Consider the following 57,879-nt stretch of genomic DNA (forward strand, 5'->3'; position numbering starts at 1 on the left):
CATTCCCCGTCAATCTCGAGCGTAGGTCTTGTCAGAGACCGAGATTGTAACCCAACGTAGTCAAGCGCGAGTGAGGCGAAGGCTTGGTAAATAAATATGCAAGCTGGTGAGTGGATTATACAAATTGAGTGACTAAATATCCGAGAGGCTCAATATGCTTCATCCGGGAGTGATTGGCCGTTATGATGGTGGATTGCAAAGCAGAAAAATTTTCACATAACATAAGTGGAGGTTGTGATAGAAAGGGACGAAGACTCTAAGGATAAAATTATCCATGTTAGTTCTGCGGCTGCTGCTACGAGAGCGCGATATTCAGCTTCGCAAGATGATCGAGCAATACCATGTTGTTTCTTAGAAGCCCAAGATATGCAGTTGGGTCCCAACATGGTACAGTAACCTATTGTAGACCTACGAGTGTTGGGGCATTGAGCTCAATCTGCATCTAAATAAACTCGAACGGATAACCGTTTGGGCATAAAAAATTGTATCCCTTAAAGATACACTTCCTTGAATGTAGCGAAGAATTCTTTTAAGCAGCTGAAAATGTCTTATAGAAGGCCATGCATAAATTGAGAAACATAATTGACGGCATAAGGTGATGTCAGGTCCTGTAAATGTAAGATATTGCAAAGCGCCAACAAGACTGTGTTATATAGTAGCATTGGGATAGATTGTCTTCGAAGTGCTTATCAGTGTAGCAGTTGGTTTACACGATTGCATTTGTGCTCTCTCTAAAATCTCCATAGCATAGCGTTGCTGGTTGAAAAAAAGTCGTGAAGTATTGTGTTGAATTTGAATGCCAAAAAATTAGTGTAGTTCTCCAAGATCACTCATGGCAAAGGTATGAGACACTAGCTTTTGGAAGGAGGCAAGAAAGTTTGGGCAACTGCTAGTTAATTCACATATAGTAAAAGTACAGTCGCCATGGAATCCTGTGATCCTCTATGGATCTATGGTTGGATCATTCTCTTTTTTATCCGACTGGTTTTTAACATGTAGCATGAATTTTTTATATGTTCAAACAACCACCTTTCTGTATAAGCTATCAAACACAGCCTAAATATCAAAGACCAGCACATCTACTCTCTTGTTTTTTTTTTTTCATTTTAAACAATTCAATCCTATTGGATGGCTAACAACCTAAAAATTTGTCACTAACATTTATAGTGCGCCAACCATTTATAAAGACTTTTAATGATAACTTATACTTATTTTAGTGACGAATTTTTAGATTTAATCATCTGGCATTATTGCCTATATATATATATAAGTTACTCGTACCCAGTGATGTAGGACTCATTCCTACCTAATTAATTAGGCCTGCATTAAATTGGCGCCTGCCATTTAATAACTTGGTTCTAATCTCCGCGGGACTTTCTCGTTCTAATAATTTTTAAGTGACATGGAAAAACTGCCACATCGTGTCAACATGTCGACATATGGGTATGGGGGTACACTTGGACATGGCTTTTAAAAAACATTATTTTTTGCATTTGCGATATTTATTTTAAAGTTTTGCATATTATTTTTTCATTATTAATCGTCTAAAATATATTTTTCACATGTTTTTTACACTTTTCCAACGTGTTTTGTCTGAATTTGCATATTTTTAGTGGAATTTGGCACACACATATATATATATATATATATGTGTGTGTATTATATTTTGTCGTATCCCCATAACCATTTATTTTAAAATTATTGTGTTTGTGTCTGTTCCTCCATACCTCTATTTATACCCATACTCGCATTTGTGTGACCTAAAATTAGCCATACTGACCTAAAAAAATAGTTTTTGCTATGAGCTAGCTAGCTTGTACAACCTTGGCTCTGTCATGTAATAATTCTTGATTAAAAAAAAAATCTCATAAATGTGTTTGCATATATGAAAATGCAATGTGAACACAAAGATTTAATTGCACTCTTAATAGCGTTAAAACAACATAGTTGACATTATACTTGTGCCAAGTTAAGGCTTGTGTTGACACGGCGCTTGTGTAATGCTCCAAAAAATTTAGTCTCGTATTTAAGAATGTGAAAGATTTTGAGGAAATTATAAGAGAGGTTGTTAAATTTACTTGGTTGTCCTTATTCCTATTTTTTTCGGGTTGAATCCGAAACCATTACAGAGCAGGTTGGGATTCATCGGACCAGTAATTTGAGTTCGGTTTAAGAGTGGATTGGGTCCTGACAAGTGATATCAGAGCACAACTCAATACTCAGACCTATGTACTTTAAAGGGGTGGATTAAAACACATCAAAAGTTTAGTCTTGTATTTAAGATTGTGAGACATTTTGAGAAACTTGTAAATGACATTGTTAAAGTGGTTGCTTGTCCTAGTTCTTACCTTTTCCAGGTTGAGACAAAAAACTTTTAAGAGGTGGGTGGGGATCCACTCAACCAATAATATGAGCCCAATATGGGAGTGGACTGGATCGTGACAGATTGTGATCTAATAACTCTTGGTTGTAGACACATCAAAGAGTTATTAGTCCCTGGAAATCAACAGCTCATTTGATGAGGCTTGTCAATGATTGATCATAAGTTTGTCTATATGTCGGTCTTTAATAGAATCTGGACCGGAGGAGCCAATATCTTACATGAATTAGGTTACATGTTAGGCGCCTAACACATAATTGTATGTTAGGAGCAATGTCACAAAAAATGCGTCTTACTGGAAAAAAACACTATTAAACGTGAAAAAAAAACACATTTTTTTTAAATAAATGCCAAAAAATAAAAAAAAAAGTGAAAAAATGTGTATTCTATGCATATAATATGCATTTTTTCGTATTTTTATTTTTTATAATTTTAAGATTTATTACATGTTTTAATTTTAAAAAAAATTGCCGATATTTTCTCATTTTATTGTCGAGATATACAGCTTTGTCGTATTATATCAGAGAAATTTCTCGCCATATAATACCCATACACTTTTTTTTTGTGACAATGGTTAGGAGTTAAAAATGACCCTGGAAGACAAGAATGTGATAATGGACGGATCATCATTAAGATAATTTCTAATGCAACTCTGCTGGAGATTGGTCACCCTACCCTTAAAGATCTCGAGGATTTTCATCATTTGGATAGCAAATATATATCACATTTTTTTCATCACGCAGAACTGTACTGACACAATATTCGCGTCACTAAAAGCAACTATGCCTAGAACCACTCGTACTACCTTCTATGACATGTTTTTAGATCATTTCTCACACTCGTTTATGTCAGTAATGATGTCCCTTCATAGACCCATGCGCATTTCATTGGCATCACTTTCATTGAGGTCTTGTATCGAGCTACTAGTTGCGTTTGTGAAAGCGTTGGCTGTCTTTCAAAACTGGTTACGTGCACACCTCTGATCTAATGACTAAAATATTTTCAAAAAAAAAAAAAAAAAGAAGATTTTTATAAAGACAAAAAAAAAGAAGAAGAAGATTTTTATAAAGACAAAAAAAAAGAATTATAAAAGTTTTAAACATCTAAAATGTAAATACTTTATACAAAAAATTAAAATGTCCCAAACTCCTTTCTTTGTTTTTTAAAATGCATATTTGTTGTGTGTGCAGAGGTGTGCACGCAACTCAATCTCAAACCCTTAGTTTTTCTGGCGCCACACTTTACTTTTTGGTGCTCCTAAGTATAAAATATTGTTTTCTTGTGGAGGAGAACATGGGTTACGTGGAGTCTCACCAACTCTGACTTCAAGTTGAACTTCTTTTATTCTCTTTTTTTTTTTTTGTTTTTTGTTCTTCCTTTGACAACATACTTCTTGATTTTTTTTTTATCAGTGAGAGAGAGAGAGAGAGAGAGAGAGAGATTTTCTTTGACTACATACTTTTTGAATTTTATATAAGAGAGAGAGAGAGAGAGAGAGAGAGAAGGTGAATGAATCCCCTGTTACTTGACAAGTTGATGATTTGATCATAAGGAGAGAGAGAGAAATGTGTACATTGGCAACAACCAAAGAGACTTAGCAATCACCAAAGCCATAAAGCCATGCAACAACAGGAACCCAACAAAAGACAAAACAACCAAACACAGACATTGATCACAACATCTTCCCCATGTGATCCTCCTCCTCCTCTGGTGCAAAAAGCCAAGCTGCCATGGATTCTTGCTGCTGTTCACAGCAGCAAGAATCCATCACCTTCTGCACGCACTCTCCTTCTCCCTCATTCTCCCACAGCCATGAAAGCATCTCCTCCGCACATCCCTCCCTCAGTTTCTCCTCCAAGCTCCCCCAGTCGAAATCCAGGTAATCCTCCACTCTGAACGGCTTCTCTACCTCCTCTGCAAGCCACTCTAGGGGAGGGCTGAGTTGGTCATGATCCTTTCTCTCACTACTTGCCCCACTGATCTCCCCTTCCTGAGCAACACCAGACTGGTCAACGCTCATCTCACTGTGATCAAGCACAGCTTCCAGTTCCCCACTTTCTCTCTCTTGGTTCACATCAAGCACCCAACTCCCCTCCTCCTGGCTCAAACCCAGCAGCTCACATGACTCCCCATCATTGATGAAGAACCCATTCTCCCTCTCCTGTTGCACACCCAGAACCCCACTTTCTCCCTCCAGATCCAGCTCCAAAATGTCATCAATTCCTGCAGCCCCCACTTCATCTGTGAACTGCCCACTGCTTTCTCTCTCTTGCTGCTGCACACCCAGTGCTGGAACCTCAGTCCCTCTCATCCCTTCCTTTCCAAGACACCCACTTTCTCTCTCCTCAGCGGCGCCATTGATGACCGTGGCCCTCCCTTCGCTTTCAGGCCTGTTCTTGAAGGTTCTCTCCCCATTAACTCCCACCCTTTCATTGATGGACATGGTCTTTAATACAGTGCCTGCACCTTCCTCATTTCTCTCTTGGTCCTCATCAGTGGGCCTCTTTATAGAAGACCTGCCATTCTTGTTGAGCCTCCTCCTTGGAGTGGTGCCTATAATGAGAGGGAACCCATCTTTCCCCCTCCTGTAGCTGTTGATCTTTCTGCTTAAGTGAGAATTCCAGTAGTTTTTTATCTCATTGTCCGTCCTCCCGGGCAGATACCCGGCTATCAAAGACCACCTGCATCACAATACGCTCATCAGTCGGTACTCTTCAAGAACACATGCATATGCATGTGCAACATGCCCTCTCTCTCTCTCTCTCTCTCTCTCTCTCTCTCTCATACACCGACACACGGACCCCTTAACTTTTTGCTAAAAAAATATTTTAAATAAAATATAAACTTCTTAATATATTTTATTAGAACAAGCTGTTTTTATGAAAAATATGTTTTTTTTTTACTATCAGAATGTTGATGCTATGGGAGTAAATTCATTTTTTCTTAGTATAAAAACACTATTTAAGTCTAACAAATGATCTATCTTTTGCACCAACCTATTCTTAAGATCATATCAATAAAGTTATATTACAAAAAAAAAAGACATTTTAACTTGAAAATTAAAGCGTAAGTGTTTGGTTTTTACCAATTTCCATGCACACAAACACATACATATGTGTGTGTGTAATTGCAAAAGTGAAGTGCATTTTAGACAACTAAAAGCATCAGAGGTCAAGTCCAAATCGGATTTGTGGAATTGAAAATGACAAACCCTTCAAAATAGATTGAACCCATTTATAAAACTCACCTATATTTGTACCCCTTTTTGTTGGCCTTTTGGTCCCTACAAGGTACATGGTCACTCACTCGAAGATTTGACACGACAGATAAATTTAAACTCATAGCATATATATATATATATATAGAAACAATTATGTGCTTTAAGCAATGATTTACCGTGATTTTAGCAAAAAAATTTTAGCAGATTTAAATCTTTATATATATAATATATGAAAATTGAAATCAACTAACTACCTTTATGCATGGTTGGATTTTTTCATTTTTATTTTTTTGTCAATAAAACCATAACAAAAGGAAAATCATGGCTAAGTAGCTGACCATTGTCAAATCCAACGCACCGGTTTTTAGTAACACAAAATTAAAAAAAAAAAAAAAGAACAACCGGCCAGGACTGATTTTAATATATATATATATATATATATATATCCCCAAGCACATTAAATATTCCAGACTTGGCTTCGCAATGGTGTTAAGTGAGACAAAAGTGTGCTGAGCTGAGCAACAACCAACAAGTTCTAGTTTGACCGACTGATGAGTTTATGGTGCTCTCTTTTAGCAAACACTTTATTGTTTGTCAGATATGTAATCTTGATACTTACGTGTCTTTCTTCTGAAAATTGTCAAAATCATGAGGTTCATGTGACACCTAAAATTGATTAATAAAAAACCCAATTTTTTAGTCACATATAGACACATGCACCCTTCGCTCCACGCTAATACCAGTTTAAATTTCTGCTTTCAACTTAGAGAGAGAAAATTTCGTCACTTCTAGTGAAATTAAATAAATGCAATTTACTCATTAAGTTTCGCCTTAGGCCTCAAATTTATTTTTTTCAGTTCATTCTTGTAAGTTTTCAGCTCAAAAACATTTTTTTGTTTTTGTTTTCCTTTTTAATGAATGAGAAATCAGTAGCGATTAGAGTTCCAAGAAAGCCTATAGAGCAGAGACTTTATATAAGAATGTTGTACTTGGTTCATTTAATATATCAAATATATCTTGCTTGTCATTATAGTCAGATAAAATGAAAGAGAAGTATAACGCCTTGGGTAGGTAAAAAGAAGAGACAAAAGCGACTCCAAAAAAGTAAAAAAGCAAAAAGAAAAGACCCATAACAAATATATATCAACAACTCACCATGACCATATTTCTTGAAACTTTTTTGTTGGACTTATTGGTGCAACTCATTTAATTTCCCTTTCTTCTTTTCTAGAATTTTCATTTTAATGAGTTGAGGCTGCTTAGTTTCAAGATTTATATCTTGTTTCATGAAGTTGGGATCTAGAAAACTTGTCTTCCTTTGCATATGAGAATTTTTAATGAAATAAAAAAGCCATTAATGTGGGCTAGCTCCTACAGCACAGAAAGAAATCTGTCAGAAAAATCTTTCAGTAACCAAAATGACAAAGGCACGAAATAAAAACTTGTATGTCTAGAATTATGTCTTTCAAGTGATCAAAACATTTAGAAAGACAACTCAGTAAAATTCCCTCTCTCTCTCATTCTACATCTCTCTCTTTCCTTCTCTGTCAGCACTGTTATAAACCCATTGATATTGGGGGCAAACTAGAGATGTTCCCAAGACTTAAGAACATTTTCTTTGGGGTTTAGTTTCTTGGCAAGAGGCATACTTATGAAGAAATATGGTACCTGTTGCCCAAGGAGCCATGAAGCTTGATGATGATCTCTTCTTCCTCTGGAGAGATGTTCCCTCTCTTCAGATCAGATCTCAAGTAATTGATCCATCTCAGTCTGCAACTCTTCCCACACCTCAACAATCCTTCAAGTGTATAAAAAACATATGCAGAAGGGACACAAAATTTCAGTACAGGAAACAAACTGTTTCTAACGCTCCCAATGAAACATCTGCAGACTCTTTCAACAGTAGTTGAGTAGTTTATTGAGAGGTTTTGCTAAGCCTGAATATTAATGCTGAGCAGAAAAAAAAAAAACTTGCTTTGTAAATTAATAGTGCATTTAAAGTAATATTAAGACAAGAAAAGCTGTTTATTAAAATCTGGGTAGTTTGATATTGTTTTCATTCACAAACACAGAGAAAATATTAAATTTCCGAGTAACATTAAGGCGAAAACAGTCCATTTTTAAGTAAAATTCAAGGTAAGAAAAACTTCTTTTTAAGGAAAATGTGTATATGGGCATATTTCGATTGCACATCTACACAAACACAAACAATGCCAACTTAATAAAACATTCCGATGAAGAATTTTCAGAATGACAGTAAAAAAAAAGGGAAAATCAAAATGGGATGAGTTTTCGTCGGTCGAAGTATCTTTTCCTGGTTCTGAGATGCGAAATCCAACAACAGTTAGCAGAGAGCATCTCCTGACCTGCATTCTTGGGCAACGTTCTCCAAGATCCTTCTCCATTCTGCTGAATATACTTCGTCAACATCTCGTCTTCCTCAGCCGTCCACCTCCCCTTCTTCAGACCAACTTTCTCACAGCAAGGAGCTCTCCCCATCTGGCAAGCTGTAGAGAGAGAGAGAGAGTATTTACACTACAATGAAAAAGTGAGAACGTAGTGCATGAAGAGCAAGCAATAGTAGTAATACTGGGAGTGAGAGAGAAGTGCCAAGCGTGTGAAGTGAGTAATAAAGGGGTTAGAGAGAGGAGGAGGAGGGAGAATAAGAAGGGGATGGCAGCGGCGGAGGAGGAGCCACGGCAGCGGCGGAGGGGAAGGGGTTGGCCGTGGCAACTCCAGCGCGACAAGCATAAGAAGGGGGCGTCACACTCCCCACGTTGATGCCCTTATTAACTCCTCCCCTTATCATGCTAACATCCCATATTGACCCCATCGACCTGCTTTTATTATTTCAGCCACCTTTATTTTCCGTTTCTTTCAAACTATATTTTTCATATAATATAGGAGAATTATAATATAAAACCAAATGCAATATTAAGTCCTTCATTCATTTTTTCAGCTACCATGTCTCCTCTATAACAATCTCGTTGTCGGTATCTCTTTCTCTGTATATATATTAAGTCCTTTATTAAATTTTCCAGCTGCCATGAACAATCTCGTTGTTGGTATCTTTTTCTTTTTCTGTATATATATATATATATTGTAAAATGACTAAAATTTATAAATTTTTTATATACCAAATTAGTATTAGTCATGGTTATGATGCAACAACAATTTATGGTGACTTTAGTGATGATTTAAGGTCTTCTCATTCATGTGTTTGTGTGTATAAGTGATTAGTAAACACCACACCATTTTGGTAAGGGACAAAAGCCAAACTTTCTAAACTTGTGTTAAAAAATATTTTAAACAAGAATCTTCTAATGTATTTGTAAAAGCTAATTTAATATAATCATATTTTAGTTCAAGTGATTTTTGTTAAAAATCTTGGTCGTTATATTATCAAATTTTTAATGTTATAAGAGCAGCTCATTTTTTATAGTTAAAAAACATTACTAAAGTAAACAAGGAAAAAAGGATGACTAACTTTATATATATATATATATATAGCATTAGTTAACTTAATTAGTTAGGTGAATTGTGTATAGTACCAATTTATGGTGGTGTTTGTACGAAAATTGACAATTGGTACTAACGTACTCCATTATTGAATACACATGATTTTGTTATTGTTTACAGAATTTTCCCCAAGACATCCTTTGTCACGTTGCTGCCTTCAACTAGGTTTGCTTTGTCTATGAAATGTTCTTTAGCTATCCGATAGTAAGGACAGAGCTAGGAATTTTTCATTGGAGAAACCAAATTATAGTTTTCAAAATTTAATAGGAGCTAAAATATAATTTTTTAATTTTGTTAATATAGGTTAAACTAAAACTTTTAAAATTTATACGTATATTTTTTATTTTTAAAAGTTAAAAATTTTCCTTTCAAATATATATATACATATATAAGATTTATCTTAAATTTTGAAAATATTAAATGATTTAAAAAGAAATAGTCACAAATTTGATTCAGGCCGATTTAACAACATTGATCCGACCCTCCCCTAACTAGGGGTTTTCCACTTCAAGAGCGGTCTTGAAGAGGTTGTGTGTATGCGTATGTATGTGTCTATGCGCATTTAACCAAACATGCATATATTTATGTGTGTGTATGTGCATGCACATGTGGCTATTACCTTTTGGGACAAATGGCAGGTCCTTCTAATTATGTCGTTTCATATTTCATTTTCTATGCTAATTTCTAGGATATTCCCTAGTTTCATTAGATATTATTCCCTGTCTTCTTCTCCAAAAGGTAGGTTGATGTGTAGCTTTCTGCACTTTAAGATAAAGTGGTATAGAAAAGTGCAAGGAGCCCATTGCTGCCCTTTCCCACTCCATGATTGAGGTTAAATAGGTGAACCAATGCTCTCTTATATGCATACAAAGCAACACAGTTACTTCATGGATAGAGATTTTAGATTTCTTGGGTGCTACATCTTGTTAGATTGCTAAAAATTAAAAATCTGTTGCTAAAAAGCAGTCGTCACAGGAGCAATAGTGTATGTGCAGCAATGGTTCACGGTACTTTTAATAATAGTATATAAAATTTTTATCCATAGACTATTGCTGATAAGTTTGAATACACACATATATATATATATATATACAGAAATTCGTAAAACCCGACACCTAAGTTAAAATAAAAACCAGACCCTTTAATTTTGGTATTTAAATTTTTTTTTTTTTTTTGCAATCTAACCTTATTGAGATGATTTTAAGAATACGTTGATGCATTAAGTTGATCATTTTTTAGACTTCAATAATGTTTTTATAATAAGAAAAAAATGACTGGCCCACATATTATCAACATTTCGATAAAAAAAACCACATTTTTCAAAAAAAAAACAACTTGAATGAAAGCATGCTTTATATCAAAATGGTTTCTATAAATACATTAAGAGTTTATATTTTATTTAAAATAATTTTTTAACCAAAAAGTTAAGGGGTATTGTTTTTAACCCTGACCTAAGCGTATGGTTCCTACCAATTCTCTCTCTCTCTCTCTCTCTCTCTCTCTCTATATATATATATATATATATATATATATATATATATATATATATATATATATATATATATATATATATGACAGAGATTGTTAACTCAGAGCAAGGACAAATCAATACTAGTGGCCCCCATATGTCCCTCTATATTCTCTTGCCAGTACCTTGTGTTTTGGCTAGGCAAAGACACCCAAAGTGGTCCTAAAGGACTATGACAAGTGAATGTGAAGCTTTCTAGAGAGATTTTTTCACAATGGCACCAAGAAAGTTCTTGCCATGGAGTTTTATATACATGGGCTGTCAATGAGTTGCATTTGAATGAAATAAATTCAAAGAAATAAAATTCAGTTCAGTAAAATAATAATAATAATAATAATAATAATAATAATACATGCATACTGAATCCAACTCGACCGTGGTGGCGAAAGCTAGGTGTGGGCTTTTGAGGGCAGTTGCCACAAGGACTCATATAATTCCTTTTATTTAGTTACACATTAATTTTTCCGTCCACGATTATTAAGACTTCTTATATTAATACCCTTTAACCACAAATTTATGGCTCTGTCACAACTTGTCAGTGTCTCCAGTTTCAACTTGTGGGTACAATGACAATCCTATACTATTAAGAGCTTCATTCATTTGGTTTTGAAGCATTCAACTTGAAACGTGTAAATATATTACACAGTTGAAATCAGAATTGAAATCAGAAGGCTACCAGATGTTGTCAGATGGTTAAAAAGTTAAATCCAAGGTTAACAAGTACCATTATATGTAAGCTATCACTACACGATAAAAACCTTGTTAATGCTCCTATCACTAAAGACTTGTAGTGATGGATTCTAATTGTTTAGCTATCTGGCAATATTTAGCGGCCGGCCGATTTTGATTTCTCTATTAGATTAATTGGTTTTGAAGCTTAGCCAACCGGCATCGATCGCTTGCCATAAACTGATAGATGTCTACCAAACTCTAGTTTGCCTTTAAAAAAAGAAGAAGAAGAAGTAGAGAGAGAGAGAGAGAGAGAGAGAGAGAGAGAGAGAATAACACACATAAGACTCCAATATAGATCAATTTTCTCTACATAACCCAATGGTAGCTCCACTGGACACTATATTACCAACAATTCCATCAGAATCTGACAAAAACAGCAGAGTGTAGTTGAATTGCAGGTCAGTTGGAAGGCATGCAACAACTTGAAGCCTTTAGTCAATGTTATTGAGGTCGGCCTGAATCCGCCGATTTGAATCGAATCGGCTCCTTTGCCGATTCGATGCAGTGGCTGAATCGGTGAACTCTTAAAATTGGGCGATTTGTTAGTGACTCGGCAGAATCATGGGTGAATCAGGCGATTCAATGTGAATCGCCTGATAAAGGAAATCATGCATGCTTGCACAACTGCATATTAATTCTTATATTTTTTTTTCCTTCATATTAATTCTTTTTCTCCTTTTTTCTTCTTCTTGGGCTGCATGCTTGCAGGGCTTTCATTAATTCTTATATTTAATGCACGGGAATGCATATATATATATATATAATTTGTGTGGTTCACATAAGGTTAATGCATTCATTTTTGTGTTAAAAACCTTGAAGAGTCTTGGCAGGCTTTTAGAGCAAATGTATTAGTGATCATTTAAAATTTTAAAATAAATTTTTGGTAACTGCTTATACTGGATGTACGGACCATGGAGCTACCATCAAACAAGTGTGTTAAATATCTTATTTCATTTGGTCATTAATGACTATAATTTAATCTTTTTATGACCTTTCATTTTTTCTCAAAACGGTAAATCTTGTATGTTAATTTTTATAAATTTTTTTTATTACTTTTGATTTTTAATATTTTTCAAATTTTAAGTATTAAGTATAAAAAAAAATAGTTTTCACAAAAACCAATTCTTTTAAGTATTAAGTATGCCATCCAAACTTTGCCTTAATATTTTTTTTTTCTTTTTTCTTTGTGCTTGAAAAGTAGTTGAACTTTGACTAGTGGTTATAGGCAGCTATTTGAAAACTTACTTTTATTGTACCTGACCAGACAAATTATTAACTTGCAACTTGCATGCATTAAAAAAGAGAGTTTGTAGATTAAAAAAATTGAAAAGCATGCAGCAGCAAACCTCTAAATAGATAAACTTGACTATGTGTAGAAACAGGGATTCTACATTTCAGATTTTCCTAGGAAAAAAGGCGTTTGGAACCTGCATTCTCGGTACATATGATCTGATTCCCCTCCTTGATCGATCCAGAACGTAAAATCCTCATGTTTGAAGGTCTCAAACACTTTTTTTTTTTTTGCAAGAAAAATGAGGAACAATTGAGTTGTAATAAATGTGTAAATTTCTAAAATAATTTTGAAAAAATCCAGCGTATGCTATTACTTCAATGGCCAATTAGTGGGGAAAAGGTTAGCCTTACGGCTCCAACTTTTCCCTGGAAAACTTTTCCGGTTGTAAAACAGAAAAGTTTTACAGTAACTTTTGTCGTGGCAAGAGATATCCCCACCTTCCCTTCAAGGCAGGACTTTTTTCTCCCATAATTAGGAAACTTTTGCTAATTCAATCACATCCGTTCTTTATCGAATGCCAATCCAATCTTATCCTGTGGTTCCTGTTCACTTGTCATCTTTTATCCACTCAAAATTAGTGATTTTACACTTTTTACAGGATTTTTTTTCACCCAAACTGGAAAGAGATGATAAGTGAATGTAAAAATGTAAAATATGTAAAAGGAAGCGTATTTAATGAAAGTAAAACTGTAACTAAATTTGGAACACTCCCTAGCTATGTTGATGGGTTTTGGTACAGGCGCTAGGGGTATAATATAACTGGTTGAGTCATCGGATCGATTTTCACCGGTACCATTCCTTTTGAACACAACACTCTAGTTGAGTGAGTGTGTTGAAAGTCCGCTTAGCTCTGTAAGCCGTCTTAGACCCCAGATGTGGGAGAAAAGGGAGAGTACTTTGTCTCTTCTTCAGGCGGCTTTTGCTTACCCTTAGGCCACGTTTGATGCGCGCAGATATTACTGTGCATGGGATGAAATTTACCGTTTTTGTACGGTTTTTCACAAGCATATCAAACGCAGGAAATTTTCCTCTGCAAAAACAGTACGATAAGGGTAACTTTACCCCGGAAAAAAGTCGGACCTTCAGAGGTCCGACTTTTTTCCGTGGATTTTTTTCCTGCCCATTAGGAAGGGCGCTGTGAAAAGCCGAGAGGGAGCGCAAGACCTCTTCCGATGGCAACGCTGGCACTGATGGATGCCAACACCAGCCGCATAAGGATAAGGGAGGGTGGAGGGAGGGCCGTATCCACTAATAGTGGAAGGGAGATGAAAGAGGCAAGGGCCACTGCACGGCGGCCCACACTTCACTCATTCTTCCTCTTCTTCCTCCTCCCCTCTCCTACCATATGCACACTGGAGTTGGGAGAGCTCAACGCAGCCCATTCGGTTGTACTTACCTCCGGCAAGCAGGGATCTGGCGCAGACGCGTCCCATGACCAGCCATATCCATGGCTTGGCAGCAGTGATGGCGGTGAGTGCGGTGTGGCTGTAAGGGGAGGTGAGGGATGTCCGGCTTCACCTTCTCCCCTCACCAAGACGACGAACACTGAATTTTTTACCTCGAAAAAGATTTCCAGGCCATCAAACATGGCCTGAAAATGGAAGAAGGAAACTTTACCTTAGGTAAACTTACCCTGGATTTTTTCCCTTGAAAAAATCTTCCTTATGAAAAAATCCAGGCCATCAAACGTGGCCTTAGGGATGGCAAATGATCGAATTCGGATCGGATATATCCTTAATCATATCCGCTTTTCGGATATTTACATAATCGAAATTCAAATTTTGAATAAAGAAAAGTAATATCCGAATCCAAATATGAAATCTGATTTTACCATCTGAATCCGATTCTAATCCAATTTTTATATTTATATCTGAATCCGAATTCGAATTTCGAACCAGATTTTGCCAATTTTCAAAATTTAATAGCATTAGATACAAAATATTTGTCTAAAAATGAATATGATCCAAATCTGTATCCTATTCGAATCCGAATTGAACATGATCGGATGCCATTTATTAAATTTAATCCGATCTTATTTCTGAATCAAATATTAAATTTTTTTTCGTATCCGATTTTTTTTTATTAGTTCAATCGAATATCTGATTCAAATCAGATATATTGACATCCCTACTTACCCATAGGTCTTCACACGTGGCACTCCAGCATGGAAATGAACTTAGAACATGTAAATGATATAAAATGACCAAATAGCCCTCATTCGAACTACTTCTTCCTTTATTCAATGAAAGATTCCTTTGTCTTTAAGAGGGGTGTTTGTGTTATTTTACATCTAAAACTTTTTTTTTTTCAGTTAGTAGACAGATCTTTGTGAATTTCTTTGTTGGGCACCTATTTGTTAACTTTCAAAAGTTGAAAATGTTAAGCTCATTTATGCAAATTTTTCTAAGTTCATAAAAATCCAGTTAATCCATGACAGGAACTGCCCAATGTCACATAAAAAGATTGCTTTGCCAAGAAAATGAACTTAAATTCCACTAGATCATATGGTATGTCACTTCTTTTTAGTGAATTAATATTTTTTTGAGATTTAGAGGAGGAAATATGAAGGTTGACTTTAGGGTCACGGGCTCCTATTGAAGGGTGTGAATGAAGTGCCCCTATATGCCTCGTATTTCGATGGGTTACGTAAAAGAAGGGAGATGTTTTTTGTAATTAAAAAAAAAAAAAACATGTCAAGAGACATGTTCTTTGTAATTAAAAAAAAACATGTCCCTTATAGTCATTTCACTTTTTTTTATTTTCATTTTTATCTCACTCAAAACTTGTTTTTTTCTGTGTGCATGAAAGGTACTTTTGTTATTAACCATACTGTGCCTGAAATTTTGTGTACCAGTATGGCACATGTAACTCAAAACTTGTCTTTTTCTATATGCATGAAAGATACTTTTGTCATTAACCATATATTGCACATGAAATTTTTTGTACTAGTATGACACATATAACCAGCCCTTCATTTTATGTGCTTCTCCCATGCCCATATCAAACAACTTCCTCTGAAACATGTGAATATATTTTCATGAATATCTAAGTTTTAGTGATGCCCAAAATGAAGACACTAGTGATGTATTGCATAGTTAAAATAACATGTGAATAGAAAATGCACAACCCAAACTATTTTGTATCATAACAACATAAAAAAGAGACGTGTTTGTTTTTTGCGTTTTTTCCTGTTTGAGTATTTTTTTCATTTTTCACTTTTTTAATGTTTTTTTCGGTTTTTTTGTTACCAGATTTTTATTTTCACATTCTTTGCATTAGTGATACATTTTTAATTTTTAAGGGACATCAATATATAAATGAGAAAATTTTCTATTGTTCTAAAATTTGCCGAACTATTTCCATTTTTTTAGTAAAAAAATAATTTTGTCATCTTATACATGTACAAAACTTCACAGCTTAAATTATGAAGCAACTAATGGTTATCAACACCTCAGAGGAAAATAAAATTATTTTCTTAAGTAATCATTATATGAAAGCTACATGATGGAGAGCATTTCAGAGCATAGGTAAACAAACATCAGACGGAAAGTGATGTTCCGATATTTCCGTGAATTTGCTTTCATAGGAAAGATACATTTGCGTATGAAGCTGCACTTAATTTCGATTTATTGTAATGAAATATTTACATCTTTTTACACGTAAAAAAAAAAAATCTTATTTTCGTTTTCCCTTCGTCTTCGAGTTTTACACTAGAGAGGAAATTACCGCGATAATGTGGCAAGTTAAACTAAGTGTCTGAATCTACCAATCTTATAATTTGTCCAAACAAATATAACGTAGTGAATGTCATTTTAACTAATCAGCAGAACCCAAAAAACCCTCATATAAGAGAGCTTTCTTTCTACAAAGCACTCGCAAAGCAGGTCTTTATCAGTGAACTTTACAAGTGCTTTGTTCAAAGCTCTAGGCTTTATGCAAAATCATGACACCATTGAAAGTTGCGAGTTTTCTAACATCATTCTCCGCTTTTCTCATAAGCAATTCTGATGTTCGCTCTTTCTTAGGGGTGAACACGAGCGCAGTCGCGCCCGAGTTCATTCAGCTTGAGTTCCGCTTGACTAATGGAACCTCGAAAATAGCTCGACAGAAGCAGCTAGAGTTTGACTAGGCATGTACGTGTTGAGCTCGAGTTCAACTCGATTAAGGCTTGACAAACTCGTAAATTCATTTGAATATATCGAAAGGCTTGACAAACTCGATTAAGGCTCGAGCTCGACTCGGCAGTTACGTGTTGAGCTCGAACTCAACTCGATTATTTGAACGAGTCGACTCATGAACTCAAGCTCTACTCATTAAGCAAATGACTTGGCTGAAACTCGTTCACCAGCCGAGCTTTAATGAGTTGAGCTATTGTTCACCCTTTCTCTCTCTCTCTCTCTCTCTCTCTCTCTCTCTCTCTCTCTCCCTCCTTCTCTCTCTCTCTCTCTCCTCTCTCTCTCTCTCTCTCTCTCTCTCTCTCTCTCTATATATATATATATATATATATATATATATATATATAGAAGGATGTAACTGTAAGTTCACTCACGTTATGAAGCAACCTGAGAGCAGAAGGGGGAGAGGTTTCGATCGCTCACAAGGGTGGTGGAGTTATCCTCACTTGCCTGAAAACATAAATATACTAACATCTTCATTAAACACATGGACATTTTAGTGCGATATATCTAATTGTAAAACTTTCAAATGGCTATCATCAAAGAAGCTCACGTGTTGTGCAATTTAACCAAGTAAAATTGACTTGCAACTTTCGTTGCCTGTATCAAACTACCATTGAAGATTGGAAGAAATCAAATTATATATATATATATATATATAGATATAGATATATATATATATATATATATATATATTAAGTGTTACTCAACAATCTAACTAAGGTCATCCAATCCAACATGAGGTGATAAACATTTTAGTTACTTAGTATTAGTTCATGTATTTTTCTCATTGTTTTTCTCTCAAACCTCCATTTGCTTACGATGGATGATCTTAGTTACATGGCTGTGACACTCTAGAAATTTTTTTTACAAAAATAATTTGAACTAAAACATGATTTATGAAATTGGTAGAAACCAGTTCACTTGGGTATGTGATAAAAACCAGACCCATTAGAATTAATTATTAGAGTATTTTTTCTACAGTCTAACCTTATTAATATGATTTTATGAGTGATTTGGTGAGAAACATATTGTTAGTTAAGTCATTTTTACGTTAATAATGTTTAATAATAAAAAAATCAAAATCTTGATAAGAGGAAAAGATCAATTTTTTTTTTACAAAAATAACTTGAACTAAAACATTAACTATTAAGAAGTTCACATTTTGTTAAAACACTATTTAACAAGGTCTGGTTTCTCTCTCTTACCAAAGCGGTAAGTTATTTACCAATTACTATATAAATAGAAGTTGGTAAAAACTAGACACGTTGATTTGGTTTTTGAAGTGTGTTTTTTTTTTCAATCTAATCTTATTAAGATGTTTATATTGTATTTAAAATAGTTTTTAGACAAAAAAGTAAATATATATATATTCGTTCAATGTCAAAATATTTGAGAGTCATTTCTTGAACAAAGAGGGGTATTAAGGGGCTGTTTGGCACCAATAACAAATTGTTATTGCCCATACATTCATGAAAATTGTAGGTCCGAATTACTGAACAGTAATTGTAACAATCTGTTATTGGTGCCAAATGACCCTCAACAGTTTTAAATTGATGTACAACTAGAACAATGCGTATGAATGGAAAAATATTCACTTTTATGACAAAAAATTGCTTCTCTAATGAAGTTTATTAGCATTATTCCCCATCCTTGTAAAACGGTTCATCTTGCCATGCAATTGCTTGAAGAACTTCTTGGTAAGAATATATTTTCAACGCTCATTATTCCTCACCATGATAAAACTATGTGTCACAACACGAAACCGAAAATAAGTCAAACATGAATTATTTGTCTCATTAAGAGAATAATATTAACCAAACTAAAGATTCTTACGAGGGAGTGATCAGTAATAATAATGGTGAAATAGTTGGTGTCTTGATCATGAATCCTTCTCTCAGCTTGTCTCAAAAGCTGTGCACCAATCAAAGGTTGGGAGAATTAATGGAACAAGCAGGTGAGCGTGGGCTGACTTTATTTAAGGGAATTACAATAATTCATTTTCAACTATTAGAGAATCCATTTATTAACTTCTTTTAACGTATGACGATTCAGTTTGAGCATTAACATGAAACAATGTTGAAAAAAAAAAACTTTTTATTTCATTTTTGAAGTTAGAAATTAAAAAGTATTCAGTATCTGTGTAGCATCTCCCAACACACATACAGGGCAGAACTAGGGTAAGCTCACGTGTAAAATTTTAAAAATTTCACTTGTCCAAATATAAAAATTTTGAAAAATGATATTTTGGTTCATGTCTAAAATTTAGAAACTTTAATTCTACCCTCTTCATGAAAAATTTTTAGCTTTACTCCTGTGCTCCTGTGCGCACGCACAGACACACACACACTCTCTCTCTCTCTCATCCTTGCAAAGAAAGGGCCAGATTGTGCTATGGTGAAAAGGAACAAGAATGCTTACCTAAGTTTTATGGTTCGCTTTTGAATGGACTACAATAAAAGAAGTGTATTTATGTTCAATTAGGAACGGATTCAACTACCTCCACAGGAGGGTCTACCAAGATGGCTTGGATAAATAAGATTCATGGTATCCTTTTTTCTAGGGATTATCAAGAGATTGAACGAGAATTGCAATACCAAATATATAAACTTGATGTAAAATCATCATCTACAGGCATTCAGGATTCATCAATTTCAATTGGTGAATTAGTTGGCAAATCAAGAACTTGTTTCAAACAATTTGCTTTTTGAGGGAGAAAAAAAAAAGTATTCGATATGGTTAGAGCTTATCTGGATGATCAAAAAATTGGTAATTATATATAAATATACACACGCACACACACACAGATTTATAGAGAGAATGGTTGAGAGAGAGAGAGAGAGAGTAGTTGATAAATATCAACTACTCTATAAATATCACACCACTTAGGTAAGAATAAGATGCAAAAGTCAAATCTCTTAAATTTGCAATAAAATCCAACTCTCTGCTTATCTCCCCTTATTCATGGCCTTTGGTGCCAAGATCAACTATGGTCTTTTGGGGTTCCATATTTGGATCCTTGGCTCCCCATGATCTCAAATGATTCTCTCAAGCATTAAAGAGCAATGGCAGGGTGGTTGGGTGCCTCATTGAATATGAGGTAATGGAATGGACCACATTTGTCGTTTTCGAGATCCAGATCCAGAGAACATCCCTCAGAGTCTTGATGAAATGTATAGGAGTATATGCGGATGTCACCGGATCCGAAATGGGGTCCAATCTGATTCACCTTCATTTTCTAGGAACAAGGATGGAGACAGGTGAACAAGAGCTCAGCTCAAGTAAATGTGTTACATAAAGCCGTCCACACGGAAGTTGACATGTGTCCTACAATGAGGGACATGCCAGCTCTTTGCGTTTTTACATTAGCAGTGTAAAATGGCGTTTTACTTGACCCTTTTCTTTGTGCTCCAGCTGAGGAGCAGGTTTTGCCCTAGATGTATTCTGGTGGGTGAGATGTATCTAATTCACATTGTTGAAGAACAGTTTGGTCTGTGGCAATGGGCCTAGATCACTTGCAGTGAACCTACATCTTCACTTGCACTTGGGTTCGCCGACTTGACCTACATCTTCACCTGTATTCGGGTTCGTCGACTCAACCTACATCTTCACCTGTATTCGGGGTCGTAAACTCGGACCCGACTGAAACTGATCCATTTTCAGCAGTGCCCACAATGGTAAATCCAGTCCCCACATTAAGGTAAGCATTATTTTGAGACTCTCCATGGCCAGAACCAGGCCAATCTGGCTGAAGCTGTGTCTGTAATTCTATTGACCTTTTTAAGGCAGACCATGTGATGATGATTATGATTATGATCATGATTCATGATGTACTGGAATGGGGAGATTTCACCATGTATTGAACACTCATGTCAGTAACAATATATTTCTTCCTGCATGCATGGATCCTATGCCTGCTAGCAAAGATCTATCACACTGGGCTGAGTATCTTAGTTTTCTGATATCTGACCTGGGTCAGGTCATGCTCACAGGGTACATAAATGAAAGCTAAGTCACATGGGTACTGTACCAAACTTAAAGTGGGTACTTAGACATACTTGGTTATTTTTTAGCTCTAAGCTGAACCAAACTACTTAATTGATTTATTTTTTTAAACTCAGTTTTCATTCTATTTTTTAGCGTTATTGTTCATTAACATGTAATGTTTTTATTTATATCACTTGATTATTTAAACCATGTTTCTATTTTGTTCATTAACATGCAATGTTTTTATTTGTATCACTTGTTTATTTAAACCATGTTTTTATTTTGATTTTTATGTGCTATTTTGCACGCACACACACACACATGTGATGTCCATTTTCTAGAGTTACTGTGTCTGTGTTTGCATCTGAATCGGTGTCTGTACTTCTATCTGAATTGAACCTATACCCATGTGACTTAGAATGAAAATGAACCGGCTAATTAGTAAGTCCGGGCCGGCAGTTGCGAAAAATCTGGATAGCTGCATCCTGGCTCGATGTAATGGAATCTGGCAATCCCATGCCCAGCCCTGTAACTATCATTCTCGGCTGGAGCCGGCCTGAACCTTTTTCCGGCAGGTTGGGCCCTACTCAAGGGAGATATGAGCAAACATGAATGTCCGAACCCTAAGCTGACTCTCTCTTCCTAGGCCTTGATTTAAATTTGGCCAGCAAGTGGCTATAATTCCTCACTTAGTGCTTTAGCGCTAATGACTACTGAAAATTTTTCCTCAAGTAAATGTTGTCATCGGTTGCCTTTTTTCTTTTTTTTTTTAAATTTGTAGCTGCTGCAAAATTGCGTTCTGTTCTAGCAAAAGGTTGCATCTCAATCGAGCTAAATTTTTGATGTAGACATAGACAAGGACACTAATAATGGAGATGGCATTATACATTGACAAGGTCATAAAAGGTTTGGATGTGAGTCCGATCTAGTTTCTAGAAAAATGGGATTCGGATTCTAAATCAGATTTGAACCTTATTTCTAAATTCGAGTTCAGGTCTCGCTAGAATATGATGCAGCATTTATATCTTTTTGGTTCAGATCTTTATGGAAATCTGCTGGGTTTGGAATTCAGAATTGGATTCAGTTTGACACTGGACATCAAACCTGTATAATTGGATCTGAATTTGTTTACCACATCCAGACTAAATGGGTCAAAAACTGGATCTACCCTTTACATTCTTCAATGTATGTGTGCATTGTAATAAAACCCACATACATCTCAGTAGGTAATTGGTCTGCTCAGTTTTTTGACCCTGTACTAAAAGTTCCATACCAGGGAACAAATGAATTCTGGACCTCTTTCAACCTAAATGGATGAACACACTTTATATTAGGTATGGTTTAGTTCAATACATCTTTTTCACTTTAAATGTTTATACTCCAAAATGATCACCAGCTGAATGCAGTAAATTCTTACAGCCTACACATTCAATTAGAAACTTCTTTTATAGCAAAACCCCACCTAAAACATGGAAATCAACCTTTTTTAGTTTAAGCCAAACAGGGTTTCAGCAGATATTCACCACTTTGTACCAAGTGACAAAATTGGTTTGTTCAACTTTAGGGCCCTTACAATTTGAGGGTATCAAGTCCAACTTCTTATTTAGCCAAGTGGATGGAGTTCTTGTTCGCCCGAAATCTACTTATTTGAACTGTCATAATCCTAACAAATATAGGCCTATTTTTTCTAACTTTCTTTTTCATTATTGAGAGTAGAACTTAAACTAGGGCACTTTCAGCATTAAGTGTAGTAAACCAAGCAGTTTAGTGATTAGGACACCTTTAATGGCTCCAGGCAAACCTCATGATTGCATGTCAATCCATGTGCTGCACATTGCTGTAATGTTGTCCAGATTTGCATCTATACTTTTCAATTGATTATGAACCACGTCGGCGCTAAACTTGGCCTTGGCCAACCATCCAAAGCTCTTGATGCCTTCATATGACTAATAAGTCCGCGAACATCATCATCATTGTCATCATCATTATTGTTGTTGTTGTTACAAGTAAACCCAGCAGTTAGTCGCCGACTTCTGCTTCGCACTTGTAGGCTCAAAGCTGCCTTTCCAAGGAAATTCTGTTGAGACATAACACCTAAATTGTTAACCATCTAAATTTTTCATATTTCTTTGAAACCCTAGTCTTGCTAAAAGTGGTAGGTCCTACCTATTTTTCCTGATTATGTCAACATCTAAAGTTTCATCTAAAGGAAATCACCTCTTCCGCTAAGACTCGATCTCTTCATAATAAATAAAGTTAAATAATCTAAAGTAAATCACATCTAAAGAGTTCAACATGAGAAAAAGTTAAATTGCTTCTTCTATGAACCCAACATAGCACCGGTTTTATTAGACAAAAAATTTGTCTATAAAAGGTTTTCCTGGGAAACCTTGAAGGGCCTTGAATGATTTGTTATTCCTTGGCCATTTCAAAGGGGAAGCCGACTTTGACAGTATATTGGGTTCACCCCATGGGTATGCCAGGTAAATCTCTTTGAAGCTGTTGGGGCAAGCACAAACTAAACTCGTATAATACAAAGTAAAATCCTTTAAACACATATGGTTCTAGTTACCAAGCTCATATGCGTTGAATAATCCGTCCAATAAAAAAGTTTATACAAGTCAAACAGTACCTGTTGGCGGTCTATGGGACGGAACGAGCTCTTTTGGAACCAAGCCCACAACATGTGGAATGGAAGTAACAATATAATTCAAATCAGTCAACCTGCAATCTCATAATCTGAGTGAACAGGGCCAAAATGAACACAGCTTGCCTCAATCTCAAACCTTCTTACACACTTGGTTGCGTCGGAAGGTCAAAACTTTGAAATTCAAGGTCAGGAGGCTGATCTCCATGCATGTCCCTCGCCTTAAGAGCATAACGCATGGGAGATTTTATCAGTTAGCATGAAGGATCGACCAGTAGTAGTTTGACGAAACTCAGAGCGACTTCCTTCATTGTCCAATTTACTATTTATCCAAAAACAAAAGTGCCTTGTATCATTGTATGAAATCGAAAGCATGATCATAATCAGCAGGCCAGACAAACGGCGTTGGCTCATGAAGGAGCCATGACCTACTCTGCTCATCAAAAGAGAGAAACCTGAATGCACAGTGGGAAATGATCTTGTAATCCTAGGGAGTAAATCGTTTTATAGAAGACAAACAAATAATTATCAAGAAATATCTGATGCGCATTTACCAGTTTTTTTCATGAAATCAGAATTTGCTTGCACAGTGGGCAAGAAATTGTTAACTAAAGGAGGGAGAGAGGTTACACATTCTCATTACAAGAGTAGATTTTGAATTAATACTTTGGTTTTTCTTTTTTTTTTAATCAGCAAAACCAAGAAGATTCAGATGGGAAAGCTTATCCCTTCACCAAAATTTGCATTTTACAGATGTCCTAATGGCTGCTCACCTTCCTACATCCTCAAACATGGTACAGTGGGAGCAGTCGCCGACTCAAAACCTATGAAAGAACTGCCTTGATCTTTGCTTTCTGGTCTTCTGTGAGCGAAGTTGGGAACAGAACCTCAAATGTAATGTACAAGTCGCCTTTCTTTGAGCTCATATACAAAGGCATGCCTTCCCCTTTGAATCTCCTAACTTCTTTTGGTCTCGTTATTCCCTGAAAAATTACCACAAACTTTTTACACTCAACATAAAAATCCAACCAAGTCCCAAGTGGGACAACACATTTGTTATATCTCCGACGGAAAACTACTCTTAGTTCTGTGCAGACCTGAAGTCTCGATGTTGGATCTAACTGTCCAACACTGGACTTGACTCAAAAGGTCAGGAACATTAGCTAGGTATTCAAGGACCTTTTTATCTCATTCCTGTTCTAGAGAGCGGGCCGATCAAGTTCTAGCCTCAGGAACCATATTGAAATCTGGGCTCCAGACAGCTTGTGGGTTCAAGTAGTTTATCACAACAGTGATCAAATTAGCAGAGCATGCTAAATAGCACTTAGATGGCACATATGAGCACACCTTTGTTCCGATGTCTACTGGGTGTTCATCCAAGTGCATGATGGTCTTCTGGAAGCCAACGAGAGCTTGAACCTGATTCATTGAGAAGCAATAACCAAGATCAGAAAACCAACAAGACAATTACAGTGATCAAAATAACAGAAGACAACCGGACATGCAGAGGAAGCGAATTGAACAAGATCAAAGCAGTCCTATAACTCAATAAAGGCAAATATGTATATTCGCGTCATTAACTTCAAAGTTTCAAACATGGACCCGGCTAAAAGCAACAGTTTTTTATATTTGAAGTGACTAATCAATAGAACCCAGCAAGACATCTCACAGAAACAGCAGTCTATTTAACAAATTAACTCCAATGCCCAGTCAGCATGCAGATCATGCAAAGTAATAGCTTTAACTTGATAACTCAACCTTTTTTTTCCACTGGGAAATTAATTATAATAGCACATCATTGAAGAATGTCAGAATACACACACAGTCTCTTTATTGTTTTCTTCATCTAATTTCAATTTTTACTGGCCAAATTAGATTTCATTTTTTCTGAGGGTCTGTACATCAAAGTGAGTCAATATTTTTTGAATTATTTTATATACACTGAACACACATTCTTGAGATATTTGCCCAAACTGGTGGACAAGCCGAAAAGATATAGAGAAACAAAACAACCTAACATGTTCATCAACTATAAATTGAAAACTTACAACTAGGGCTACAGATAAGAGAACAAGAAAAGTCTGCTTGCAAACGCTAGAAATGCATAATTGTTTTAACAAACATCAAGATTGTTCTGTCGGCCTATTATATAAAATAAAGTGCTTCACATGGTGGAGTCATAGTCTCATGCACTTGTCACTTTTAACATCAACCAGTGAGGTCATTAAGCTATGGATGCTATCAGGTTCTTCATAGTAGCGCATAAAAATCTTCCAAATTGTGAAATTTTCATTATATCAGGGATAGCACAAGCTTCATGATATTATCACAAAAAGAACACCCACAATAATTTCATGATATCCAAACTCCAAAGGTCCTATTTCATTTATTAAATATATATGTTATCAGTCATTACGTTTTAAAACCTTCTGAATTTTTTCTAGGAAAAAGAATCTCTTCTTTATGTTATTCATGCAAAAACTTGGTGATATCCCATTTTCTATTGTCCTTCTGAATTACATTTTGTCTTTTTAACGATCAGTTTTTTCCTGACAGAAAACCATCTAAGAGAAATTTTGATAAAGAGTATGAGTCATTAACGAGAAACACACCACATTATACCAGACAAGCAACAAATTCCAATTGGTCCACTTGAACCAGTCCATGTAGGGAACATACTTTTATTCAAGGAAAAAAGGAAAAATACCACAAAAGATACATACCAGCGTAATCGTGACAGTCATATGCAGGTCATCGCCTTCTCTTCTGAAACGATCATGTGGTGCAGTTTGAATCCTAAACTGTACATATAGACAAGAATCGGAATCACCAATCAATGAAGATCGAAGAGCAGCTGTACGCTGGCAAGAGATGAGCAAAACCAACCTTGAGATCACCAACTTCACCGTCTATTATAGGCTCACCATCCTCATAAAACACAATCTCCTGTAAGAGGACCAGAGTTCCCAGTCATTAGCTAGTGCAATATGGTGACAGATTCCAACATAAGATAAGTTGCAAAATCATTAATTTATTAGAAAAAAAAGAATCTGGGTGTGAGCTGTAACTTTTACCATCCCTGCATGTCCAAAGAATCAACCTCAGACTAACTGATGGAGTTGGCTAACTAACGGCATTCAGGTGAAATAACACAACCCATGTAGGAACAGATTGCTGATAGACTGAAGTGCAATGACTATCTTTGGCCCTATGTCACATAGGTACGGGTACGGACCATTTTCAAAAAATTTGGGTGCGGGTGTGGGGTACGGCCGTACACACATGCGGACATATATATATATATATGTGTGTGTGTGTGTGTGTGTGTGTGTGTCAAAAAATTTGAAAATGAATAACATATTCACAAAACACAAACGAAGATCACTTCTATTGTCTTCTTGCTTTCCTATTATACAATTATGTTCTTAGTTATCCACAATGCTTCAACTTTTTCCATGTTTAGACGTCTTTCTTAATATAGAACTTGCTCTGCTGGAATCAAAATTCTGGAATGTTAATTCCAGAATGTTGATTCTGGAATTGATGGAATCGGAAGTACAACGCAAGATTACAAAACTGATTCGTGTCTGCTTAAATGGTTTGGATTCGTGGAAGCCTATTTCTGTGTTTGGGCATGGAAAGGTCAAAATTGGAATTAAAATATTGATTGAAAACTTTAAAGGTCATGAGTTATTCGTGTAAAATTTTATAAAGGATTTAACAATGTTTAAAAAAATTCTAAAAATAGCAAACATCGAGGTAATTTTTTTAAATAGGACGCCACACTATTTTAAAAATTTGTAAAAAGCAGTAGGGTGGACATGAAATTTTTTATAAACAGCTATTAAAGCCATTAGGATTCACTTTCTTTTTTCCTTTTTCATTTTTTTCTCTCTTTTCCCCACATTCTCTCTTCCTGTGACTATGTCGGAGAGGAATTGACTTTAAAAATTTGAATTTGTTTCCCTGGGCTACAGTAGATTTTCCAGGGGAGTAAACACACCTAACTTTTCAAGTCAAGACAACATTATAGACCGGTTCCATGTTATTGTCCTTTTATACCTATTCATTCACAAATATCATTAATTTTTTCCCCCATAAAGGGAAAATAAAACAATGAAAAATTCATGATATTTTGAAATGATGCAAGATGAAAGCATAACCAAAATTTTGTAATTGGACCCAATTAGAATTTTTAGTATTTGTAAATGGATCCAGATCCGCAGTCCATCCCTTTCTCTATATAAGGAGGCGTTGGATCATTTTGTAGTTAGTCAATCAGTTGAAAGAAATGAAGTGTTTGTTAGTTTTTTTATGTTCTTCTTGTTCCTTTGATCGTTTGCTTGAGTTTTAGTTAGTTTTAGTTTAGTTTTAGTTTAGTCTTGAAAGCAGTTGGATTTAGATTCCTTAATCTTCATTTTTATTGCATCAATTGGTATCAGAGTGAGACTTTACGTTCATGAGAGACCAAGTTCAGCAAACCTTGTTGTCACCCCTACAGTGTGTTCCTACCCTGCACATGGCTGCAAAAGATAAGAAAAAGGCAAAGGGTTCTGCTGCTACAGAAAAAAGGGTTGCAGAGTTTGCATTGAACGCAAACGAAGAAAATCCAACAGAAATCGTGCAGTCTGAAGAAGAAAATCAAGAAAACTTACAGCAGACTGTAGCAAAGCACGGATTTGAAATCACCCGCATGAGACAGGATCTTGCTCTCATAACCAGAAGCATTGATGAAATCAGAGGAATGCTCTGCTTGGTTTTGCAGAACGCGCAGAATAAAGATGAAAATCTGCAGGCGTTTCCTGCTGCAAACTATACTCCCAACATCTGTGCATTGGGAGTGGACGGAGGTGAGCAGTCACGAGGAAGCATTGGGAGTTTGAGGGAAACAGGAGCCACGTCTGATGGGAGTCCTGCCGGAGCTCTGTCACTGGCCGTCGAACCTCACCCAGCGTTGAGACTCCTCACCGGAGTTCCCGTCTGGGGCGTCTTCCTCCCATCGTCAGGCAGGAACGACGACCATGGGGTTGTCCCTGCCCACCAGTCGGCAAACGCTGGTACTCTGCTCAGCGAAAGGAATGTCGGCGGGTCTTCCCGCCACATTGGGTGGGCAAGGGGAAGCGCAGAGGGCATCACTGTTTCCGTTGAGCTAGCGGCAATGCAAGGAACGTCGCCAGCAATATCGCCAGCAGTTCTCCAACCGGAGGAAAAGATCTGGTGGCACCTCTGCCCAACCGGCCGCCGCCCGTCCCCCTGCCTCCCACCGTCGCACTGCCTCCCGCGCAGTTCGTGGACCGAGGGAGAGTCGCCTTCCGTCGTTCACCCACCATCATTTCAGGTGGGGGGTGGTGGGCGCCCCTCCCCCTACCGCTGGTTTCCCCTCTTTCACTCAGACGAAAAGGGGGGAACTCCAGCTGCGCCTCGAGCTCGAGGGTTTGAGCTAGTTCTTTTGGGGACCGGTTGAAGCGGAACCGGGTTTTAGACCCTATTCGAACCTGTATCGCTCAGTCTCCAGGTTCAAGAATTGGAATCCAAACCCAATCTCACTTCTTCCACTTTCTTTAGCTAGATCCGATGCAGGGTCGTTCCAGAACCAAGTCCAAGCTCGTGTTCCTTCTCCGAAGCCACCGCCTAAGCCGCCACCTTGATCATCTTTAGAAGAAGTTGGGGACCACCAACCAGGGGAGCGGCGGGTCTTTTTTTGTTCAGCAGATCCAAACCTTATTCAAACCCTCTAAGGTGAAGAATCATTTTGGCAGAATGAAAGATTTAGACTCGTCGAGGGCGACTCTTCTCCAACTAGGAGAGTCTAATGCAAGATGAAAGCATAACCAAAATTTTGTAATTGGACCCAATTAGAATTTTTAGTATTTGTAAATGGATCCAGATCGGCAGTCCATCCCTTTCTCTATATAAGGGGGCGTTGGATCATTTTGTAGTCAGTCAATCAGTTGAAAGAAATAAAGTGTTTGTTAGTTTTCTTATGTTCTTCTTGTTCCTTTAATCGTTTGCTTGAGTTTTAGTTAGTTTTAGTTTTAGTTAGTTTTAGTTTAGTTTTAGTTTATCCTTGAATGCAGTTGGACTTAGATTCCTTAATCTTCATTCTTATTGCATCAATATCTCAAATTTGTCGATATTGCTTTTAATTTTAAACAACTTTTCTGGATTTTGATCAATGTCTCTATAAGAAAGTCAACTCAAATGTTCAAAAACCTTCAAGATCATATTGAAATGAGTGCTTTCTGAAAGAAGAGAATGGATGGTCATTGGAATTGTCATTGAATGGTTCTTGATACTGAAGGTCACTTAACTGATTTAGGTCTGACAAATCATTCAAAGTGCTGACCAATTGCCATTACTCTTTACATTTTCTTTAAAAATTTTGAATTCGCAATACTTTTTCCAAGAAAAATAACTTTCTCGTATGGTACATGAGAAAAAATTGCCAATGAAACCTGAGATCAACATTTGTGACAATGCTCCTATTACACCTAGTATATTATTTTTCTACCTATTATATTTTTTTAAAAAAAATTGAAACACCAAAAGCTCAATACAAGCAGTATAATTCCTAGAAGCTTCATTTCTTTGTTGCTGGTATTGGAGCAGGAGAGAGAGGAAGAGAATTTAAAATGGGTGGTCTTCTAAACAATTGTATAACAAACGCAAAACTATGATTGCCACATTGAACATGAACGCAACAAATCAATAAATTTTCCTTTTGTAGCATGAGAAGTTACAACATATGAAGTAAGAAAACCTACTTGTCCATCTTGCATTCCCTTTTCAATATCGACAGTGACAAAGTATCCTTCTCGCTCATATTTTACATTGGGGCACTTCTCACAAACCTGAAACACATAATATTTATCAATTTGTTAATCAAGGCAAAATTCAAGCTATGAACAACCAGGCGTAAGGTCAGAAAGCAAGGAAATTATTTTTTAAAAAATAACTGCACATGTGTATTGTACTAAAACTCCAATAAGAGATTTACTTGGTGAATGCTTAGGGGTGTTGGTAAACAATATTTTCACAGCAGAACCATACAAAGCCTATTACCACCATACGTTATGCTTGCTAAAAAAAGAGAAAATACAAACGTCTGTAGTAGGACAATTGCCCCATGGTTCATGGGGTTTTGAGCTTTTAAATACTTGGGTTCTACTGTTACAGAAGATAACATTGAGAAAGAAGTTTGATATGAAGAACGTGAGACTCAACAATTAACCCATTAATATTATACTAAAAAATTCATCATCATTTTAGTTGATTTTTTTTTGTTTTTGTTTTCACATGATATTTAAAACAAAAGGCATGGAGTATAGTCCAGCTATTTGACAAATACTAAAAGAAGGTGGTCAAACTATCAAAGAGAAAAGCATATAAGTTTGATTGCAAGTGAAGAATAATGAATTCAAAGCCAGACAATAGGATTAACTGGAAACTCCAATATGAGCAGCCCACACAGATAATGATGGTTTTTCTTAAGAACAATAATCATTTTTTTCAAAGAACAACGTGGAGAAATCTGTACCTGCTCTGTGATCTGCTGGAACATTCCAGGGCCAATTTGTTTGTGATAGACCTCATTTCTGCAGTTACATTTTCTCTTGCCAGGGGCTGGCTTCAGCACATTTTTTTCTCTCCAAACCTGAAGAATTCAAAATGCATAATATGTTAGTCTTAGAGCATTAGAATCTTAAAGGTCAAATTCACCAAAAAAATTGAAAAGGATGTAGCCTACTTTTAATGTGCCACCCATGTACAGATCTTCTAACGTTGCATGCAATTCCACAATCACATCATCCCCTTTCACAATCTTTTCTTCCTCCTCTTGCATCCCACCACCAAAGAATCTAAAAAGCAAAAACAGTTACACAGAACGGTCGTCATGAAAAACGTTGACTAATAAGCTGAAGCACCAAATGAAAAAGGGTAGGATGTAACGTGATCATACTCAGGTTTAAACATAACGGGTTAGACAAGTCAAGTCGTCACGACAAGACCACTTAAGCTAAGCAATTGAAGCTATATTGGAGGAGGATATGGGAAGAGAATCTGGTTCAGTTTGATCATTGTTCTGACTCCTCGCAGTTCTCTTAATTGTATTGGTATATACCTCACATAAGTTTCCAATATAAAATAACTCACTTTGTATGTATACAGGAAAAGTAAAACAAAATACAGTGAAAACCAAGAGCCTTCAGTATTAAACTCTTTAACTTTCTAAACTTCTACGTATCAAGACCAACACCTTAACCAGGTGGCGGAATTCTCTTATTGGATCTTTCAGCGATACGTCCCTCCAACCCAAAAAAAAAATAGCCGTCCCTTCGGAACAAGGTTGAGCTCACGAACCAAACCACGTCCAAATATGGAGTAAGTCAGCAACAGTTTCTATTAATTCACAAAATAATCTGTTTATTTCGATTGAGCTGAGAGTAAAGAAGAACCATCTGTCTGTATTGTTCACTAAAAGCCTAGATTTCTCTGACATGGCCATATAGCTTCTGGTCGATTCTAAAGAATCTAAACAAAGAATTCTGGGGGAAAATAATTTCCGCGTGCAATACTTAAACAACATTAGCAATAAAGGACATGCATCATGGAGTTCAATAAACAGAAGTTAAGACATACTGGCTAAATATGTCCTGGAAGCTCCCCCCACCCCTTCCGCCACCAGCCGCACTTTGTTTGAGACCCTCCTCGCCATATCTGTCATAGATTTCTCTCTTCTCTCGATCCGTCAGGACCTCATATGCTGACAAACCACAGGAAAACATAAGCAATTAAGACTTGGCTTATCCCCAATCTTACCATCCCATTTGCATCAAGCAACACAAACAAATAACTAGTAAGTAAAACGGTAACTACCATTATTGATTTCTGCGAATCTCTTGTTGGCCTCCTCGTTCCCTGGATTTTTGTCTGGATGGTACTTCAGCGCAAGCTTCCGGTAGGCGCGCTTGATTTGCTCCTCGGACGCCCCCCGCGGAACTTGCAACACATCATAATAACTCTTCCTGCGACATTCAGCCCTCGAAATCAAGACACAGCCCTAGAAAACAGCCCAAATCTCACAAGCAAGGCCAAACGGAAACATAAAACGCTTACCCGGCAAATGACGAACAAGTAAACGCCAAAACGAATAGGAACGGCACAACCAGGAACTTCAACGCCCCCATCTCTTCAGCTCCAAGAGGCCAGAGCCAAAGATTCCCAAATTAAGCCTCGCAGAATCCAAAGAAAACGCAGAAAGTACAACAGCTAGATCGATAGAAAGATTCGTAGAGTTGTGTACAATGCGAGCGAAAGATGGACGGATGGACGGATCGACCGATCGCTAAGTAGCGGAATCACGAAAGAGATGCTGACAGTTGCAGAGAACAGGAATAGGAAGACGAAGAGGAAGGAGAGAGAGACGGTGGTTTGGAGGCAGAGAGGGCTTAAATATGGGCTGAAGAATGGGCGTTGCTCTCTTTTGCGGATGACGTGTCTTCCTTCGAGCTCGACCAATTAGGGATGCTTATTTCGTTATAACAACCAATTAACATCTGCCACGTGGAAGAAACGTTTGCTGACTCAGCTCCCATGAAACTGTGACTTAGTCGATACGGCGGGTCCTGGATCGGGTCTAGTGGACCCCGTATTGTTGTCCCAAAATTAAAAGAAAAACCACACCCAAGTCAAGTCCATAGATCTAAACAGCCCCAAGTATCAAATCTGACCTTAGATCTTGTGAGATATTGAATAAGAGATCCAAGATTTGTGGATTTCATGTTCACTGAAGGGAAGGGGCGCTTCATAATCTCTGATTTGAGATCTTCATGATTTCAAAATCATGGATTTAAGATCTGACTCTCTCCCTCTGATTTCAAATTTGAAACTTTCTCAATGTAAAGAAGTAAAATAACAGGGTGTTTCATTGATCCTGATCTAAAATTCTCATAATATGATCAGACTCTCCTCTTTCCAATCTTAATAAATCTGACATTTTTCCAATGTAAAGAGGTAAAATAAAGATTAAACTGAGGATAGTAAGTTTGACATGAGACCATTAGTTTGATAAACCATAGATTTTGTCATGGATCTTTCGCCGCGTTAGCAAAAATACGCTACATCAGATCCCCAGATTTTAAATCTACAGCAAAAAACAAATGTCTCGTTTAAGATCTTTAGTGCATATCTTAATTTTGATCTAAAATCCATGAACCATATATTTTACCTGACATATCAGATTCAAGTTAGATACACAGATTTAAAATCAAGAGTAATCAAACGCTCTTCAAAGCTTAAATCCATAGATCTCAACCTAAAGGGAGAGTCGAGGGCTTGAAGTCCTCTGCAACTGAGAAAAAGATGGCAACTTTTCAAAAGAAAGGAAAAAACTAACAGATCAATCCACTGATGCCTTGAAAAAGAACCCCAAACACATCGAATTTGTCGCCTTTTAACTAAAGAACAAAGGCATAACAAATAATCTATAAGAATCAGAACATAAATTGTCGAATCAAACCACATAATGAATCAGAAATAATGAAATCAATACAACCAACAGTGAAGAAGAAACCAACCACCAAGAGGAAACAACAGAATGAAATTTGTTCAAATTTGACAATAAAAACAAGAAGATCTCTTGTCTAAACAAAAACTTGGGTATGGTAGGAAATCACATGGCTTACCATTGATGTAGAGATTTTACCATTAAAAAACAATAACCGCGGGAGAATCACCAATGGCTGATGCAACAATAGTTGATAAATTTACAGTGATTTTTAAATTTTTAATCATTCAACAACATCTGTCATTCCACATATTTGAATTCTCATACATATATGTATATAATTTTGAAACTAAGACAAATAAGAGGAGCGTTGCATCAAAAAAAAAAAAAAAAAACTTTTGATAATATTGTGAATCTCATTTATATGTTACGTCAACGAGCTTAATTAAGTGTTTCAATCCGAAGTGGACTTGCTTAATAAACGAGAAGAGATGGAGGAGAGTCTTACTTGCCAGTGTCTCTTCGAGTTGGATCCAGATCTGTAGGTCCACAACTTCGCGGCCCGACACCGCTTGCTCGTGCGAGACAGCATTGTGTGCGGAAGGAGGGGCCTCGATAAATCGTCGATGGCGATTCCCCTGTCGTCCATCGCAGCACGAAAACCACGAAGATCAAAAGGGCGAGAGGTTCGATTTTTAGCTTCTCTCTCTCTCTCTCTCGCTCGCTCAGGAGAGTCGCGATTCCACAACGTGAACTAGAGAAGCGTAGAATTGATTGCTCTGATTTTTTGGCGCCCTTTTTCATTTCCTGCTCTCCTGGTTAGGGCTTCCGACGGATTTCAGCGTTTTTGGAACTCTCATTCTGCTTGTGATTGATTCCTAGACTCTCCAACCCTTGTCTATCTCTTATATATACTCTGTTCTGTTTGGGCAGAACACTTCAAGCGGAGAGCGACTATTTGTAATATTTCACTTATCGTGAAAGCAAAATCAAATACGTTCAGCTGAAAATCAGAACTTTTTGATGGCTCATTCTGCTAGCAACGTGAGTTCCTTCTTTTTATCTGTCGAAATATTAACGAATTTGTGAATATAAACGCGTGCCATCTTGATGCTGGCTCTATGTTTGTGGATGTTGTTGTCAATGGGCACCATCTGTGGCTGGTTTTGGGTGCAGACCGTGGGTGTGGATAATACCCACAGAAGAAAATGGAACAGAGAGGAGTATTTGGAGCGAGCTCGTGAACGCGAGTTGCAGGTGAGGTGGGTCGACGCCTGTATGGTTGAATTTGACAAGAGTTATTGTTGTTCTTCCTGTTATTTCCGGATTCTTGTTAATTTGCTTGTTTTTTGGTTTTGCTAATCGTGTATAGGAAGAAGAAGGCCATTTTAAGCAGAAAGGCAAGTTGTTTCACTCTCCTATCTAATTTTGAAGGGTAGAAATGCAGTTTCGGTTTGTCAGGTCGAGAGAAGGGAGTCTTGAAATATATGAAGATAGTGATTTTAGCATTACTAAAATTTGGTTTGGAATTGGATGTATTCAGCAAAGGCTCCTCCTGTGCAAAGAAAACCGCTGAAACACAGGGACTATGAAGTTGACCTGGATTCTCGTTTGGGGAAGACTCAGGTTAGTGCTGAATCTGCTGATCGTTTCTTTTTGCGTTCCATTTCATCTCTCTAACTTTCTGTTTTTTTGGTTAGTGTTTGTTACATTGTAATTGGCATGGTAACTCCATGCTGGAAGAAGTGGGACTGGCTTCATGCAAGTTAGACTATTTTGAAACTTTTAATATGGGATATGGAAAGTTAGACTACTTTGCAACTTTTAATATGGGATATGGATTAACGTGACCTGTCTCCAACTATTGATTTGATAGCAGGATATATGATAATGGTCATACTTGATATGGACCAATTCAGAATGTATTCTAAATAGGGCTACTTTACTGTTTAATTAACTTGCTTCACAGGGAAAGATGTTAATGGTTTCATATCCTTATAGGTTTTACTTGAATTTTCGGATGAAGTTAGGCCATGTAGTTGAGCATTTAGCTCCTAGCTGGTAGTCATATTGATCCAAAATTGCCGTCCTTCTTCTTTCTATTTAAATTTTAAGGCATCTTATTTTAGAGGAAGGAAGAAATAAAGCTCTTTACAAGTTCTGCTTGTTCCCTAATGAACATCAAACCAAGTTAGGAACATTTTCATGCATAGCATTCTATGCATGTCAATGATTATCTCTTGTGCCTTGTTGAATACATGCGGGCATTTTTCTTGACAAAGCATATTTAAGAAATCGTTACATGTCAAACAGATGTACTTTTTCCTGTAAGTGGTTGGTTTTTCTCTTGACCAAGAATGTGTACTGGAAATCATATTTCTTTTACTTATATGTATATGTTGAAATTTCTTTTTGTGCAGGTTGTCACTCCTGTTGCACCCCTAAGTCAGCAGGTATGTCTCCATTACATAATCTTGTCTTGTTATGCTACTTATCAACAACATTTATTTCTTTACAAATATTTCTGATGTTGATCAAGAGATTAAGAATTCGCCTCATTGTTGTTTCTTTGGGATGAAATTTTCCATTTTCCCATGGTTGTGGAGTCTAGATTGTCACATTGGAGCATAACAGATGGTTTTGATAGCGACGAAAAATCTTTCTGATCAAGTTCATGACCACATAACGCTCTGCATTTATTTGATGTTTTTGATGGATTTTGTGTTTGATGATGATTTTGATTTTTGTGATTTTAGGTGCCACAGCAACTTGTTTTGTATCAATCTGCCTGTAACAACTGTTTTACAGTAATTTTTATTTGTCCAACTGTTTTGGCTTACCTAGCTAAGAGGATTCATGCATCAAACTTCTGTGTAACTTTTTTGATGCCATGTGCTGCATGGAGATTGCATGTTTGAATTCCCACTTTTTATGAAACATTGGAGAATCTGTGGAAATCCAGTTCTCATTATTCCTAACCAACGTAAAGATGATGATGAGCATAAAGAGAAAAAGAGCTGAATAGAGAACAGGCTAACCAACAACTGTTAGAGTAGAATTTACCAAAGCCACCTTATGAGCTAACCACAGAGAGAGTTTTTATGTGACTGGCCTGACGAGTACTGTAACAGAGAGCAAAATTGATCTATTTGCATATTCCTTCTCCACGACAAGAGAAATTGGACTATGGCATCTGCCTGGACTTATTGCTTCCAAAAACTGACTATGTTCTGAGAGATAAGGCTGTCATCCTTTCACTTGGATGGCCTAGCTGTTGGAAAAATAAGAGCTGTGAACATAGAAACTGTTTGCAATAACCATTGGTAGAGTTCAAAATATATCAATCAAATTTGGAGGAATTGAAGAAATTACAGATTGGATCTTAAAAACCTAATATCTGAGACGACAAAAAGCATGTAAACAACACTTGGTCCAAGACCATATCTATGGTTGCTCAAATTGGTTTATTAAGCTATTTCAACTTTTTGATGAAAGATTTTTTTTCTATGATCATCTATCTTAATTTCTTTGCTTTGTGCAGGCAGGGTATTATTGTGATGTTTGTGAATGCATAGTAAAGGATTCTGCAAATTTCTTGGATCACATCAATGGAAAGAAACGTATGTTCCATGCATATGTTGATGGATTTGCACAATAAACCCTATCTGACTTTTTTTTTTCTCTGTGTTACTTTAGACCAACGTGCACTAGGAATGTCAATGCGGGTAGAACGTGCTTCTCTTCAACAGGTATGCTATTCTGAAAATTGTGAGGTTCTCCTGATTTGGTGTTAATTAGTGTTGATCCTTTGTTGACTCATAATCTGGATATAAACTACTCATCTGTATTATATGAAACGTTTGCCTTGGTTGAGGTTAAATTGTATCGCTGTTGGTTAGGTATTGTTCTGCTGAACGACATTGCATATTTTAGTTTGATTGTATTGTTTTGCCTGTTAATTGGGCAAATTGGTCTTGATGTCTCGGGACTCTAGCTGGTTCTTTCTCAGCAATGAAGAAGTAGCATGTGTCAATTTGCAAGTCAATCACTTGACCTGATCTTCCAGCTTTTAGGGTTTCCCCACTGTACTCAATGCTTACCTGGGTACTCCTCGGGTACGGTACGGGTACGGGTACGGCCCTGGGTACGGCCCTAGTCCAAAGTCCAAAGTTGTCCAGTTTTTGAGTTGAAAATTAAAAATCCCCCTCTTTTTTTGTTTCCTTTTTCACTCTAAACCTTTCTTGTACATAGTTCCTCACAACTTTTCATTTAAAATCTTCCATACAATGTTTCGAAAATCCATTCCTTCTCTATAACTTGACTCTTCGATAATAGTGTGAGCCATAACCAAAGCGATGTCAATATATCTTAAAAGCATGACCTATTGCTCCTTCTAATCTTGATGATGCGACGAAGAATCAAGAAAGCTGATATATTTGTATGTTAATTACTTCCATACTGCATTTTGTAAATATATTATTCATTTTGAAATTTTTTGACATATATATATATGTCTGCGTGTGTGTACGGCCGTACCCCCGCACCCAAATTTTTTGAAAATGGTCCGTACCAGTACCAGCACCGGTACCCGTACCCACACCCGTACCCGTACCTATGTGACATAGATGCTTACATTAATATGTCCAAATGTGCAGCCAAGCATTTCTGAAGTTAATGGCATATCTGCATGGTGATGTTAAATATATGTATAGGGTGAGCCAGGCCTGTATCCTTGGCAGCCCATGCTACAGCATTACCAAATATGATCTATTAAAAAGCTGATCTGGGAAAGGGTTCAAATACCAAGTCCAACCTAACCTACACGTACTGGGCTAGGTTGCCTGGCATCTTGGTCTGTCCTTGTTTATCTTCTGAGATGCACTGGCCATTGAGCCTTTTTGTAGGTTAAGGGGTGTGGAGGCCCCTTCTTGTTGTAGTGATTGATGGGGCCGTTGACACTATGAAGATCTTGTGTTTGTTTGAGTACTTGATACTTTTGAAGGCTTCTGGAGATCCCATCCATGGAAATGCCCAACCACCTGTAACAGTTCAGACTTTTCTTTTGAAATGACAAACATGCTTTCTTCTACTACTTCTTCAGTTACTTGCTCTTTAGTATGAAGCCTGAGAAATGTAGCCTGTAGTCCTGATTTTTCTGCTGTTGTTTTGGTGATACTGGTAGTGTTTTATGGTGTCATTGACTCTGATGCAATAAGTCATGCATTGCCATCATTTTCTGGAAGATCTAATTCCTCTTTGCTTGTTGGTTGCTCTTAGCAATCAGATGATTTGTATCTTCCAATGTTATAAAAAGCGTAGCGTATCGCGTATCGGTCAGGCCGACCTATACGCCGTATCGTAATGTATCGCAAACGTAGCGTATCGTAAAATTAAATTTTTAATTTTAAAAAATATTTAAAAAATCATTAAAAACTGAAAAAATAAACAAAAAATCAGAAATAAAGAAAAATGTATTCAAATATAAAAAGGATCATCATACATAAGGAACATTCATGTGTGTCAACAACACATTCAAAAATAAAAAATCAAATATTCAAAATAACATAATAAGCATCCATCACAATTTTAAACTTGAAAATTTTATAGAATCTTAGGATTTAGAGTCTTAAGACTTGGAGTTTTAGGACTTTTAGATTACATCGCAATTTTATAAGTTCAAAACATATAGTTATTATCTTTCATGATTCCACGATAATATCTCCCAAATTGATGAATCCTCGGTTATGTTTGATGAAAATGGGCAAAATCTCTCTCTCCTACGTCTATTGGAGTCTTTAAATACAAGAAGAGAAGGGGGGGGGGAGTGTTAAAGAATTTTGTGTTTTAACTCGTATCGTACGATACGGGGGTGTATCACCTGTATCGTACGATACGGGCGATACGCTTACGATACACGAGCGTATCGTGTATTGTAAGCGTACTGTATAGGTTTTCTAAACCTATACGATCTGTATCGTACGATACAGATAACATTGGTGTCTTCAACATCTTCAAATCTATGTTGGATTATGGTCCCTAAGTTGTTTCACTTGAAGTTGCACATCTTCTTTGGTAGTGCTTGTGGGACTTGTGTCACCAGTTCAACTGATCCAGTATATCACATGCCTCCAAGTTTCACATTCTTTTAACCTTAGCGCTGAAGTATCTGAACTTGTTTCAGAAGTTTTTGTGGCAGATGTTCCTATACCATGGTCTTCCAAGTTTTGTCTTTATCATCTGCTGACAAGTTTTAACTGTATTTCCAGGTTCAGGAAAGATTTGAATCCCTCAAGAAACGGAAAATTGGAGGAAGCTTTACTGAGCAAGGTAGTTTGTCCAGAATTGTTGTTTTGCGTCTGAATTTTCTGTGGTGAACTCATCCTAATATTTCTTTATTATTACTGTTATTGTTATTATTGGAACTTGTTAACTGACCTATATTGTATGATAGATTTGGATGCTAGAATATTGAAACAACAGCAAGAGGAAGAAGAAAGAAAGAGGGAACGCAGGGAAAGGAAGAAGGAAAAGAAAGTATGCATGATATGGCTTAGAAATTATAATAAATCATTGTGCATCCTTTATCGTGTAAAACTTTTAAGCTGTTACGTTGATTTTTTATTTTTTTTTGGATTTTAGAAGGAAAAGGCTGCAGAGGATGAACCTGAAGAGGATGCGGATATTGCAGCTATGATGGGATTTGGTGGCTTCCGGTCATCTAAGAAATCGTAAAAGTTACCAGATTGTGAAGTCGCAATGCTGTAATATTGAACTTGTTGAAATCAATTTTTGTTATTTGAAAAAAAATATTCCTCGTTTGGAAAGGTTGTGTTGATTAGTAATAGAAAAGTTGTCAGCCTATTAGCAGCCTGTCAAATTTTGTTCACTTTTTTTTTTTTCTGTACCTACTTTTTCCTGCTTAGGAAGACCGTTTATATTTTATATGGATTTTTCTTCGGATAGAAAACCATTCTTGGAGTGGAAGAACTGGCCATTTAACTTGCACTGCATACGATACTCCGTCGGTGTAAAGCTCTTGCGATGAACCTCTAGGAAATCAGTGCAAAACTGTGGTCATAGTGAAATCCTTCTTGCAGTTTATCTGATGTGGTTGGTAGAAAGAAGCCTATTTAGATATTTCAGTTGCTGGGCTTTCAGACCTGAGTGAAGAGAGAATCTGTATGATAGCTGGAGCTTATCCTAAATTAGGTAGTTCACATCTTTTTGCAGTGTCTTCAAGGTAGGAAGGTTTGATATTTCTTAACGAATAAATGCCATGCAAGAGTTAGGTCAGGGGCTGATATTCAGAATCCTTTCGGTGCTTGGTGGAAAGTCTCATTTCAAAGAAAATGAACACAAAGTGTGTTGGGGGTTGTCTTTGGAATATTTTGGTAGATTAGAAATGAGTCATTCTATTAATCATACCCATGATCGCAATAGAAAATCGAGCACGGGCTAGTCACAAAGAAAGAATTTTAGATCCAACATGGACTCCTGATCAGGTGGAATGAAATCAGATTCTGGCTGGAATTTGGTTTCTGTCCCAAGTCAGAAGAAGAATCTGTCTAAAATATTGTATAACATTCGAAATGCTTCGGTTGATAAGAGGACAAATCTCATTGTTTATTTAGCACCTGACTGATTAAGGAAACAGGTTCTCATTGAATCTGATAGAATCCTTGTTGAAGCGGCCCAAGTTTTTTAGGAAGTTTTATTCCGTAATCAGATGAAGTTAGCTCTAGCAATCATCCACCGACCCATCTTCCGCTTGGCCGGCCAGTTCAAAGCAACAAGTTCGGTAAAAAAAATGCATCCTTCTATACAACCTGTTAGTCCTGTACTTAAACCCAACTATAAATAATAATAATAATAATAAAAAACTCCTACTTACATGCATATGCACGATTGGTCGACAAACTTTGTGTTAAAGCCAAGGACGCGCTAAGAACCTCACCATAGATGAGCCCAGACTCAATCGCTGGGTGATGATCTATTGAGAAAGAATCCTAAGCTACATCAGGAGGATTAGCACTTGATCAATATCATATCCACCACACAATCCGTTTCAAGCTATTAATCTGCAATTCCAGATGGTATAAAGAGGAAGATCATTGTTAGTTACACCCATGCCAATCCTGACTAGTTTAAGTACAGTTCTCCCCATGGGTCACTATTCTCTGTTAAAGGTGAAATCATCATTATCGATACCTCAAGGGATCTGACGGAAACTGCAGCATGATCTAGCGCAAGTTCACAACCTCATTTATACTGAGGCAAATGTAATAGCTAGAAACATTGTTAAGAAAATATGTTTCAGTGAGAATAACAGTGTTTCACTTTAGGTTGTTGACTGCAGAAGGCGGCAATACAGTTGAATATTAACTGTACAAGATGCAAGCGAGCATGAGAGGCATTGTGAGATGCAACCGAGCATGAGAGAGGTAATCTGAAAAGGGAAGTGCCGATTGCTGAGATATTTTACTACTGGCGTAACAGGATGAAGTATAAGCAAACAACTCTCAGTCACACATGCATGTCAATCAATGGTCGCCAGTTTCTCCTCATCAACTTCAAAAGCTTTCCGGGCCTGCTTAAGCTCCTCATTCATGGAGAGCAGTTCTGTACATCTGTGGAGTTTAGGCGTGTCCTGCTCCAAAAAAAAAAAAAGAAAAAGAAAAAAAGTCATGTCACCTACTAAGATCGTATCTCAGAGAGTAACTGTTCAACTCAAGTCTAACTCATATACAAGGCAAGCACTGTAATGGCATTAAATGAAAAAATCAAGATTAACACAGAAAAAACTCATGCCTGTCATGTAAGGGTTAATCCATTTTAGAGGCAAAGCCACAAAACCAGTATACTCTCTTGGTTTTTATGCTCCCATTTATAAAACATGAAAGGGTGTTACAGTCTCACTTATAAGCATATTCTTGCAAGCATGGATAGAACATTACAGTCTAGTAGTTTCACAACACTTTAGATAATATAACTGCAACTTGAACTAATGATTTCCTCACTTGAAGGTAACAAAGACACAACGTGGCCTTCAAGGGAACTCAACTAGGTAATGTTTTCCCAGTGTGAAAAATTAGCCCATGGCACAACATTTTCTTAGGGAATTGATGCGCAGTCAAAGCCTTGTATAACAAAATGATAAAGATGGAAGACTACTGACCTTACGAATCAAAAACAAGAAATCCTCTGTCAAAAGTTTTCCTCTTTTTGATGCAACAACCTGGGCTTTATGCACCTGATATGTTACCGAAAGCATAAGCAGAGAGATGACCAGTTGAGAACACAATGCAAAAGAGAGCATAAATCTAATTTAGAGAACTTATTCAACTCTAGATTATTCGTTCCAACGGCACACATGATATTAATATGCCATGCAAGTTATATGGGCTTTATATGGTATAAGAGCAGGAAGTATAAACGATACTGCTTAATTTGAAGGAAAAATTCAGCATGAGAAAGGGTACCTGCAACTATCCTATAATGAGAAAGCAGATGCTTCCCCAAGGCAAATAAGTTGCCACGTCTGTAAAATCCAAGTAATAATGAAAATGAAGCTTAAAGCAAACCTGGTAGCAAACAAAATCTTACCATATCGGTGATATACTCAACAACTATGTCCTCAACTAGGGCAACAGTTTCTGGAAGGGGCTGCAGCCAATTAAATGTCAAAATCAGTTCATAGTTGCAAGAAATTACATAAGGAAACACTTAGAAACACCACAAGTAAAAGAGCCATTTTTTTACTGAAACTCATCATTATACATGTCCATACAATGACCATGAGGTATTCCACGCCCCGAAAACAAGAAACATGACAATAATCCTTAAAGTATGCAAAGACATCTTCGGCCAATGCATAGTAAACCAAGCACTTGACATGCCAATTTCAGCATCTGCCTATTGTGCTGGCTGCTTTTCATATTTGGTTTTGATTCAATTCAGAATTTTGAAGAAAAAATATGAAAACTAAATTTTTCATGAGAGAGAACCATACATTAGGATCATCCCCAAAGCCGTACATCATGTGCTGCACTGCAAAACAATTAACAGAACAATTCCATTTTGAATCACAGATAAAAGTATAGCAGACTATTCTCAAGCTATTAAATGATCACGCTTTTCCAAGTTGAAGTGAAATGATTCCATTCATAGATAAGAATAGGACAAGCTTCATCAAGATTCTCTTACAAAAATGTAATGACCCAACAATTTGATCATCACAATAAAGTTTGGAACAATGTACCGGAAAGAAAAAAGATCCACTAATATCTGACTTTCTACATGAACGATGGCCAGGTCCCAACCAAATATCTAGTCTAAATTAATCAGGTTAAAGTCTGGTAAAAGAAAGCTAGCTAAGGGATAAGATAGCATCTATAAGTATCATGTTTAACGATGTCTGATCAGATGCATAATATTTTGAAAAGACCATTGTTGTGGTTAGTTGGACAATAATTGTAGGATGAACACTTATCCATAATTTTCATACATGAAATGCATGACCACATGCATTTCACTTTTTGCCTAGTTTTTGCTACTTGTTATGCTAAATGTGCACCCATTCGGATTTTTTTCATTGCATATGTCATTTTCTCTAGGTATTTTGTTTCGTTTTCAGCTTCTCTTTGTAGATTGGTGCTTAAGCATAACCCTACCAAATTCTTATCTTATCTCTTCATGCAAACATGTTCATAAAGAGAAAATGAAGAAAAGGCCATCCAGTTTATTTTTTGGCAATTCCCTTACAATCATGTTATGCTTTCCGTGATTGGTTATGAAGTAAGAAACATAGTCTGCCTTAGTAACAGAATTACAGGCAGAAGTTGCAACCTGCGACCAAACACACATCTGACATGTTTCTTTACTTTCTCATTATCTCACCTACAGCAATAGCAAGCAAACACATGTAAAAGACAATAAGTTAGATAGCAATCAACTCACAGTCTTTTTGAAACATTCCTCGTTTTCTCTTGAAAGAAGCATCGGATGGCTGTGAGGTCCCGGCTGCCCTCGGTTTTGAGGGCGTTCCAGATGATGAAGCATGCATTTTTCTCAAAATTTTGTACGCTTCCCTGTATGAGCAAGAAGATTGCACTGAATACAAGTGAGTAAATGGACTAGAAATGAATGGATGGCAAAATCAAAATGGTCATATACATTGACCTCAACATAAACTTGCATCAAATTTCACACCAGATGTTTCTACACGGGCATCAACTTGAGCTCCAAAAATCAGAGGTTAAGAACCAACAGAAAATGATACATGTAACATTAAACGAACGCTCAGATGGGGAGCTTACGATCTTATTTGTAGAGGATCAGGTGAAGCACATTTGGGATCTCTCAGAGTAAGCGATTGAAACCTTATGAACGTAAACATGCTTAAAGTTAGAAAAAGCAGTTTTAATGGAAATACCCGACCGACCAACATCAAGATATTGCATAAAATCCAAACAACGATTCATTTGGTACAATCTCTTACCCAAAAGTTTTCTATTCCTCGCCGCCGTCACTAAGTAAACTCGTTCAACTCAAAATTTCAACACCTCAGATGAAAAAAGAGAAAAAGAACACTTCGGAACACTTGTTTTTACTACGGGAACCTCTAAACGAGATTCTAGTACCAAAACAGAAACTAGATATGCTGAAAAATCACGAAGATGGGTAAAGTTCACGATTTCAAGAACCTCGACCGATACGCGGCCGAACAGGCAACTCTGGAATCCAGTTTCCTAAAGGTCCCGAAAATCAATCTCGCCGGAGAAATCCGCAAAACCCAGCAAAAATAAAATAGGAACCAACCAAAACACAACCCCCAACAGTTCAGCTAATTCGAATTCCGAACCTCCCAGTATTCAGCATATCCCAGCTTTCCAAGATAAAAGATTTAAGAGAGGGAGGGAGAGAGTACCAGGTAGCCGGAGAAAGGCACAGGCGACAGAATCGGCGAACGGCGGTTATGCGCCACCGAACAGGGGATGGCTGCACGGAAGGGGTTCTGTGGAAGAGAGGGGGTTACCGAGTCATATGATCGGGACGAATTAGTTTCCGAAGGAGATTTGTGATCTCCACCGTTCCTGCTTTAGGATGCACGGTGATTAATCATGGGATCGATCCAAAGGTGTGAATAAGATCATTCAAACGATGTGAACACCATTGAAACGAATATATATTTTGCTTTATGGCAAGATTTGCGGTCCTTGTAACAGTTTGTCCAAACTGCTTGCCGTTTTTCATACATTTTTATGTCAATTCTTATTCCAAAACGATTATGCCGCTGTTTTTAGATTTAATGATTAAACAATAAATACGTAAGTTCGTCAGATTTTTTCGAACAAAAATACAATGTCCTTTAAAGTTTAAACATATCGCTTTTAAGAATATATATTCTGAAGTTCATCTTCTAATGAAACACTTTTACATATTCACCAACTGAAATATTGTCTAAGTGTTTTATGAATATACATTTAATCTGCTCCAATCTTTAATTACTCCTTTTTCCATTAGACCCAAAGTCTAAGGCTGCATCAGCTTGCGCAATCACCATGTTTATGTAAAACTTGGTTTTGATGAAGGGCTTGAAAAATTTGCCTCCCACAATTTTTTTTTCAAGCAAAACTGATTTTTGCGTTTAAACAAAGTTTTTCGCTTGCTACCCAAACATCCAAAAAGAAGTTTACAAAATTGAGCTTTTAACTAGGTTTCCATGAAACTTGCTTTTTACCAAACCAATAATTTTAGGGTATCATCCAAACACTTTCTTATGTGACGTTTCATGGTTTGAAATTTTGATTGAAAAATGAAAATTTCATAATCATAATTTCTCCTTAAACTAGAATGAAATAAAAAATTTCAGGTTTCAGTTTTTTAATTTCGATAACAAATGACCCTGTTTATTTAATAATTTCAATTTCTTGAAAATAAACATTTTTTATTCTAAAAATTCATAATTGTGAATATATCAAACGCCCCTTTAAGGTCTTAATATTGTCGCCTACAAAATGACATTGCAGCTGGGGAACACTCTTACACTATTTGGATGAAAGGAATAGAAAGGATGAAAGAGAGAAAAAAAAAGATAAAAGAAAGCAATAAAAAGAAGAAGAAAAGAAAATGAAAGAAATTAAAGTAAAAACTTATTTGTATAGGAAGGAAAGAAAAAAAAAAACTATTGGTCACAAGCTATTTGGATTCAAATCAACTATTTTAACCCGAAAAAGTTAGTCGTTGGATTTGATATTCAAAACTTGGTGAGTGGGGATTTGCAGCTGGACAGACACCTGGATCTAGAACAGAAAACTCCGACCTTAAACTGAAACTACCCAAACCAGGATTCAGATTCAAATGGAGAAATTTAAGTCTTGAACCAAAAATTCAAGTACCATGAATCTAGATCCAGTTAACTCGGGCTTGAAAACTTTCAGGTCATGCAGCTTCCAAGCACAAGCAAATTCCTTTAAAAACTTATTTTTTAGCGGACTTTACAAAGCTTGACTCAAGCTGGTGCCAAGCAATATACGAAGCGAACCCATCTAGACTGGGTTCTTCTCAAGAGGGTTGGTACAACGGCTTGAGTCGAGAGCTTGTAGGAGATTAGTCTTCATTTAGAATGACAGGGGGCGTCAACCTCATACGCTATAAAAAAAGGGTCGCCAATGCGCAAGTTGAAACATAGTGGGACAACACTCTAAGGCTTCAGAAGCACACCCTATACCTTAGAAAGATAATAGGTTCAGTAGAAGATTGGGCTCTTTGCTGGTCAGTGAGTCTCCCATGCTCACTCATTCTAGGTTGGGCTCGGCTCATGTACAGTGTTACTTGGATAAGAAGTCTTAGTTATTATCATTACCATGAATGTTGTTTTGTCACTTCAGGTCCGCAAGCAAAGCTGGTTCTATGCGCCATACTGGTGCACAAATTTTTGGTGTGCTAGTATGATTAATGACAAAAGTACCCTTTGTTCACACAAAAAAATGTAAGTTTTTAGTATGATTAATAACAAACACATTGTTTTATGTTTTTCTGGTCCACTGTTTATGTTCGTCAGCAAATGAAAAAGTTGTGACAATTTCATAGTTTATACAAAATCTCATTATGTAGATTATCTCTACTTTTATAAATAAAACTTTATACATTGAAAAGTAAAGGTTTAACCAGTCTAATAAGAAGTGTGTTGCAAAAGGTTGTTTCAATTGTTTTAAGACATTTAACTCTTGGTTCAACTAGTGAGGGCATTGATAACTGCCTCGAGGGGCGTAGCTCAAATGGGCAGACTGGGGGTGCGTTATGTAGCGTGTCCCCAGTTCAACTGGCATCAGAGCCTATTCTCCTATACTAAATATGTACATGCATTTTGAAGCACGTGGATATCTCATGGCTTTGTACCGATGCAGTTCTAGACCCTAGAAGTAAGCAAAAAGATGGCGGGGATATGGTTTCATGTTTGAGTAGTGTGATAGTTGACAATGCTGAAAAAGGTTAGCCTTTTATAATGGTAGATCCAGAAATTTAAGCTAGAAGTGCAATAATTTAGAGTAAAATGAAAAAACCTATTTACAAATCAAGGAGATGTTATTAAAAAATTAAATAAACATCTCGTAAAGTGTAGATAACTATTTATGAGGCAAAATATCATCAATAAAAGTAGAGGATTTTGTAAAAAAAACAAAAATTAAGGGGCATTTTTTGGAACATTAAACCAAATTCAAGGAGCAGTAAAGGGCAATTTCATGGTACCCTGTCCTAAATGAAGCTCCACCTTTGGCCTCTTCTGAGTTATAGGACTCTAAAAATATTAATATTTGAAAGACTTTAGTTAGATCAAATAATTTTTTATCAAAGAGGGGAATCATTTCAACTTGCAACCAAAGAAAAGCCTCAGGCTATCTTTTATGTCATGTTGGTGGATCTACCAAGTTGATATTTGTTGAACTTTAGACCAAACATTGTTTACTTTTTGTTGGTGATTATTTTGGAGCAAACTTCTCAAAGTTTGGTGATGACCATCTAGAGAGAGAGAGAGAGAGAGAGAAAACAGTCACATCCATTATTATGATTCGCTCTGTATATAGCTTGCTTGAATAATAACATAAAGGAGAATATCACGTAACTCCACTTTGATTCACTCGTACTACTATCTTCAAAATAGTTCAGTTATGTCAAACTGTATCTCAAGAGGCCTATATATATATATATATATATATATATATATATATATATATATATATATATATATATATATATATATATATATATAAAGGAAACCCTGGGTGGGTTGAGATTCACCGCCCTTGTTTGCTTAGCCGCAACTGAGCAGCAGTGGTACTGTCAAAGAGAGACCAAGCAATGTGAGCAGCAGAGAACCCCTTTGTTGCATACTTCTGGTTCCTTTGCTTTCATCTTCTCTCATGTGGTCAAACACATTGAAGTTTCCTGCACACCAAAGAAAACAACCACTCGAGTGAGATTCTTTCTATAGCAAGTCTTTGTAGAAGGTTGAAAATTCAAAGGATACCTCATTTTTTTTGCAAGAAATTGCTCGTTTTCGTGTGAAAATGTTACTCGTTTTCATAGGGAAATGCTCATTTTTCTTATGAATTACCAGGAAAGAGCACACTGTTTGTTTGCATATTAACCCAGCATTTCAGCTACAAGGGAACATTACCATACCAAAATGTTCAAGCTGCTGCTATGTTCCCAAGCAGGACTGGTATTGGAAATCAAATATCAATGTTCTAATCGTCTAGACTTCTACTTTTCCTCTGGAAAACCTGATTTCCATAGGAAAATGCAACACCAACTTTTCCTATGTAGATGGACATTTTAGATATAATCTGGAGTTGGCTATATATAAATACAAGACAAACAGTACCTGCATTTTTCATATGAAAGTGGAGGTTTAAATGCCTCAAGAAAGTTCTGAAGTAGCTAGCGCGCTAGGTCTATGTGAGATGCTTATGATATGATCTACACACTGCACTTTTCACACAAGAAACTGGGTTTCTTAGGAAAATTCAGCCACAATTCCCTACAAAGCGTTTTAGGCATCATGGAAAACTCATCTCAGTGTGCAATTTGCTTGGAAAATCCAAGTGATCCAAATCTAGTATGTGCTCTTTAATGTAAACAAATGTTCTAAATATGGCTCCATTTCTATGCTTCACATTTGACATGTTTTCTGGATTTTCTGTGATAAACTTGATTCATGGACAGCCTAAACTCAATCATCTACGGATTATCCGGGATAAACGTAGAACTTACCTCTCCACCTTGAGTGGCCGCACCCATCATGAACGGTGTCCCTTATGTCTCGAATGGTGGCTCTGTTGTAGAACAGAAAGTTGTCCATGATCTGGTCCACACAATGGAGCACCAGATCGGTTTCCTCAAGGCAAGGTCCGCTGCAGTAGGCGTCGGTCTGGGCTTCCGGTATGTTGAGGTTGCCGCTTACCGATAACCGGTACTGATAGTCGCACCGGCTATAAACCTTGTGATACCATAAACATCATTAACAACAAAAAGAGAGGGAAAAACAGAGAAATTATGGCTCAAAGATCCCATCACATGTTCTAATCGCTAATTGGCGTAACTGGTCGGGCTAGTGGCTGGTATAAAGCTAGTCGTTGGTTCGATTTCCATAGTGTTAAGTTAAACCCTTTGCACACGCTGAAACATGTATTAGTTCACGTTACTAGGTGTGCGACAAAGTCTCTTACAAACAAAAAACTGCCTTCTATGTGTGTGAGTGTATGCATGCGCACATGCACATATGTGCATGTTTATGTGTATGTGGCCGCATGCATACATGTGTGCTGATAGTGTGTGTGTGTGCGCGCACGCACGAAGGCATGCATTTTCAATCTATGCAAATTATTGGCAGAACTCGAAGTTATGAACAGATTCACACTCATTCATAATAAGTGACACAATGCAAATGAAGTCAAACGTGCAGTTTTGCATTCTTCTTCCTTTTCCTTTCCTCTTTTGATTTGCAAGCAGGTGGTCTGGTGGGTGGGCGGATGGACGAACCTCTACCAGATTATGTCAACAGACATGTCTGACCACTTGCAAAGAACTAATTATATGGCCGATTATCTCGAGACAGTTAGTCTCAAAGGAAGGGGAGGAGATTGTCTCGAGACAGTTAGTCTCAAACCTTCTCCTCCACATAACTAGAAACTTTCAGCTGATGGGTAGTTACAAAAATGAATGGGTCTGCGGGGCGGCTGCCGCCACCTAGCTCCGCCACCGCCATTTATCATGCCCTTAATGGACATGTTTAAACCTGAGTTCTCTTTCTCTTTCACCAAGCAATGGGTAGTGCTACCAGTCTCAAGCCTTCTTCTCCACAGAACTAGAAACTTTCAGCTGATGGGTAGTTATAAAAATGAATGGCTCTGCAGGGCGGCGGCCGCCACCTAGCGCCACCACCGCCATTTATCATGCCCTTAGTGGACATGTTTAAACCTGAGTTCTCTTCCTCTTTCACCAAGCAATGGGAAGTGCCACCTGTATTAACCAATAACCATGTTTCTGGTTCGATTCTAATGGATGCTATCCTGATGATATTGAAGAGTGTTGATCTGCTTCTTTTCTTGGGGCTGATGCGCGAACACACACATGCAAAACTTGAAGAGCGTTAGTTAAATTGCTTACCACACGATCATCGAAGCAGGCCAATGCCCTGGCAACTATCTGGACCGGATCCTCCAGGCCATCGGCTGAAACTGCACGCTCAACCAAGAAATGCATGTGAGTTTACACACAGAAAAATGCATTTGTCTTCTGTCTTGGAACTTCTTCTTTTTAAGGAAAAAGAAAGCTAATTTCCATTAAGATCTGTAACAGCATACCTCCACAGATGCATAACTTAGCTATCAGAAGGAAAGCTACCTCAAACCAAAGAAGTCTGATGTTGGCAGGGGAAGCCATTCTCACAGAGGGAGAGAGAGAGAGAGAGAGGAAGATGTTTGGAAGCGATGCAGAGGAAGACTGGTGTGAAAGAGGAGCTCTTATATACAATATATTAGGACAAAAGCTTTGAAAAAAACGATTCTTCTCCAATCACACGAAACTGCTATAAAGAATGCCCAAAATTAATCACAATTTTGGTGCATGTATTATTGCTGGAAATCCAGGATTTGTGGGTAAAGTGAGATAGCGAACTAGAGAGATAGAGATGGTTCAACAGCGGAAGACACCCACGTCTGCAGCAGAAAACCAGGTGCTCACTTTAGTTTACTAATTTCAGAGGTGTACCATGGAAGACCCAGCATTAGTTACAGTTGAAAATTTCAGGAAGATGGCAGTTGGTTCACCAACTTCAACTTATTTTCTGAATAAATTTCTTTCCTTTCGATCAAACTCAACAATCAGAACAAGGCTGACGTTCTTTATGCATGAAGTTCTGCAATCTCTTCTTTTCTCTTTTTCACCTAAAGCAACCACCAGCAGAGGAATGAGCAGTTGAGTTGGGAAACCCCACACCCAAGTCCAGTTCTGGATTTCCTTAGTCGGATTTGGTGGCTGAGATTCAGATCCAACTGATAACCAGTGCTAGATTTGGTTTTGAGTTTTGAATCTGAACCCGAGTACTGCATCTGATAGAGGTCAATATAAATATGCTTGGATAAGCTTGAGTCAGATGTATCCTTGGTGGATCTTGGATTTTATTTAGGATCTCATCACCTAAAACACAGACAGTAATCTGATCCGATGAGGATTCATATTCAGTTTGTTTTCTGTTTTTGGACCAAGCTCGAAGGATCTAATTTTCGATCTGTTTGGTAGATCCAGATCATCATAAACTTAAACCTCTCTCAAAATATGCACAAGATCGATCGATCAGGCATTTTCGTTTAATGTGCATGGCTGCTTCATATCTTATAATCGAGAAAATAGACAGGGTTTGTTGCTAATTAATATGATATTTGCAAAAAACATCCTTTTCCGTTTTGTTAAATGGCTTCTCAAGACTGTCATTTAATTAGGAACATCAAGGGTATGTCTGATATTGAATCGGATCCATTGACATCCCTACATTTAATAAAAAAGAGTGGTTTTATTAAAAAAAAAAATGACACTTAGGCATGCTTTGGTTATACCACCAAAAGTCACATACCTTTTGTGCGAAAAAATTCACAGTTTAGAAAGACTATCTCATCAGATGGTATGAATCTGGAACATACCGCAGAAGATGAATTATTTAAAAAAAAATCATTGAATTAGTTATATTTTTTTACAGTTTTTATTTTTTATATTAAAACAAAATGATCAGCAGGAGACCTTTTGCCCAGATCTGCACTTTGTCCGACTCTCAAATGCCTCTTCGTGAAGTTTTCAAGCGTGAACTTATTTTAGTTCTCTTTATTAGTGGCGCTAAATAAGCCATATTTGATATGCACCTAAGCTTTGCTGGTTTCTTGAAAGAATGAAAGAAATATATATAGTTGCTGAAGGGAACTAGAAAGAGAAAGAGTGATGATGAAGAATCACGGATCAAGAAGACATCTCATCCAACAGTTTTCCAACAAAAACAAAGTAATCAAATAACCAGTGGTAGTATATACATTCATGCACACACACACATATATATATATATATATATATATATATATATATATATATATATATATATATATATATATATATATATATATATATATATATACCCAACCATCTAACCAAGGGTCGTCTATTATGACTGGAAAAAAAAATCATGAAAAAAATATGTACATGACGAAAATGCTATCACATTTTTTTTTTTAACTATCTATCATGATGGATTTAACTATCTATCATGATGGATTGAACTGCCCTATTGAATGATTGAGTGACTTTGAAAAGCCAAGTCATATATATATATATATATATATATATATATATATATATATATGCTTGTCCAAACCTTATAGGACACGGGCATTAGCTGCCTTATGTCCAAATTTAAATGCTTAAAAAAAAGGTGAAAATTTGACATGTAAATGTAATTTTATGATTTCCTTAAATTTGATCAATGTGAAACTCAGTTTTAAATAAACATCTCATCTAATTCAAATTTGGATTCAGTTTTAAATAAATATCCAATATTTATGTATTATGGTTCCTGTGAATTTGGGTTGAGCTTTCACTAAATATTCAATATCTGTAGAATAGGTAGACATCTGACATAATATATAGACTTTTCTTTATTTGCATTCAAATCCAAATATGTAGATATCTGATAAATTTAAAAAATTTGTCCAATTTAAATTGGATTGACATCTCTATACTTCAACAAGTGAGAATCAATTGGGACATGCTGATGGAGAAATTTGAGTATGATAATTAAGTGAATCTGGATTTAGTATGTAGTTCTGTAATCAAATCCACATCTGAGCCAAATTTTGGATTGGTGACCGAAAACAAAAATCAACCCGATTACTTATAAGAGGATTTGATCTTCCATTGCCGTGATATTCTTCTTAAAAAAGAGTGTTCTTCGAACATGAAAATCATGAACTGTAAACTGAAAATGAACAATTCTTTTCGACATCTTGGAAGAAACGAATAAAGTAATGTGGCATTATTTTGCCGATGCAATCATCTTAAAATTTATGATTCGGATCTTAAGTTAGTTTGTCCATGTAAAATATAGAGATATTTAATGTCTCATAAAAAAAAATTCTGGCTCTGCCATCGCTTTCAAGTCAAAAGTTCGTACCTCTCTCCTTCTCTCTCTCTCTTTCTTTCTTTCTTTCTTTCTCTCTCAACTTTTTTTTCCCTTTTTTTTCTATTATTTTTTCATGCCAAACTTTAAGAACAATGCCACCAAAAGCCTCACGCAACTGAACTCTTAGAAACAGCCGGTATTTTGGACATATATTGATTGGTAGGGAACAATAGACTAATAGACTGTTTAAATATCAAAGAAAAATAAGTGCCTTTTTTCTTTTTCTTTTTTAAATAATTTTTTTTTTTATCTGTTACTTTGTTTCTCCTTTTGGGTGAAGCCCCAAAGGTACCCCTCCCCCTCTCCCCACTAAGGGTGAACAACCACTCGAGCTTGACTCGTTAAAACTCGGCTCGTGAACGAGTTCGAGCCGAGTCATTCGCTTAACGAGTCGAGCTCGAGTTCACGAGTCGACTTGTTCAAATAATCGAGTTGATTTCGAGTTCAACACGTAACTGCCAAGTAGAGCTCGAGTCGAGTCGGGCTTGAACTCAACAAATGACGATGAATATCAATTATATTCAAACGAGTTTGTCGAGCCTTAATCGAGTCGAGCTCGAGCTCGAGCTCAACATATAATGATGAATATCAGTTCTATTCAAACGAGTTTGTCGAGCTTTAACGTCGAGCTCGAGCTCAACATGTAACGATGAATATCAATTCTATTCAAACGAGTTTGTCGAACCTTAATCGAGTCGAGCTCGAGTTCAACATGTTACAATGAATATCAATTCCATTGAAACGAGTTTGTTGAGCCTTAATCGAATTGAGCTCAAGCTCAACATGCAACAATGAATATCAATTCTATTCAAACGAGTTTGTCAAGCTTTAATCGAGTCGAGCTCAAGCTCAACATGTTACAATGAATATCAATTCTATTCAAACGAGTTTGTTGAACCTTAATCGAGTCGAGCTCGAGCTCAACATATAACAATGAATATCAATTCTATTCAAACGAGTTTGTTGAGCCTTAATTGAGCTCGAGCTCAACATGTAAGTACCGAGCTCGAGCTCGAGCTCGAGCCCAACACGCAAGTGCCGAGCTCGAGCTCGAGGTTTCATTAGTCGAGCCGAGCTCGAGTTGACTGAACTCGGGCTCGACTCGGCTCGTGTTCACCCCTACTCCCCACCTCTAAGGTCTTATATTGCATAAGGGTTACTTGGATAGCGGGCTGCCTTCAACTCACAGAGCACTACTACCTTTTATGATATAAGAAACCAACACCCACCAGAACCAAAGGAAGGACATGGTGTCTATCCGTACCCCATGTAGACCAGGTATACCATGCCCTTTGCCTTTGAGTTGTGGCTTTGTTTCTCTTTGATGTTTCTCTTTTATTTAATACTTTAATGTAACTTATCTCCCTTTCCCCTTAAATTTAAAGAAAAAAGGCATAATTCCTTTAACTTTAGATTCATCATGTCTCCCCTTCTTTATGCTTGGAAAGCACTTCTCTCTTTCCCTTCCTTATTATTTTCTTCTTTTTTTTTTCCCCCCTCATGTCATCACATGATGGGTGTCTTCTCAATTTGAGTGTGGGAACAAAGTCGAGTTCAAAGTCATGATCCATTGAAGATAATAGCAATGACGGTTTCAGTCAGTGTTGTTAGGGGCTTTGAACGCCTTGAAGCGCATGGAAAGCTTTATTATTATTCCTAATTTTTTTAACTTCAATATTCTTTCCCTCCTTTTACATAGGGATGGACTATGAGTCCAGCTACTCGCGCTCGACTCGTGAATGAGTTTGAACTGAGACATTTGCTTAACGAGTTGAGCTCGAGTTCATGAGCCGACTCATTTATATAATCGAGTTGAGTTCAAGCTCAACACGAAACTGCCAAGTCAAGCTCGAGTCTTGATCGAGTTTGTCGAACCTTAATCAAGTTGATATATTCAAACGAGTTTACGAGTTTGTTGAGCCTTAATCGAGTCAAGCTCAAGCCCAGCATGTAACGATGAATATCAATTCTATTCAAACGAGTTTGTCGAGCCTTAATCGAGTTAACCCGAGCTCAACACATAACAATGAATATCAATTTTATTCAAATGACTTTGTCAAGCCTCAATCGAGTCGAGCTCAACATGTCACTACTGAGTCGAACTCAAGTTGCTTCTATCGAGCTATTCTCGAGCTCGAGCGGAGTTTGAGCTGACTGAACTCGGGCTCGACTCGGCTTGTATTCACCTTTACTTTTACATCAATCCTCCTCTCTCTCTTTGGGTGGCTTGTTATCGCCACATCCTCAATTCGATTCCTCGAAGGTGCTATCTTGATAGTATTAAGGAATAGTGTTAATCTTGAAATTAAAGGTGTCATTATGAGGCCAAGTAGACGTTTGTTGTTCTCTCATCTTCTTCTTCTTCATCTTTTTTTTTCTTTTCTCTCTATTGTCATTCTTGCCTCAAATGGCTTAGTATAGTTGGTTAAGCCGATAAGCAAGTAAAAGACATATTATCAGTTCGATTCTAGTAGGTGTCACGGGGCAAGTTGGCTACGGCTATTATAATTATTGGGATCTACCGGGTATGGTTTTGGTTGTGGGACTAGGGGTGGGCATTGGGTCGGGCAGGGCCGGCCGGCCCCGGTCCGATATCCCGGGTCCCGGCCCAGCCCGTTTGACAATAAAAAAATAATTTTAAATTATAAAATAAGTTTTTAAAATATAAAATTTATTTTTTAATAATAAAATACATATTATTAAATTTAAAAATAAAAATATATATATTTTTTAAATGGTTAACTGGCCGGATCGGGCCGACCCGGGTCGCACCATCGGGCCCGAGACCCAGTTTTCCCAGCCCGGACTCAGGCCCGACCGGGCCGGGTACCCGACCCATTACCCACGCCTATGTGGGACTCTATGTATGTATGGTTGTTTGTCCTTTGCTTCTTGGTTTATCTATAAAAGCTGTGTTCTTTAGAATCATCTATGTATTATTTCACACATTTCTTAGCAAACAAGTAGCATGGTTTTAGGGGGCATTTAATTCGTTTGAAATTAGTGAATTTTTAAGAATTGTTATTTTAATTATAGAATAATGAAAATTGTTTTATCAAATAAAGAATTTTGATTCCCAAATCATAAACACATTCCAGAATTATGATCTTAGAGGGTGGAATTAAGATTTTAAAATTTTAGATTTCTTTCATCTTTCTTTAAGAT

General features: G+C 36.9%; 5 protein-coding genes across 9 annotated transcripts; 1 reads left to right on the forward strand and 4 right to left on the reverse strand.

The window, feature by feature from the left end:
* Nucleotides 1-3,881: 3,881 nt before the first annotated feature.
* Nucleotides 3,882-8,388, reverse strand: LOC116254010 (transcription factor MYB111-like). The gene is made up of 4 exons (XM_050077749.1): nucleotides 8,191-8,388; nucleotides 7,967-8,107; nucleotides 7,269-7,398; nucleotides 3,882-5,061 (listed from the first exon to the last, which is right to left on the reverse strand). The coding sequence occupies exons 2-4, from the start codon at nucleotides 8,097-8,099 to the stop codon at nucleotides 4,053-4,055; spliced, it is 1,272 nt and encodes a 423-aa protein (XP_049933706.1). The 5' UTR covers nucleotides 8,100-8,107; nucleotides 8,191-8,388; the 3' UTR covers nucleotides 3,882-4,052.
* Nucleotides 8,389-24,059: 15,671 nt separating this feature from the next.
* LOC116255139 (dnaJ protein ERDJ3B) lies at nucleotides 24,060-32,920 on the reverse strand. Its single transcript, XM_031630900.2, has 10 exons — nucleotides 32,600-32,920; nucleotides 32,360-32,508; nucleotides 32,123-32,246; nucleotides 31,230-31,341; nucleotides 31,020-31,136; nucleotides 30,247-30,333; nucleotides 26,369-26,428; nucleotides 26,206-26,283; nucleotides 24,830-24,901; nucleotides 24,060-24,465 (listed from the first exon to the last, which is right to left on the reverse strand). The coding sequence occupies exons 1-10, from the start codon at nucleotides 32,668-32,670 to the stop codon at nucleotides 24,307-24,309; spliced, it is 1,029 nt and encodes a 342-aa protein (XP_031486760.1). The 5' UTR covers nucleotides 32,671-32,920; the 3' UTR covers nucleotides 24,060-24,306.
* Nucleotides 32,921-34,542: 1,622 nt separating this feature from the next.
* On the forward strand, nucleotides 34,543-40,850 carry LOC116253941 (uncharacterized). 2 transcript variants are annotated; one of them, XM_031628944.2, is made up of 11 exons: nucleotides 34,543-34,675; nucleotides 34,923-35,033; nucleotides 35,166-35,246; nucleotides 35,362-35,389; nucleotides 35,533-35,615; nucleotides 36,410-36,442; nucleotides 37,531-37,609; nucleotides 37,686-37,738; nucleotides 40,256-40,316; nucleotides 40,441-40,523; nucleotides 40,629-40,850. In XM_031628944.2, exons 2-11 carry the CDS (start codon nucleotides 35,013-35,015, stop codon nucleotides 40,719-40,721), a joined length of 615 nt encoding a protein of 204 aa, XP_031484804.1. In that variant the 5' UTR covers nucleotides 34,543-34,675; nucleotides 34,923-35,012; the 3' UTR covers nucleotides 40,722-40,850. The 2 variants fall into 2 exon arrangements, with proteins under 2 accessions (XP_031484804.1, XP_031484803.1); XM_031628943.2 differs by having other exon boundaries at nucleotides 34,668-34,807.
* Nucleotides 40,851-42,169: 1,319 nt separating this feature from the next.
* On the reverse strand, nucleotides 42,170-46,129 carry LOC116255318 (transcription initiation factor TFIID subunit 13). Of its 4 annotated transcripts, none has more exons than XM_031631121.2 (7): nucleotides 45,916-46,129; nucleotides 45,305-45,367; nucleotides 44,946-45,098; nucleotides 43,999-44,036; nucleotides 43,593-43,652; nucleotides 43,165-43,239; nucleotides 42,252-42,636 (listed from the first exon to the last, which is right to left on the reverse strand). In XM_031631121.2, exons 3-7 carry the CDS (start codon nucleotides 45,049-45,051, stop codon nucleotides 42,526-42,528), a joined length of 390 nt encoding a protein of 129 aa, XP_031486981.1. In that variant the 5' UTR covers nucleotides 45,052-45,098; nucleotides 45,305-45,367; nucleotides 45,916-46,129; the 3' UTR covers nucleotides 42,252-42,525. The 4 variants fall into 4 exon arrangements, with proteins under 4 accessions (XP_031486982.1, XP_031486981.1, XP_031486979.1 ...); XM_031631119.2 differs by having other exon boundaries at nucleotides 44,946-45,076; nucleotides 45,916-46,126; XM_031631120.2 differs by lacking the exon at nucleotides 45,305-45,367 and having other exon boundaries at nucleotides 44,946-45,076; nucleotides 45,916-46,126.
* A 3,123-nt stretch (nucleotides 46,130-49,252) lies between these two features.
* Nucleotides 49,253-52,009, reverse strand: LOC116254948 (uncharacterized). The gene is made up of 4 exons (XM_031630619.2): nucleotides 51,857-52,009; nucleotides 51,660-51,730; nucleotides 50,265-50,490; nucleotides 49,253-49,436 (listed from the first exon to the last, which is right to left on the reverse strand). Exons 1-4 carry the CDS (start codon nucleotides 51,933-51,935, stop codon nucleotides 49,303-49,305), a joined length of 510 nt encoding a protein of 169 aa, XP_031486479.1. The 5' UTR covers nucleotides 51,936-52,009; the 3' UTR covers nucleotides 49,253-49,302.
* Between the last annotated feature and the right edge of the window lie 5,870 nt (nucleotides 52,010-57,879).

This window comes from Nymphaea colorata, chromosome 5 (genome assembly GCF_008831285.2).
Source record: "Nymphaea colorata isolate Beijing-Zhang1983 chromosome 5, ASM883128v2, whole genome shotgun sequence".
Lineage (NCBI taxonomy): Eukaryota > Viridiplantae > Streptophyta > Magnoliopsida > Nymphaeales > Nymphaeaceae > Nymphaea > Nymphaea colorata.

Excerpts from the sequence above, each read along its gene's own strand:
- LOC116253941 (XM_031628944.2), top strand. The coding sequence starts at position 35,013 with ATGGCTCATTCTGCTAGCAAC. Across the intron at positions 35,034-35,165 it reads TGGCTCATTCTGCTAGCAAC|ACCGTGGGTGTGGATAATAC; the intron begins GTGAGTTCCTTC and ends TTTTGGGTGCAG. Across the intron at positions 40,317-40,440 it reads AGGAAGCTTTACTGAGCAAG|ATTTGGATGCTAGAATATTG; the intron begins GTAGTTTGTCCA and ends ATTGTATGATAG.
- LOC116255139 (XM_031630900.2), bottom strand. The coding sequence starts at position 32,670 with ATGGGGGCGTTGAAGTTCCTGGTTGTGCCGTTCCTATTCGTTTTGGCG. Across the intron at positions 32,247-32,359 it reads ATTCGCAGAAATCAATAATG|CATATGAGGTCCTGACGGAT; the intron begins GTAGTTACCGTT and ends GTGGTTTGTCAG. Across the intron at positions 26,284-26,368 it reads GTGAAGTTGGTGATCTCAAG|TTTAGGATTCAAACTGCACC; the intron begins GTTGGTTTTGCT and ends CTATATGTACAG.
- LOC116254948 (XM_031630619.2), bottom strand. The coding sequence starts at position 51,935 with ATGGCTTCCCCTGCCAACATCAGACTTCTTTGGTTTGAGGTAGCTTTC. Across the intron at positions 51,731-51,856 it reads TAAGTTATGCATCTGTGGAG|TTTCAGCCGATGGCCTGGAG; the intron begins GTATGCTGTTAC and ends TTGAGCGTGCAG. Across the intron at positions 50,491-51,659 it reads CCTGCTTCGATGATCGTGTG|GTTTATAGCCGGTGCGACTA; the intron begins GTAAGCAATTTA and ends TGGTATCACAAG.
- LOC116254010 (XM_050077749.1), bottom strand. The coding sequence starts at position 8,099 with ATGGGGAGAGCTCCTTGCTGTGAGAAAGTTGGTCTGAAGAAGGGGAGG. Across the intron at positions 7,399-7,966 it reads AACGTTGCCCAAGAATGCAG|GATTGTTGAGGTGTGGGAAG; the intron begins GTCAGGAGATGC and ends ATACACTTGAAG. Across the intron at positions 5,062-7,268 it reads CATGGCTCCTTGGGCAACAG|GTGGTCTTTGATAGCCGGGT; the intron begins GTACCATATTTC and ends ATTGTGATGCAG.
- LOC116255318 (XM_031631121.2), bottom strand. The coding sequence starts at position 45,051 with ATGCATGCTTCATCATCTGGAACGCCCTCAAAACCGAGGGCAGCCGGG. Across the intron at positions 44,037-44,945 it reads AGGAATGTTTCAAAAAGACT|TGCAGCACATGATGTACGGC; the intron begins GTGAGTTGATTG and ends ATTGTTTTGCAG. Across the intron at positions 42,637-43,164 it reads TCTTGTTTTTGATTCGTAAG|GACACGCCTAAACTCCACAG; the intron begins GTCAGTAGTCTT and ends TTTTTGGAGCAG.